The sequence below is a fragment of the Gymnoscopelus microlampas genome (assembly GCF_963454915.1).
Source record: "Gymnoscopelus microlampas genome assembly, chromosome: 9".
In the NCBI taxonomy this organism is placed as follows: Eukaryota; Metazoa; Chordata; class Actinopteri; order Myctophiformes; family Myctophidae; genus Gymnoscopelus; species Gymnoscopelus microlampas.
This window is the reverse complement of record NC_139946.1, coordinates 45,985,162-46,057,250: the sequence shown is the minus strand read 5'-3', so window position 1 is coordinate 46,057,250 and position 72,089 is coordinate 45,985,162. Positions and strand designations below refer to the sequence as shown.

Sequence of the window (72,089 nt, the reverse complement as noted above, 5' to 3'; positions counted from 1 at the left end):
ACATATTCAAAGATTAGCAAAAACTTTCAAGGTTTTTCAAATATAGCAGATCTACAAGCTCATAGCACGGCACAAAATGACGCACATGAACTTGTATATCTGCTATTTCTGAATAGCCAAAGTATACATTTTTTCCCCATAAATTAAAGCCCCTACTTGATCATACTACAGTGTCACACAAAAGCACCAAAAGTAGCAGATCTACAAGCTCGAAGCGCTTGTGGATCTGCTACTGTTGGTGCTTTAGTACGACGCTGTGGTATGATCAAGAAAGGACATTCATTTACGAAAAAAACACACAAAGTAAAAAAATATGGAGATATAAGAGGTTTCCGTCCAACCCGCCCTGTGTCTGCTTCGTCCTCTGCCTTTGTCCTGAGCTTGGGTACAAGCAACAGTCTTGTTTTTGATTGATTCATTGAATACTTTATTTAGACGTTTGCAGAGAAAAAGCACATGGAAGTACAGTTCACAATACAAGGTCAACTAAATAGGATTGAAAAACCCCCAGAAAAGCCACAATGTCTTGTTTCAAATGGGGTCCTCACGTACTCAATTCATGGAGACATTAAACGACAGACAGAAAACACGAGTACGTAAAACTGGTATCAAACGGCAGTTATTTCTTATCAGTTCAGTCAAACGTGGACAGTGTGTGACAGAGAGTGACAGCTGGCCATCATTTACATGTCAAATGAAGTCCATTGTGTCACACTGAAGCTACAGATCATTACAGCTCTTCTATCTATGGTAGATGTCATATTATATGACCAGTCCAGCAGCACACTGTTGGATGAGACATCACACACAGCCTCTGTATTCTACACACACCCAGCATGATCTAGTATGAGAGTGACTACACATAGCATAGTCCTTTTTTAAAGTGACAAAGATCCATTGACACAACTCAACTGTGTTGATTTCGTCGACTAAAACTATGACGAAAAATGTTCGTCGACTACCTTTTTTCACTGAAGAAAATCAAATGAAAACTAAGCTATGGTGACTAAAACTAAGACTAAATATATTGACAATTTTGTAAAAAAAAAAAACTAGACTAACATGTTAGGGAGGGACGAGTGGAGAAGAGATCCAGTAGAACTAAAAGACAAGGCATGTTATGTTTGGTTGCGCTTGGGTGTTGCGCTATGAAAATAGCCGATCTACAAGCTCACAACGCGTGGCACTGCGAAGCGTTGTGAGCTTGTAGATCTGCTATTTTCAGCATGCAACCAAGTGTAAAATCAGCCATTACGACGCCATCAAGGCACCACCAAAATACATTTTAGTCGACTAAATCAACTGTAGATTTAGTCGACTGAAATATCCCAAAACATTTATGCTACATTGTTGCAAGAAGTGTTGGAAAAGAAAGGCAGATTTGTCACAGAAAGATGCACATGAATACTGGTTTTCAATGCGTTTACGTGTGTGTGTGTGTGTGTGTGTGTGTGTGTGTGTGTGTGTGTGTGTGTGTGTGTGTGTGTGTGTGTGTGTGTGTGTGTGTGTTGGGTTGGGTTGGGATCTGTAGGGGTGATGCAACTTTGATGATGGAGAGGAGGGCAACTATATTTCCACACTCACTCCAGAGGGACACATTGCATATTGTTGCTGTCGGGAGTCTTAACTCCATATTTCAACTTTTTCCGTAAATTCATGCCGTACTTCGTCATTCTATGTCACACAAAAGTAGCAAAAACAGCTGATCTACAAGCTCAAAACACGTCCCATCGCAACGCGTTTTGAGCTTGCAGATCTGCTATTTTTGCAACTTTTGAATTGGAAACCTGAAAAGTAACATTTTTATTTAATTTCAAATGCATTTAGTTAAACTTAAGTACAGTATTTGAGTAAATGTACTTTACACCACTGCCCGTAGGTCTATAGTGGTTTTGACTACAGTAATGCTGTAAAAATAACAACACATCACAGTGGCACATTTGTATTAATAATACTCATTATGAGTCATGAGTTCAAACTCAAACACCTGGTTTTGTGCATACAAGTGTGCATACAACTATGACCCGATATTAAAAACCTAGAGTTCAGTTGAACAGAACAATGTGCAGTTCTTCATGCGAGGTGAAAGAAACTAAAATCAAAGAGGAAACATAGCTCTTTAGTTTTAATCAATGTAATACTTTTGGACTTCTCTTTTATACAATAGGTGACTATTAACACTGATTTCTGGCCATTCTGGCAATACTTTTGGTCAGACGCCACACTCTAAACCCAGGACTATAGTTCAAACCAAGGTTATTATATTTTTGCATTTTTATTATTAGTTTTTGCTATTTTTCTATTAGCAGGTTTGATAGTTTAGTCGAATTCTAATTTTGTGAACAGGCGTAGTTTAGTTTAATGTGTTGTAATATGGGGTATTTATCAAAACAGGTCAGACAAAGTATTGTGGAATAAAAACACGACATTAAAATTATTATATAAATACTCACAGTTAAAACTGGCACAGTTTAGATAGATTCCATATTCACCTTAAATGCTGTACTAGGATAGCCTGGTAAACCCTCCCTCCGGAAATCTCATTTCCATGGAAATGAGATTTCCGGAGGGAGGGTTTACCAGGCTAGTACTAGGATCATGCATGAAATAAATTGACAAAGATGAAAACACATTTTCTTTATGATTTTTGTTTGTTTTTATTTTTTATTTCAGTTAACCGTAGCACCCCTTATTCTGGGGATAACATTTTGCGTAAATAGCTGAACTACAAGCTCATAACATTCCGCAACATAAAGCATTGTGGTGACTGGTGAGTGAGCTTGTAGATCGGCAAACCTAGTAGGGGAACCGGTCTGGGGATAAGATCCCCAGAAAACAAAGTTTAAGTGGTTAAAATTAGTTTTCACATCTTGTTTTTGTTATCTCCTTAGTTTTAGTTTATAACTATAACCTTGGTTCAAACTAAAAACATAAATCCAGTTCAGAATGGAGTGGTATTGTGGTCAGTTCCAATTACGAAGCATGCAGTTCAGTGAATACAATGAACTACTGGTGTGTATTGGAATATAGAAGACTTAAATTGACCTCTGGTGCATTTTGATCCTTAATATGATGTCATATTGAGGTTGATGTGGTGGTTAAAGGGGGTCTAATTGATATGTTTTTTAAAGCTCTGACTATATTTGAATAGAATTGCTATAGAATGTTTGTTCACTTACAGGGGTGTCTCCCTGTCTCTCCAGCTCTTTAGTAAACATTAAATATATTATTTTCAGGTTTACCCCGGGTTCAAATCCGGGGTAGAAGAGGAAAGTTACAACTCTCAACTCCTTAAAGTGACAAGGATCCATTGACACAACTCAACTGCAGACAAAATAGAAAATCACTATGAAATATCTCAAAACAAACAATGCTACATCGCTGCAAGAACCGTTGGAAAAGAAAGGCAGATTTGTTACAGAAATATGCGCATGAATACTAGTGGTATCTGCTATTTTCACTAGTTTGGGTCACAGGCAGACATCTGATTTCTCTTGTGGGTCTTGAGCTAAAAAGTTTGGGAACCACTCAGGGACGTGCACAGATAGACTCTAAGTGGTGCTAGAGCACCTGCCCTTTACCCTCTTGACCAGAAGTGCCCTTTTGAAAAAAGGGCATAGCAGGGGTCTTCAACAAGGGGTCCGGGACTCCTAGGGGGTCCTCAGAGTTACTTCAGGGGGTCCGCCAAATCTTTATGTGATATGATGTTTCTTTTTACCATAACCACTCGAAACCTAGCATCCCTTTTCTGAGGGGGCGTTGTGGGCTGCGAGGCGTTGTGGGCTTGTAGATAGGCTATTTTTGGCAAAGAGGTAGGTGTAGAGGGAAAAAAAGAGCAGACCAAGTAAACAAAAAAAAGTATAATTTACTTGAGCACCTGCCCCTCAAAATGTCTGTGCACGCCACTGGAACCACTGGTGTGTAGACTACATCCCGGAACAGGAAGGTATCTGGTGGAAGGGGAGTGATGATGATGATGATGATGATGAGCGTCTGATCTGTTCTTTATGTCAGTCCAATCTCCTCCAGCACACTGCGGGGGGTCTCCGCGTCCTGCAGGGGGGGGGGGGGGGGTAGAGAGCAACCAATCTCCAGTGAGGGAAAAGCAGCCACCAGTCAATCATCACAGGACATGTTATTTATTGCTTCATAACACCCCCTCCTTTTTTTTGGTCAAAAGTGACAATACAGTGTCTCAGAATCCCTATTTGGGTCGTATGCCTCCTCCTGCAATCAGTTTTCATGGGATGTTTACATCCTATAGAATGTAAAATACAGACGTGTTATGTAGTAAATTCATGTTTTGTGACTTCACGCAGTGACCCTGACCATTGACCTTTGACCTCCTACTTCTAATCAGTGCATCCTTGAGTCCTTTCCCTCACAAAAAACCAAGGGGCAAGTCTTAGATATTTACGATGAGGCCGACAAAATGGCCAGAGTGGCGCTGTTTTACCCTGCGCCGACCTGCGGTGTCAGAAAGAATTTATTTTAACGCAAGTGAATGGTTTTTTTGACAAACTTTAGACTAGATTTTCTTACTGTAATAAAAATTGTCATAAATTCTATATGCTTCCAGTCGCTAGTTTAAAGTCTCCTTTCAATCATCAGGATATGCGTTTTGCTAAATTATGGTCCTATTTATTATAAAATTGACGATAAAGTAGGCTATTCTCTAGGAGGGGCGGGATGATTTGATTGACAAGCTACACAACCAATAGCATTCATTCCCCGCCCCCCGCTCTTGATTGACAAGCTACCCAACCAATAATGGTCTGGACTCATTCTGACGCGTATTGAAAGATGGCGGACCTACAGTCTTGCAACAATCGGCTTCATTTTCGGTCTGTAGAAAGCAGCGGAGGGGGTTTGTCCATCTCATTTATACAGTCTATGCAAAAAACATGCAGTAATCCTGGTCACTATACTGCCTCCCCCTGGCCAGCCGGGGCGCCTGATGGAGGGGAAAGGAACTGGTTGGAATAACGTGTTCCTTCCACACGCTTACGTCCAACCAGGGAAACTCTCCCCTGTCAGGTGACAAGAAGGTCAGTTGGCTCTCATGCATTGAAGGAGGCATGAGCTCGGCCCTGGACTCCCTAGGTTGGCAGAGGGAAGGTACTGCCCAGGATTACACGCTTAGGCATTGGCACCAGGGTGAAAAATAGGGGTTACAAAATCGTGGGATAAAAATTTAGAGAAAAAAAATAAAAAAATCCTTTTTACATTAGTGCCAAATATCATGTATTAGTGGGATTGTGACGGAGAATATTAGACTGGATCTAATAACGTCGTGGCTTCTCTGATGTCATGTGGGCCAATCTATGACGTCAATCGCCTATGACATCATTCATCTCCATATTTGGACAACGTTTCAGCCCAGTCTTTGACGTCCAATATAAAATGTAAGTTCTGAGAAGTAAACAAGACAGGATTTAATAACTGCATGTCTTCCATGTGATGATCTGGGACGTCTTGTGGCCATATGGTGTCATGTGTCATAGATCAATGGTTCTCAAAGTGGGGTCTGGGGACCCCCAGGGGTCCTTGAGGGAGTTCCGGGAGCTATTATAGTTTGAAACCAAATGGACCCTTATGGGTCTGTAACTCAGAGGGTGTACAAATGGAACCAAATGGACCCGTTGTGGTTCCATTTGAACACTCTCAGAGTTAAATCAACATTAATTATATAATAATATATAATATAAATCGGGGTCCCAGAGATAGAAATGCCATTAAATGGGGGTCCGTAGCCTAATGCATGTCAAACTGGGGGTCATTGAAATTAAAATGGTTGAGAATCACTGCTTGATCTGTAAAAATCTTCAATACTTCAATGCAAGGACACTGGCAAAGTGTTGTTAGCCACTATAACATAAGTTCACAACACAACACATTCAGGTTAAAATGACTTTTTTTTCCTATTGATTATTAGTCACCCCATGGAAACGCATTCCTAAGCCAATAATTTGATGACCGGCAGCGGTTCCAGTAGGACACACAAAGAGTCTCCTTTGTGACCGGTCCGCTGGTCATCAAAGTCAAATTATTGGCTTAGGAATACGACAAAAACAAAAAAAATATCCATGAATTCAAGTCTCCATGGGGTGACTAATCGATAGAAAAAAAATGTTGTTTGGGTGAACTATCCCTTTAAGTGTTGTTAGTGCATCTACATAAGTGGTTCTAGAACGTTTTCATGTCAAAGACCTCCATAACCTTTTCTTTTTTTTATCATGATTGGCTATTCATTCATAACTCTGAGAGCGTACAAATGGAACCAAACTGCCCCGTATAAGTTACAGATCTGTAAGGGTCCTTGGACCTCACCTTGACGGTCCCTGGACCTCACTTTGAGGACGACTGATCAACATTGCAATTCAAATCCTGATTATTTCACTTCAACCACATGAACCCATATAGCATCCCTATTCTGGGACGAAGATTTGGTGAAAATAGCCGATCTACAAGCTCACAAGTGAGCTTATACAGTAGACTGGCTAATTTCCCTTTTTAGTGTTGAGCGCCAACAGGAGCGGATCTAGTATAGAGCCCTGGGGGACAACCACATGAACCCTAGCGTTCCTATTCTGGGCATGTCATATCAAGTGAACCTTCGGTGTACATAGCAGATTTACAAGCTCACAAGGGAAATTTGACGTCTCTCCGGGACCCAAACAAGTGAAAATAGCAGATATACAAGCTCAAGCTTGTAGATCTGCTATTTTCACAGTTTCTTGAAAGTTATTTTTCCTAATTTATGGAATTTCTCTCTTTTCCTAAAAAAAAAAAAAAGAAGAAAAGAAATAATTTTGAAAAATGTTTGAATTTATTTTGAATGTATGAAAAATTTAGATTGTTTTGGGGGACATTAAAAAACATATTTTAACTGTCTGGGAACCACTGGTTCTGGTATAGTTGTATTGACATGGATGGTAATAAAACTATAAAATAGTTGCACTGTACTGCACTGTACTGCAAAGCCTCATATAGTTTGCTTGGTTTACAGTATGTCTATTTTCTGTCATGAAAAAATCATGAAAAGTAGCACTATACTTACTTTGGCATCCTAAGAGAGGGTTCAGCACAAAGTAAAGAAAGGAGCTGTTATCAGGACAAAAATGACCACTCATTTCCTCTACCTCCGTCATTAGAGCTTTCATTTCATTTCATTGTCAATAAAATAAATAAATACATTTTAAAAATATATATTTACAGCATATATAAGCATTTCCCCCATTCTCAAGCCAGATGTTAATCTCGGGCTACAGTATGCATGATTTATTGATTCACCATTGTCACGGATGCAACGCATTGTGAGCTTGTAGATCGGCTATTTTTCAGCACACAATAACTCTGGCAATCATATAGCAAGTGTTATTGAACCACACAGGTGATAGAACACAGTTCGGCTATTATCATCACTGAACTTCATTTTAAACATTTTGTTTGGCTCTTTAAAGAAGAGCCAAACAAATACCGATCCATTCAGATGAATTAATTTTGTCCGGACAGTAAAATCCAACCTTCATTTCAAAGGGAGCAAAGTGGGGGTTATTATAGTAAACACATATATTATCTACATTACATTGAGAGAGACTGTTTGTAGTCAACTGTTGAATAATTTTAAACAATTTATTATCATCTGTGTCTGTATATTAAGACAGAGGTCCATATATATCTTCAAATCTACCATAAAGAAACAACTTAATAATGCAATAACTGTATTAGTCTAACATAGATTTGAACAATCACACACTATATAGAAAAAAACATAGTAAGTGCTCCAATGTTAATAATTTATTTTACTTAAATTTCCAAGACCTACTTCTTTCAACTTCATTGTCATACACAAAGCTGTGAGAGTCATAACCCTTGGTTAATCAGTGCAAATATACTGTACTTCAGTTACTACGACATTAAACGCCACTTACACCTTCAAAGTGGACCTTTCTCTAAATAGGAGATCATATCTGTGTCTATAAATTATCTAAAACGTTTAAATAAAACCAGCTCAACGTTTTACTGCAAATAATATGATCAAAATAATGATTGGCCAATGTTTGTTATCGGCTTTCCTGTAAATAACAGGATTCATTCCTCGATATTGATAACAAGGATTGATTACAAATCGACATAATATGATCTGGAGTTGAGAGTATATAAACAAAATCCATATATAAAAACCATATGGCATAAAAGTAACAGGAGTATTCACTCAAAATTGCATTACATTTATGACCTTCGTATGGCCTGTAACAAATCCAGTAAAGACAAATCCAACACAAGAAAACTACCAAATATAAATCTCTAGGGAATGAATACTTCATGGCCATGAAGAAATTGCTAATACAAAAATGAAGACTATACATTTGGATCCAAATACTTTGTTTAAGCCACATGCAAGCCACATCACAAGGTGACAGACAGGGGGCAGACTTTCCCTATAGATCGTGAGTGGCTGTATCCCAGATGAACTGCGTTGACTGTTAATTACCTTCTGAAACACAATTTTTCTTCTATATCAGTGGTTCTCAAAAACATTTTGATTACAAAGACTCACAGCTCTGAGAGTTTACAAATGTGTGTACACTCTCACAGTTAGAGAGCTGTAAGGTTCCATTTGGAACCCCTCCTCGAGGAACCCTGAGGGTCCCTGACTGGACACCACTTTGAGAAACCACTGCTCTATGTACAGTATTGTTGTAGTTCTAGCCAGTGGTGGAAAGTAACTAAGTACATTTACTTACAGTAAGTACTGTACTTAAGTAACATTTTGAGGTATTTGTACTTTACTTGAGTATTTCCAATTTCCAATACTTTTACTTCTACTCCACTACATCTCAGAGGCAAACATTGTACTTTTACTCCACTACAATTATTTGAAAACTTTAGTTACTGGTTACTTTTTAGATATAAATTATTATATTATAAAACATACATTAACCACTTTAGCCATATTTTATACCTAGGCTATTTGAAAATAGCAGATCTACAAGCTCACAACGTGTCGCGATGCGACGCGTTGTGAGCTTGTAGATCTGCCAATTTCAAATATTTTTGTACTTTTGATACTTTAAGTACATTTTGATGCCAATACTTTTGTACTTTTACTCAAGTACATTTTTAATTCTGGATTTTCACTTGTAACAGAGTATTTTTATATTGCAGTATTGGTACTTTTACTTAAATAAAGAATTTTAGTACTTTTTCCACCACTGGTTCTAGCACAGCTTTGAGGGATATAGGAATTGTATAAAACCCTGTATTATATATGAACTCCAATGGAGGGCCTACACTTACTGCCTTGGAGTCTTCACAGAGATACATTGACACAGGTGTGATGATGGCTGTGTAACAATACGATCGCCACATCAAATATCGCAACACAACAAACTGTGTCTCTTGGCACTGCCAGTTGGTTGCCACAATATGACTCACTTCAATATAAATTAAGAAACAAAAACTACCAAAGTGTCATCATCGAGGCTTTCACAAATAAGCTACAGTTTGATGTAGTAAGTAACACTACTAACACTGGTGGTTAAAGAAGAAACAAACGGACCTGTCTAAACTTTCAAACCTCATTTCTAACACCGTAACGAACAACGCTGCATCGTGAGCTCAGGACATTGGAACCATATTGTTACACTCAACCCCCCCGAGCGATGGTTGTTGGCGTGATGCGGGGGCGTTTTAGAAGGGTAGAATGAAAGGCAGGGACGTCACGGGCTCTCAGAAGGTGGGGGGGTGGACTTTCGGTGGACTATACCCCTTATTTCACACTTCGGCTATTCAAAAATAGCAGATCTACAAGCTCATAGCGCGGCACCGAGTGCCGCGCTATGAGCTTGTAGATCTGCTATTTTTGAAAAATCGTGAAAAACATTTGTAACTGTCAAATGTAAACAAATTTTGTATTGTGTTTTTTGGGCAGATTGTTCGTTTTTTTCGTGTTAGGTTACTTTATTTCGGTTTTAGGGTTACGGTTAGGTTATGTAATTCTTATTTTTGCCTGATTTTACCGATTTATTATCAAAAAAAATATATATATTTTTTTTATTTTTTCAAAAAAGTGGGGGGTATGAAATCACGGATCTGTGAGAGTGTCGCGTCGTACGCACAGTGAATGGCCGTGACGCCCCTGGGTAGAATGAAAGGTGTGTGTGTGTGTGTGTGTGTGTGTGTGTGTGTGTGTGTGTGTGTGTGTGTGTGTGTGTGTGTGTGTGTGTGTGTGTGTGTGTGTGTGTGTGTGTGTGTGTGTGTGCCAGGCACTGAGGACGATGGACCAGCATGCAGGGTGTGGCAGCAGCAGCAGCAGCAGCAAACAGCAGCGCTGGGCGGACAGGCAGCGACACAGCGGCGATGGCAGCCAAACCCATCAGTACATCAGTACACAGGCACATTAAAATACTCGTGGCGGGGCTGGAGGAGGAGGAGGAGGAGGAGGAGAGAAAAAGCTTTTTTTAAGAGGACAACGACACGGAAATCACATCAAGACTTAAGGTTGTTACACACCGGGGCGATTTTTTCGTGCGAATAATGCGTTTTTTTTAAAAAACCTTATAAAGTCAATGGCTCCGTACATGGAGCGAAAAAGCGTCTTTTAATTATTCGGAACGAGTCCGAATTTTGCGTATATTCGCTATTTTCGCCGGTGTGTAAGGACCTTTATGATGTACATACATCACACGGGACATGCATGAGAAACACATGTAGAGCGAGCGGGGGGGGGGGGGGGGGGAGTGTCATCGGACCGGTAGGACACTATCGCCGAGATGCACAGCAAAAAAAAAAACACACTTTCAACCTGGCCGTCCTTGTTTGGGAATTGTCACTATAGGTGACAATTCTCAAAATGTTTGGAATGTTTTCAAAAAAGAAACAGCAAAAATAGCACATCTACAATTTGTAGATCTATTTTCGCTATTCATCGAACGACAAATGATATAGGGCTTAAAGGAGTAGTTCACCCAAAAAATGACTAATTTTCGATCAATTACACACGCCATGAAGCATTGAATTCGTGCATATGTTTTAGTTTTTCTCACATTCCTGAGACAATCATTTTATGACCGGCGGAGTCAAAGAGTCTCCATTGAGTCTCCTATTAAACGATGACCCATCATTAAATTATTGGCTTAGGAATGCGACAAAAACAAAACAAATCTCCATGAATTAAAGGCTTCATGGGGGTGTGTAATTGATAGAAAATAAGTCGTTTTTTTGGGTGAACTATTCCTTTAAGTGGTTATGGCGTTGCTCCAGGGCCAGGCTGAGAGAGACTGATCACCATGGAGACAGTGTGACGGCCTCAGTGTTGCCTGGTCTATATCACAACAGGTTAGACTACAGTGATCCATGCAGTGATACCAGACGTTATTCCTGAGCGGTATTCCTAATCGAAGGCTCATGGCTTTAACCTGGATTGAGGATTACACCTACGCTATTACAGTGTGGTAAATGTAAACAACATTTGACATGTAACAGGGATGACAGACAGACAGACAGACAGACAGACAGACAGACAGACAGACAGACAGACAGACAGACAGACAGACAGACAGACGTTTGCAGTGCATACATACATGGATTACCACCTGGCTTAGAAACACGTAAAAACCAATAGTAAAAAGACCAGGAACGAATGGCACACTATTTACACAATATCGTGATAATAAGTAGGGTTCTCGAGAGACACTAACAGAGTCAACACATTCTCACGGCCGTTGCATCAAACAGGGGTTTTTTTTGGGGCCCAAATCTGGACCACCACGTTTGATACGCTGGGACTCTGATGTTGACGTAACCCTCTGTCCTGTCGCGTCGCATGTTGACGAGGATGGATGGATGATTTGTGATTCCAAGCCTATCCTTCTGTATGCAACTGCAACAGGCAACTACAACTAGGCATGTAATGATGATTCACTCAACTTACAATACCATTCCACAAAATTGGAAAACAATTTTATGTTTAAAAAGACTGCGTCGTGAACCCGCAATCTTTTTAAACATAAAATTGTTTTCCAGACAAACTCTTACACAAATTCAGGACTTTTTTTTCCTTTTTTTTTTTTACAATACTGTGTTTTCTCGTATCCTCTTTTCAATACAGTAGCAATTTAGCAAATAACTGAAAACTATTTTTTTTTAATCAATTCTCTATTTTTTCTTCTCTCTTTTTTATGCGCCCTCTGCTGTTTGCATTGTGATCATTTACTTATCAAATCGATTGAAGTTGTCACCAGTTTGAATCGATTTTGAATCGATTCACGATAAATCGTCACATGCCTACATAGCACCACTCGGCACAGCCGCTTGCTTGACTAGTACCTCCCTCGGCCGATGCCTCACGGGGATTACGTCAACTCAACTTCTGATGGTGCACCTGCCTTATTTTACATGTGTTTTAGCAGAGGTGGCAACCTATCACTAGCTGGGAGTGGGACTGAGAACGGCACTTCAGCATTCCAGTGGGCAGAACTACATCGGGGGAACGCTGAAAAAGCGGCGTGACAGACGGGGGGAGTGCCGCAGCATCAAACATGTGACGCAAAGGGTGACTTTTTGCCCCCCGACACATCACTGTAGTACAACCTGATAGTGAGAATGTGTTGACAGAGTAGACACATAGGCACATTAAAGGAAACAAGACTTCAGACTAAAATCTGTCTAGAGGGGGCGCTATCAGTGGGCCTGAACCCAGACTATATAGAGACATATTCAGTATTCACCTCAAGAAGGGCTAATTCTGGAAAAGACCAGAGGATTCGGAGCCTGAGGCCATATTTGGGACCAGCACACCTGTGAGGCAAATGTCATTTTTTTTTAATGAGGACAGAAATGCGCTGTGCAATGCTCTTACCGGTCAACTCAAGAACTGTTAACCCTTTAAAGGCCGGGAAGGAAACGCATGTGTGTCATTTTAAGATTCCTTTGGCTATTCAAAAATAGCAGATCTACAAGCTCATAGATCTATGAGCTTGTAGATCTGCTATTTTTTTTAGAAAAATCGTGTCCCTGGAACAAAATATTTTTAGATGGGAGGGGGTCCGCGGACAAATACATATTATTTTGAGGGTCCTTGACATGAAAAAAAGTTTGAAAACCATTGATAATAATAATGAGCAACATAAGTAAAAAAAAATATTAAAAAAAACTTTAAGAAAAAGAAATGTTAGGATTTACAAGACATTTGTAAAATCCCCAGAAGCAAAGATTTCGCTTTAAAAAAGTATATATATATATATATATATATATTCAAGATTTGCACACATTTTCACGATAATAAAAATAAATAAATAGCAGATCTACAAGCTCGTAGCGCGGCACTCGGTGCCGCGCTATGAGCTTGTATATCTGCTATTTTTGAATAGCCCAAAAAAATCTTAAAATGACACAGATGCGTTCCCGGTCTTAAAGGGTTAATGAACCTATACAGCTCCTACACATTTTTACATTAAGGATCTAGAGATGAACTAAAGAGACCTTGAGTTAATATATAGGACACCACCACAATTTAAAAGTCCTCCATACCCCCCATCAGTCACCCAAACTACTGCACATACGGCAGAGGCAGCGAGGAGAATCTGCTGATTGTGCCGTTGTTCAAACAGGAGACGTGTTTGCTTTTGCTTATCCCATTAACAACGGGAAAGCGTCTGCCACTTTCAATTTGAACCATTATCTTATACTTTGGCTATTAAAAAATAGCAGATATACGAGCTCATAGCGCAGCACCGAGTGCCGTGCTATGAGCTTGTAGATCTGCTGTTTTTGAAAAATCATGAAAATGTGTGAAAATCTTTGAATATATGTATATATTTATACATTTTAAAGCGAACATTTGTAACTCAAATCTTTGAAAAAAAAACAATGTTGCTATAATCAGTGATTCTAAAACTGTTTCATGTCAAGGACCTCCCAAAATTATATGTATTTGGCCGTGGACCCCCATTTCAAAATATGTTGTTCCAGGGACCCGCCAGAAGCAAAGATTTGAGTAAAAAAAACTGCTTTAAAAATATATATACATTCAAAGATTTGCACACATTTTCACGATTTTTCAAAAAATAGCAGATCTACAAGCTGGTAGCGTGGCACTCGGTGCCGCGCTATGAGCTTGTAGATCTGCTTTTTGAATAGCTAAAGTATAAAATAATGGTTAAAGTGGTTACACAGATGCGTTCCTGGTCTCAATGGGTTACGCTAAAATAACACGCCAGCTCCTGAGAAATGTTTCATTAAAGGCTTATTAAAATAGTTCCATCCAAATCCCCCGTGGCATGTCTTCCTCCCATGTAATTATTGCTCCGTGCACTATTAATGCCTTAAAGCCCCCCGAGCTCTAAATCGGGAGGCACCCCCTGGTTCCAACCATGGATTTATGCTTTGCGATAACATTCCTTTGTGTCCACCAGTGGGGGAAAAAGTACTCAAATGTTTTTACTTAAGGAAAAGTATCAATACGGCAATGTAGAAAGAAAAAGTCCGGAATACTAAATTTACTTGAGTATAAGTACACAATGAATTGGTATCAAAATGTACTTAAAGTACCAAAAGTAGAAAGTACTCATTATGCAGAATGTGCCATTTCACAAGTTGTCAAATGCAAAAAAATAATATAAAAATATTTTGAAAATAGCAGATCTGCAAGATCGGCTTGTAGATCTGCTATTTTCAAATGGCCGAAATGTGTATAGAGCTGAAGTGGGTAATGTTTTGTAATATTATTCCAAATGTACAGTAACTAGTATTGTAGTGGAGTAAAAAGTACAATATTTGCCTCTGAAATGTAGTGGAGTAGAAGTAAAAGTATTGAAAATTGGAAATACTCAAGTAAAGTAAAAAAAATACCTAAAAATGTTACTAAAGTACAGTACTTGAGTACATGTACTTAATTCGTTTCCACCACTGGTGTCCGCTGACTACATACAGTTATCATGCTCTGTTAGCGTTTTATATACATGTCCCCATTATTCACAGTTAAGTGGTTAATGAATCAATTTAAACACTATAATTTTAGTAATAAATCATTGAGGGATTAGTGGTGTGGAGGCGTGGGGTTGTGGTACCACTGTGATGACCAGAAAAGTGCTCAGCTTGATTTATACTTAAGTTGTGCAAGGGGTGTTGAGCACCTAGGGGTGTCGAGCACCTAAAATAGCCGATCTCCAAGCTCACAGCGTGTCGTGCAAGCGAAGCGTCGTGAGCTTATAGATCGTCTATTTCCGGTGTGTGACACCCTCGTGCAACTACAGGTCTAAACCAGGCTTTGAGCTAATCTCTGCTACATGGGACACTGAATACCACTGTAGAAATGACACACTGAGTGCAACAAAAACATTTGGGTTCATTTGAAAGAATAATTAACTCTAAAAACATGTCATACCAAAAAGATGGAAAGCAATCAGCTCCAATCAAAAACAGTTAAAAGGAAAATCTTGTTGGTTAGAGAGACTTGTTAAGTGGTGTTAAAACTAGCGGTTTGCATACAGTAAGTGTGCTATACAGTGTTAATAATGTTGATGGAACGGACATTAGCCACATTGCTGTTCAGTACACATGCTAAATCAGTACAGTACTCGTACATTGGACAAATTGACGCAAGTCCTTTCTTAGTTTAAAAATAACACTGAGGATTTTGCTGAGCAGTTTTTTGTGTTTTTGCTCCCGTACCGCGCTACAAAAGTCATCAATGTAACCATTTCATTCAATGTAGTTGGTGAAACAATGACACATTTCAAAAGGCACAGAGCAGTGCTCACTTAGGCAGCATAAAACAGCAAACGTATATTTTTACATGTAACAAATCATGACACCAGTTTGTGTCAGTTGAGATATTATATTCACAACGTTCTAAACTCTCCGAACAGGACTTCCACCAAATTGTCAACTAAGCGTGTGATTATGCTACGAGTGTGTGTGTGTGCGCGCGCGTGCGTGCGTGCGTGTGTGTGTGTGTGCGTGCGTGTGTAATATAACCCAAAATAGGGTCCAATGGCGACTCCGATTTTGGTGAGTCCTAACCAACTGATTACAGATATTTTGATATGTTGTTGTATTAACCACCTAGGCCAGTCCTATAAGCTGACAACACATTGCATTGTGTGCCTATAATGACATGGTGCCCAAAACAGGGACGCCAGGTTGAAAGTGGGTAAGAATGGGGACACATTAGCTGCATAATTGACTGATCAAATAATGGCGGATACATCGTTGGGGCTCTGGTGCATTGGTTCTCAAAGTGGGGTCCTTGGGAGGGTTCCAGGGGGTCCCCAACAAAAGCAGTCAACACAGCATCACACTGTATCAATGTATATGTTGGCTATTCAAAAATAGCATATCTACAAGCTTGTATGTATGGTATTTTTTTGAAAATGTTTGAAAAATATCGAAAACATTTTTAAATAATTTTGAAATTGTTTTACAATTTGTCCCAGGCACAAAACATTTTCAGATGGGGGTCCGTGGCCAAATACATACGAATGCACCGAGTGCCGCGCTATGAGCTTGTATATCTGCTATTTTTGAAAAATCGTGAAAATGTGTGCAAATCTTTGAATATATATATAATCTTTTAAAGCAAACATTTTGACCTCAAATCCTTGCTTCTGGGGGGTCCCTGGAACAACATATTGAGATTGGGGTCGGCGGCCAAATACATATAATTTTGGGGGTCCTTGATATGAAAAAAGATTGAGAACCTTCAACCACTGATATTGAAACATATTTTTTTCAGAATACTGCTGGGATTTAGAAGACATAAAGCCTGAAGCCGATTCTACAAATTTGTAGAATCGGCTTCAGGTCTTTATGGGCTAATGGAGTGTTTGTTCAGACATGCGGGGATGACGTGTGTTTATGATGTGTGTTTATGATGTGTGTTTATGATGTGTGTTTATGGCGCGGCGTCAGAAGGAGACGGACAACCACCTGCATGCAGGTTAAAAGCACACGGACACGGCACTCAGTGAAGAAACCCATGCTGTCTGACTGCGTTAGTCTAGTATTTACCTAAGTTGCCTGGCAGGGGGGTCATGATGGACTCTATATACCGGCCCTCTACAAGAGCTTCTCATTGGGCAAACCTCCCCAGTCTTCACTCTGGCTCTACAAATAACACAATGGAGCCAGACAGTCAGACAGACAGACAACTCCATTTATACTTCGTCACGCGATGGCGTCGTTGCGCGTCGAAAATCACTCGATCTACACACAGAAAAATAATGGTTCTTAAATGGTTCTTTAAAAAAGTCTATAATGGTTCCACAAAGAACCATCAACTACTAAAGGACCATTTGATCTAGTGAATGGTTCTTCATGTTCCTCATCGAGTTCTAGAGAACCTTTTTTTGGTCAAAGTTCTTTGAGGAAACTTTGAACTCTTAAACCATGTCTCAATAGGCAGACATTCATCAAAAATAGCATCTACAAGCTCACAATGCGTCGCAGCGCGTTGTGAGCTTGTAGATCTGCTATTTTCAACAAACACATTTCAGCCGGTTGATGAAGTTTATACACTTTAAGGGGTTTGGGTTCTTTATAGAACTATTCGAATAAATCACCTTTATTTTTCTGTGTGCACAAAGCTGTGAACCTATGATTTTCAATGCAAGGGTGGTGCGACGTTGTATAAATCATTGCATTGTTGCCATCGAGCGTCACCATTGCGCAATGGCGTGGAAGACAAGGATAAAGAAGGATAAGGACTTCTTCTCTTCAGGGGTCGTGTGGCCTTAAAGTTAACATGATCAGACCAAACTAAGAATAAAAAGAACAACGGCACAAAAGAAAACTAATCACAAAAGATCGTATTTGAAGGCTACTGTAAATTTAGGCAAAAGAGTTTCAAGTTACACAGTTGTAGGTAAATAAATGTATTTTAATGCCTCAGTGAGACTAGCTAATGGACTCCTCTTAGTGTGAATGGATGCTGGATCAATAGGCTGTTTCACACACAATATCCTCCAGCACTGTGAACCTGACTGGACTGCAAACACTGCAGTGCTACAGCATTTTCTGCTTTGATCATTCCCAGAACCTTTATATATACAGATTTTGACATAGTTTGGGTTACTGTGTCCTACCGTTGGGACGTGAGGGCTTCAAAATTGGCTATTTTTGGTGGAGAGGGGGAAAAAGTAGGGGACCGTGGCATGACTTAACCATAAAATCAAATAAGGATCCACATATAAAATTGTGCATGTATATAGCTTAATGCAAAGCGCTTTACAGTGTGCATTAAATTAACCCATTCACACACCGATGGCAGAGGAAACTATGCAAGGCACCAACCTGCCCATCAGGAGCAGTTAGGGGATCAGCTCAAGAACGCTTTTACAGTAACACAGGGGGAGCCTGGGATCGAACTGGGAACCTTCCAATTCTCAAAGCGGCCGCTCTACCTCCTGAGCCACTGGCGCCCCATATGGATAATTACGTGATTTTTAGCAGGGATTTATTTTTGCAAGCATTATGTTGATCATTGTTCAGTTTACTGTCAAAATATCTGTCAGTTACTGACTTGATTAACCCTTTAAGACCTGAGGCGACCCTTTTTTTCTAAATCCTAACATTTTTTGGGAAAAAAAAATTAAAAAAGTTTTCAAGATAAAAAAAAAATAGCAGATCTACAAGCTCGTAGCGCGGCACTCGGTGCCGCGCTATGAGCTTGTATATCTGCTATTTCTCAATAGCCAAAGAAATCTAAATCCAGGTCATAATGGGTTAAAACCCACTGCATATTGTAGTGGACCACATTAATTTCTCGTTGAATCTAATGGTAAGTTTAGTTTATAAAGAGCCCCCTCCATTAAAAGTAACTATCTCTATTTAAATGACCTCTGTCAAGCTGGTCTTTTTAAGTTACGTTTTCTGCCTGAGTGGTGAAATTAAAAACGTTTGAGAACCACTGTTTACTGTGACGGTACAGTACCTCTATTTGTGAGGCACCGTGTTGACGTGTTCTAAAGCAAAACAGCTTCAGCACTGAAAGCTAATTAGTTTGAACAGAAAGAGGTTTTTGTCAGGATGATAATTAGACTGAACACGGTGGATGCTGCATGTTAAGCGGAGCAGCACTCATCCAGGCCAGAAAGACAACAATGACTCATTGTTGTGTGTGTGTGTGGAGCGTAAGCACCGCCGGTCTCCCCTTACATGAACCATCTCCCCCAAATAATCCCCACAAGATTTCAAGGAATGTACAAAACACCAGCGTTCCAATGTGTCTGATGCAAGCCCTTCACCAAACATTGTAGATTTTACACAGGTCGCAATACATATCCGTTTTTTCAAAGACACGTTGAAACAGATTTTTTTGTTTCTATGTTTCAAAAAGTTTGAAAAGTTTGAAAACATCCGATCTACAAGATTGTAAATTGTCTATTTTCACTATTCTTTTTTTCTAAATAGGGCATAAGAGATTAATTCATAATGTTTTTTTTTTTAAATGTAGGTCCCGGGGGGACACCAGATTTCTCTTTTAGGTCTTGAGCTGACTGTATAGCACAAATTCAATCGTTATTTGTGAAAGTAATGTGTGACTTCCTGACAGCCTTGAAACTTTCAGTGACAATGACAGAGACACTGGCCCTCATTTATCAACGGAGCGTATAAACCGGCGTATATTTTTCCATATATTCGGCCGTACGCCAACGTCGAAGTCACATTTATCAACGAATCCTACACAGCCGATCCTAGCGTACATTTGGTCGCAGCCTTGATAAATGTCACGGCTGAAACCGAGCGTCATTTAAATAACACGCCCTTAAATATTCTGGAAACACCCCGATTTTACGACATGAAGAACCAAAAAAAGAAAGAGTTTCGCCGGCTTGCCTCGCCTCGCTGCCTGTCAAGTCACGCACACGCCCCTCTCTCTACCAATCACATCGCCATGAATGGAATACGTTTGTATATTTATTTACCCCATACCGAGCAGTGCACGTTCGAGTTACACTAAAGCAGTCATGTAGGCTATATTCCCCATGAGACTCGGGCGGTCTGCAGACTGCAGTGATCCCGTGCTGCCACCCACGTTATAAGAGATTGGAGCGTCAGGTTTATATCCTTAACCCAGCCAGGTTGTAGCCTATATCTCTCTATGACATAACTCCATACCATAGGACAAGCTACTGTAAGTTTGTAGACCTCACTGTCCATGAAAAGATGGTCGGGAGTCCTGACCGCGGGACTCCCGACGCAAAAGCGCTGTATATTTTGAAAATAGCAGATCTACAAGCTCACAACGCCTCGCGATGCGACCCGTTGTGAGCTTGCAGATCTGCTATTTTAAAATAGCCAATGCAGCCAGATCTACAAGCTTAACCGAATGACTGTTAAAGCAGTTTGTTTAAATTACTTTATAAAATGTTATATTTTCACAGAGATTATTTATTAGTGTAGATATACATTTAGGAGTGGATTATGTGTCCAGATGCCTGTCAGACAGTCAAACAATGTTGCTCCGCAGGTCTAGGATGGAATAAACGGGCGCAGCCAAAGTCAACAACTGCTCTCTACCAGACGTGAGATTTCAGCCTACGGTAGGATGAAGCCAACATCAGGATATATTGATAAATGCCGAAAGGTGCGGTGATCTCGCCGTACGCCCATTATTTGGGCTGCACCGCGTTGATAAATGAGGGCCACTGTTTGTGGTTTTATTATGTTCTCAATGAGATAGTGAAATAAATAAATGTCACTTATTTATGGATGTATATACCACTGAACTGGCATAGGGCATTGTAATGTCACACTCCAATTGATGTGCTTACTCTCCTTCAAGCTTTTCAGGAAGCTTGACATTTAAGCCTCAGCTGTTACCTGCTGTGTCCACAGATGCTAAGTATGTTATTATGCTAAGTTTGATATTTAACAGTAAAATGTTTTCTCTGCACTCCTCTTATGTGACCATTTACCCTGTTGCTTGTTAACAAGGGTTCATGACATCTAGTCTGATCGTGCACTTTTAAGTCACTCCGGATAAGAGTTGTAAATTGGAGCTTTTCATTGCTTACTAATAACTCTTTAAACTCTGTGAATTATCATTACAATGCATTCAATAATAATAAGTGTCATCAATGTATCCATGGATTCTGATGATAATCTGTCCATAAATACGGTACATGAAAAGACCATAAAATAAATAATAGAAATAAAAAAGACAGTACAGTACATATGGCTGAGAACAGGTGGGGCGGCGAGATTTCTAATATTTATCGTGATACGGAGGTGTGGCTTCTCCGATTGTTAGCATTCATTTTCATTTGACCATCTAGACAGCGGGGGTGTTCATTATAGGCAGTTGACTAATGTTTACCAACGGCCCAATGGATACGGGATATTGAAGATAACGAGTGGATAATAATAATGCTCTGTAGTTACTAGTTGCACACCGCTAAACATCATTTCTGCTTGTGGCATAAAATATTCATATTAAGAAATGCTGATTGCTGAAGTTATTGGTTAGTGTTAGAGATTACATCTATATTATGATTTATGACATTACTACTAGTAGAGACACAGATTAAGGGCTGAGGTTATCATTAGCAGGGGAGGGGGGGGGGGGGGGGTGGCAACACAACAGTAATACGGCAGTGGTTCTCAAAGTGACCCTCAGGGTTTCTTGAGGTGGGTTCCAAATGGACCCTTACAGGTCTGTAACTCTGAGAGTTACAATATTGTTGTTGCTGTTGAGTTGCCCCCCCCCACACCCACCCAGAGTTGTAGTGGTGAGTCTAGTTCTAAAGGCTATTTCATATACTTCCATCCACACTTTGTCCGTACACTGCAACATCCTGTGTGTTTACTTAACTCTGAGGAGCGTGCACATGGAACCAAAGGGACCCTTATGGGTGTATTTGGCTTAGGGGCTGCAAGTATCGATTACCTTAGTGATTATTCTATTGATTACTTGATCGAAAAGCATTATTTTATTATATATATATATATATATCGACTAATCAACGTGAAAAGATCGAATAACTTTGTTGTCCAACAGTGTAGCGCAAAACAAAACAACTGAATGAAAATGAAAATAACTGATCAAGCTCACAACTTAAAACAACTTATTTTCAATTTTTTAAAATAATTGTATTCAAATAGTTTTTTTTCCTCCCCTTCGATTAAATCAATCAGTTTTATTATCTGGTGCACCCTTAATTTTAGTTCCATGTATGGACTCTCTGAGAGTTAACACTGAGGACTTTGCTAGCGTACGAGGCAGTCGTTGGACGAGGTATATGAACATTATAGCCTCCAGACTACGCTATAAGCTAGCACTATACGGTACCTGGGAACAGTCGCATCTGAAAGTCTATATTCTGTAAAATCACAAGAGAAATGTGAAGGTGAAGCACAGAGGAACATGTCAGCTGCAAATCAACACAAAGATCAGGTCAAGCTAAACGGACAAGGGGGGGGACCAGTGGCGGAAAGTAACTAAGTACATGTACTGTACTTTTGAGGTATTTGTACTTTACTTGAGTATCTCCAATTTTCAATACTTTTACTTCTACACCACTACATCTCAGAGGCAAATGTTATACTTTTACTCCACTACGTTACTAGTTAGTTTGTAGATTTAGATTATTATCACAAAACATACATTAACCACTTCAGCCCAAATATACATTTCAGCCATTTGAAAATAGCCGATCTACAGTACAAGCTCGCAATGCGACCCATTGTGAGCTTGTAGATCTGCAAGTAAAGAATGTGAGTACTTTTTCCACCACTGGGGGGGGGGACAAGAAGGGAGGGGGAGTGGGAGGGGCTGTCTATGTCACCAACAACAACAACAACAACAAAAAAACAGGAAGTGGCATTTGATGACATTTGAAAATGCAGCAGCGGAGCGCACAACAGAAAGACTGGCCGCGTGTGAAAGCCGCTGCAATGCAATCAAAAAGCTGCTACTGTAACTGTACATCCATGCATGTCACACAGAGAACATACTGAATATATATACATGTGTGATTGATGTGGTGAGAAAGGATGAGTCAAGGGATGTGTCTACATTATTCTACTATAGCCAGGATCTTTCTGGATTCATACATTGGACACTATATGCATGTCCTTGTTCAGACTGTTTTTTAGATTTTTTGCAAAGATTTTTTTTTGCTTTAAAACTATTTTACCAGCTTGATTAAGTCTGTAAGTGGGCTTCATAAGTATTGGACCAATGAAAAGTATTAATATACAAGAGCTACCAATGATACTAATGAAGGCTCTGTTCCATTTTGGTCAAACAGAGTCAGGGTGCTGATGTTGTGCATGTTGGCTCACTGGAAACACTCTCAGGGTTCCTTGAGGGGGTTCCAAATGGGCCCTTATGTAACTCTGAGAGTGTACAAATGGAACCAAATGGGCCCTTATGGGTGTGTAACTCTGAGAGTGTACAAATGGAACCAAATGGACCCGTAAGGGTCCATTTGGTTCCATTTGTACACTCTCAGAGTTATGGAGGTCCTTGGAATTAAGTTTTGAGAACCACTTGCTACACTAAATGCAACAGAGCCTTCATTAGTACCATTGATAAGACCTGTGAAGGAAGTAAGAAACGGGCCCAATTTCTATCCAATATGGCTGCTGTGCATAGAGCCTATTGATTAAAAAAAGAGTTTTCTGTCATTTGCTACTGTACTGTAAAGAGGATAAGAGAAAACATGGTCGTTTGTCTGGAAAATAACTTTGTGTTTAAAAAATCACACCCTGTGTGAAGGTAGCGGCGCCTTTGATACATTTTGATATGTGTTTATAATGTGTTAACACGTGTTTATAGCCACGTGTCATGTGAAGCTTGACCAATCACTTTGTTGACGCACCTGACCAATCAGAACGTTGACGTACGCTCACGGACAAAGTCAGGTATAGAGCAGGATCCGCTCTATACCGCCGCTAAAAATCGTAAAAAATCGTACCGTGAACCTAGTATCGTGATTCAAATCGTATCGTGAGTCGAGTGAATCGTTGCACGCCTAGCAGAATGCCCAGCCCTACCTTTTTGATGAAGTCAAATTTGACGTTCATCTCTGCGTCAGAACCATCTACAGTCTACACACAATAACGTCAGCTAATGAATGTCGTTTGTTAATGAGGTGGGGAGGGGGGGGGGGGTAAAGAACAAGACAGCATACAGATGTATAGAAATGTATAAAATGACATCTGGCGTTAACCACCGCCGACTACTAAACGGCACTGTTTGATATTCATAACACTGTTTGGGGGGAAACAGCTTTCCACGTCTCTTAATCCATTAAGAACGGGAACGCATCGGAGTCATTTTTAGATTTCTTTGGCTATTCAAAAATAGTAGATATATAGCGCGACACTCGGTGCCACACTATGAGCTTGTATATCTGCTATTTCTTTTTTAAATCGTGGAAAATGTGTGCAAATCTTTGAATATATATGCAATTTAAAGCTAAACATTTTTACTCCGATCTGTGCCTCTGGGGGGTCCCTGGAACAACATATTTTGAGATGGATGTCCACGGCCAAAAATATATCATTTTGGGGGTCCTTGATATGAAAAGGTTTGAGAACCACTGATATTAGAGCAACATAAGTTTTTTCAAATTTAGAAGACATTTAGAAGAAAATGTTTGCTTTAGAAATATAAATATATATAAAAACTTGCGATTTCTCCCAAAAAAATGCAGATTTGCTCTTTCTCTAACCACTTTCTGCTATTTTTGAATAGCCAAAGAAATCTAAAAATGACACAGATGTGTTCCCGGTTTAAATAGGTTAAGCCCAATTTAAACTTTTGTTGCACACCGGGAAATAGCCGATCTACAAGTGAGCTTGTAAATCTGCTATTTGGGTTAGTGGAGAGGCTTACCTCCTGCAGCAGGTCGGCCTGCTCTATGGCCTTCAGGACGTTCTTCTTGGACGTCTCCTGGGCCTCGCCGCCCAGCAGGAACTCATCCAGGATGAAGTAAGCTTTCTCAAAGTTGAATATAATGTCCAGCTCACACACCTGTTTAAACAAGAGAACCAACGGTGCCTTTTAACGAAGGAGCACGGCCTTATACGTGTACTTTTGTTGTATATTTATACTGTATGATGAGCAGCACGTTTTGTTGAACTTTGGCAGTGGTGTAAAAAGTACTAACATTTTGTACTTAACCCTTTAAGACCTGAGGCGATTCTTAAAAATGTTTTCTAAATCCTAAAAAACCCTTTTTTTTCTCCAAGATTTTTCAAAAATAGCAGATCTACAAGCTCATAGAGCGGCACTCGGTGCCGCGCTATGAGCTTGTATATCTGCTATTTTTGAAAAGCCAAAGACATCTAAAGTGACACAAAAGCGTTCCAGGTATCAATGGGTTAAGTAAAAGTATCAATACTGCAATGTAGAAATACTCTGTTACAAGAAAAAGTCTGTAATTAAAAAATTTACTTGAGTAAAAGTACAAAAGTAAAGGCATGTCCCATTTCAAGTTTTCAAATGTATAAAAAAAATCTTTTGAAAATAGCAGATCTACAAGCTCACAACGAGCTTGTAAAGATTGACTTACTTGAGTAAAGATCTACTTGAGTAAATGTACTTAGTTACTTTACACCACTGAAGTGCGAGTAACTGGAATGAACTACTTTCGGTTCCTCAATCACAGAGCACGGAAGCAACAGATAAAGATGATGCTCCATATCTGGACAGGTAGCTATATACGATCCAAGGTTCTGCCAATGTTCAACATGGCTTGAATGAAAGCGTAAACCAAGTGGAGTGTGTGGAGGATGTGAAACGCACGCTGCCAAAGTATTTATCTAGCAGCTCCACGTATCTGTGGATAATCTCCAAGGTAATGAGCTCATTGTCCTGGTCTTCAATGGCACAGCAGAAATACAGGCTGGCATATCTGAGGGAAAAAAACAACAACAACATCCACAATCAGAATCAACTTTGTTGTTACATCACATGATCACAGGTGTAAAACAGTGGGTGAAATTAGTTTTTTGTGCAAGCAACATTGCAGTTACAGGAAGAGTTAGAATAGGGAAGAGAAAATAGAGAACACAGACACAGACACAGCAAATTACTAACATGAAAGTAGCAATGGATAGATGACACTATGGAAGGTAGAAATGCTTCTTGTGCATGGTGGAAAATATACAAGTATCTTGCATATAAAAAAGGCTGCAAGTATATAAAAACGGAGTAGTATCATGCATGCTTATGGTTAAAGTGATTAGCGGTTAAATAAATTAAAAACAGAGCATCAAGCATTGATTTCCTCGACTAAACCTATGACAAAAAATGTTGGTCAACTACCTTTTTTCACTGACAAAAACTAAATAGGAACTACGCTATGATGACTAAAGCTAAGACTAAATATATTGACAATTCTGTAAAAGAATAGACTAAAATGTTAGTGAGGGACAAGTGGAGAAGACATCCAGTAGAACTAAAAGACGAGTCATTTTATGTTTGGTTGCGCTCGGGTGTCGCGCTGTGAAAATAGCAGATCTACAAGCTCACAACGAGCTTGTAGATCGGCTATTTTCAGCGTGCAACCAATTACGATGCCATCAAGGGACCGCCAAAATAGTCGACTAAATAAACTGTTGATTTAGTCGACTATAATCTTATGATATTTAGTCGACTAAAACTAGACAAAAACTAAAACATTTCAGATGACTAAAATATGACTAAAACTAAAGGAATTTTATTCAAAAGACTATGACTAAAATTAAATAAAAATTTGCTATCAAAATCAACATTGCAGAGCATTATCAGGCATAAAAGCAACTCAAGTAGCAGCAGGAATAAGATCATGGTTTCATGTGTGACATCATGGTTATAAACAAAAGTTGTAATATAGCACTGCGTATTGAGTCACCATCTCCTGTACATGATACCAACTACTGCGTTCAATGAATTGATATAGTACAGTGTATGTACAGTGTACTGTACATAACAAGCCACACAAATTAGGCTGGAGGGGTGTGGAATCAAAATCTACTCCAACTGTACCATCAATGCAACAAAGAGGATGGAGATAGATACAGAGCTGAGTCTATGCCGTTTTACGACCTGAGGACGATTCTACAAATGTCTTCTAAATCCCAACAGTATTCAGAAAAACGTATGTTTCTATATCAGTGGTGCTCAAACTCTTTCATGTCAAGGACCCCCAAAATTATATTTATTTGGCCGCCGACCCCCCATCTCAAAATATTTTGTTCCAGGGACCCCCAGAAGCAAAGATTTTAGTTTAAAATGTTCGCTTTAAAACAATATATATTAAAAGATTTGCACACATTTTCTTATTTTTTCAAAAATAGCAGATCTACAAGCTTGTAGATCTGCTATTTTTGAACAGCCAAAGTGTAAAATAATGCTTTTTAGCTCAAATCAAAAAGTGACACAGATGCGTTCCAGGTCTTAATGGGTTAAGAGTACTGGAGAGCCTCGAGCGATAAAATAGGCTTGCATCTTAACTCAGTTCAAAAAGTGCTGAGAAAAAGGGGATTTCTGGTCAAATTGAGAGAGTTAACTGTTCACCCAGCGTTACAATGTATTGTTTTAGTGGGGCTGAAACAGGATGCAGACGGTAGGCCGGTCTCCATGGGTCCAGCCTCACTCTGCCCCCTGATCCTTTATCCATTGTAATCCCTCAGGCTTTGGTTCAGCAGCATGTGACGATTGGCTAATCATGGGAGTGGAGTCGGTCGACTCTTCAGAACGCACCAAGCAGCGTGTTGAGGGCAGGCTTTGGTGTGGACGACACATTCAACGAGGTCAAGACTTAAAAAGCTCTGTCTATTGTACCCTTAAAGGTATAGTTCCCCCCCAAAATTAGAATATTTTTTAGTTTTTGTCGCATTCCTAAGACAATAATTTGATGACCGGTAGGCAGCGGTTCCGGTAGGAGACACAAAGAGTCTCCTTTGTGTCTCGTACCGGAACCGCTGCCTACCGGTCCGCTGGTCATCAAATGATTGGCTTAGGAATGCGACAAAAACAAAATAATATCCATGAATTCAAGTCCCCATTTGGGTGAACTATCCTTTTAACTAATGCAGTGGAGAATGTCATATTTTACTTAGTGTATTTCTGTCACAGGGAAGGATAGATTGTCAAAAGGGCAGAGATATGGCCCTAAAGACTTCAACAAACTAACTTGTTTCATAAGATTATGGTGAAATTAAAGGGTTATATTATATCTAGAGTTTACACGAGATGTGCATGTAAAAGAAAGCATACCTTATGTCACAGGTACTGTGTCCAGCAAGTAATGTTGGCTCTGTCAGCTGTGTCACTTTTTCATTTGAGCTAAAAAGCATTATTTTACACTTTGGCTATTCAAAAATAGCAGATATACAAGCTCATAGCACGGCACAGAGTGCCGCGCTATGAGCTTGTAGATCTGCTATTTTTGAAAAAATGTGAAAATGTGTGCAAATCTTTGAATATATATTGTTTAAAGCAAACATTTGAAACTCTATTCTTTGCTTCTGGGGGTCCCTGGAACAACACATTTTGAGATGTGGGTTGGCGGCCAAATAAATGTAATTTTGGGGGTCCTTGACATGAAAAGGTTTGAGAACCACTGATATAGAAACATAGTTTTTTTTTCAGAAAACTGTTGAGATTTAGAACACAATTGTAGAATCGGCTTCAGGTCTTAATGGTGAGCTGTGGCCAAATGCCTGCATGTATGAAACAATAGGGAGTCAGCAGTTCTTATAAAAATGACCATGGGGACAAACTACCAGGGTCTGTAATATAGGGTTAGGGTTAGGGTTAGCCAGCAGGTTAGGAGTGCTGATATAAATAATGTGAAATAAGGGCACAAAGGAATGAGGCCATTTGAGTTCATGTTCACTTTGAGCAACAGGTCAATCTTCATACTAAATAGCTAACAGATGGACTAGCCACAAGTTACAATACAACTATCCCAGTTTCGAAGCCAGAAAGCCACCTGTAATGTAAGCAAAGCTGGTGATTTGGGTCCAGAACATGGATTTCACAGTTTCCCTCAGAAATATGAATATCAAGGAGGTTTAGATGGACTGAACAGGAACATTTAGAAGGATTTAGTCCAACAACCAGTGTCAGGCCATCTGCTTCTTCACCCATTAAAGACGGGGAAAGCATCTGTCATTTTAGATTTTAACCACTTATTATATTATACCATTATCTTATACTTTGGCTATTCCAAAATAGTAGATATACAAGCTCATAGCGCGGCACCGAGTGCAGCGCTATGAGCTTGTAGATCTGCTATTTTTGAAAAATCATGAACATTTGAATATATATATATATTTTTAAAGCTACATTTGTAACTCAAATCCTTGCTTCTGGGGATTCTACAAATATCTTCTATGGTAAATCCCTTTTTTTTGTTGAAAAAACGTTTGTTGCTATAATCAGTGGTTCTCAAACTTTTTTCATGTCAAGGACCCCCAAAATGATATGTATTTGGCCGCGGACCCCCATCTCAAAATATGTTGTTCCAGGGACCCCCCAGAAGCAAGGATTCGAGTTAAAAATGTTCGCTTTAAAAAGTATAAGATTTGCACAAATTTTCACGATGCTTTAAAAATAGCAGATCTCCAAGCTCATAGCTCGGCACTCGTCTCGGTGCCGCGCTATGAGCTTGTATATCTGCTATTTTTGAATAGTATAACATAATGGTTAAAGTGGTTACACAGACGCGTTCCCGGTTTTAATGGGTTGAGTAGAAAGTTCAATCAGTGAACCGTCTCTGAATGCTAATCACACAAACAAAGCTTTGCTCACATGCTTCAGTAGATTAGGCCTGGTTCCTGTTTGAAACAAAAGCAGGCAAAAAGCACTGGCCTGGGTTTGATCCTAGGCCAGGTTAGAGCCAGGTTACGGCCGGCCCGGCCGCCCGGGTAACATGTGGTGGAAGATTAACCTCAATCACACAGGAATTATTGGAACTTAAAACTTCAATCATGGAAGAACACATGAGACCACCAAGTAAGAAACCCCCGAAAATATCAGAATATTGAACTGTAATATTGAAATGTAAGTTGTGTTTACACATTTGCACCCAATAGGACCACAATGGAGATAAGCTACGTCTACGTCCTCCCGGTTGGGGCTCCTCACTGGCAGCTGAGCCAGTCTGTGCCGGCTTAGTCTCGCGTGGCCAGACTGTTGCCTCCCACAATTTTCAAATGTTTCCGGTCATACAGTCTGGGACTCGGAAGCTCTGATCATGATTAGAATATAAACCCGATGTGAAGCTTCCTCCCCACTTCCGTTTCGTCTTTACAGTCGCGCAACTTTATCCGACTATAAATCAAAATCATTTAAGTATATTTAGCTTGCTGCTTAGCAGAGATGGAAATTAAAAAAATGTAAAGATATTTTAAAATATATTTTCGTGAACGGAAGTGCCAGTTTCCTCAATCGGATTTTGGGAGTTGTAGTTCCAGACTCTATATAGCATTCGGAGACTGTAATAGTTGTCTGCCTACGCGAGACTGGTGCTTAATGGAAGGGCTTTAGGTGCTGCAGCACAGGGCACCAACCTTGGGGGGCACCAACCTTGGGGGGGCAGCAAACGGTGGAGCAAAAGTGAAAGAAGACTCAACCATCACCGCAAGAGCACCGAAATGTAGAAGCAATGGCTGCTGTAGGAGCGCTAAGCGACAATTTTCCGCGCCACAACCCCCCCACCCACTGATGGGAGGCATCAGTTGGCATGACAACTAAATTGAGGAGAAAAAGGGGGGGGAAAACGCAAAACAACAACAACAAAAGCAAATAGAAACGTCCATTTGGTTCATTTCCCTGGGGACCAGCTGGAACCCCTTTGAGAGAGAACCAGTGCTGTTCAGTGTATATATACTAGAGCAGGGGTCTTCAACAGGGGGTCCGGGACCCCTAGGGGGTCCTCAGAGTTATTACAGGGGGTCCGCCAAATCTTTGTGTGATATATAATTATAATAATTATAATATAGATTTTTTTTACCATAACCACTTGAACCCTAGCATCTCTTTTCTGAACATAACTTTAGCCAAAAATAGCAGATCTACAAGCTCACAACGCCTCGCGCTGCGAGGCGTTGTGAGCTTGTAGATCGTCTATTTTTGAAAAAGAGTTATAGGTGTAGAGGGGTAAAAAAGAGCAGACCAAGTAAACAAAAAAAGTTTAATCTGAAACACAATTTTACACAATATAGAGGGGGGGGTCCCTGCTTCATCCCTCTCTCAACTAGGGGGTCCTTGGGCTGAAAACGTTGAAGACCCCCTGTGCTAGAGTGAGGAGGACTGAGGAGGGCAGAGTCTGGCAGGCATGCCAACGTGTTGCTGTGTGTCTGCCATGTGTCTGGGTCACTCTGTTGTACCCATGTGTTGTTGGGTCACTCTGTTGTACCCATGTGTCTGGGTCACTCTGTTGTACCCATGTGTTGTTGGCACAGCAACACAGTGGCTAACGAGGCAACATGAATGGCTGCCTCTCTCTCTCTCTCTCTCTCTCTCTCTCTTGTGGACGTGTGAGTAACATTTTGCTGATGATGCTCGCATCGCTGGCCTGACCCCATAACTTCACTGTAGTGGTGGAAAGTAACTAAGTACATTTACTTAAGTACTGTACTTAAGCACAATGTTGAGGTATTTGTACTTTACTTGAGTATTTTCCAATATCCAATACTTTTACTTCTACTCCACTACATCTCGGATCCAAATATTGTACTTTTACTCCACTACATTTATTTGAAAACTTTAGTTACGAGTTACTTTGCAGATTTAGATTTAGATTTATTATTACAAAACATACATTAACCACTTCAGCCCTATATACATTTCGGCCATTTGAAAATAGCAGATCTACAAGCTCACAATGCGTCGCGATGCGACGCATTGTGAGCTTGTAGATCTGCTATTTTCAAACGATTTGTACACATCTGAAAACTTTAAAATGGGACATTCTGCATAATGAGTACTTTTACTTTTGGTCCTTTGAAGTACATTTTGATGCCAATACTTTTGTACTTTTACTGAGGTACACTTTTTATTCCGGACTTTTACTTGTAACAGAGTATTTCTATATTGCAGTATTGATACTTTTACTTAAGTAAAAAAAATGTAGTACTTTTTCCACCACTGCGTAGGCCATACCAGCGAAAGACGGATTCATTCATTCAGTCATTCCCCTGACCTCTTGTAAACGATCTTGACGTCCCTCCACTCCAAGAAGCTGCACATCTTGGGCTTTCGGGCCAGGATGGTCTGCACCAGCTCTCTGGTGATCTTCTTCTTCTCCTTATCGCACAGCGGCACGTACCACTTCTGAAGCCTCAGCTTGCCCTGTCGACTGAACAGCAGCATGAACTGCATCTACACACAGCAACACACACACACACACACACACACACACACACACACACACACACACACACACACACACGGGAACAATGTATCCATTTGTAACTCAGAGAGATGTACACATAATAGGGTTAAATTGACGCAGGGGGAATCAAACCTTTCTCAGGGCGGACACTAGTCTAACCAAAAGGCCACTGAGCAGTTTATGAATTATGACTGATAGATATTATAGCAGCCTATAGTTAGTAACATCAGGTCCTCCTTAACATTAAAATGTTTGAGAACCACTTATCTATGTAAGCAAATAGATGCCATCATTCAAATGAAATGGCAAATTCAATTGAAATAAGAGAAATGCTCTTTTAATCTTCAGGATGTCAAGAGATTTATCTAGCCAGAGAGAGAGAGAGAGAGAGAGAGAGAGAGAGAGAGAGACACACACACACACACACACACACACACACACACACACACACACACACACACACACACACACACACACACACACACACACACACACACACACACACAACTAAGATAGATACATTACAGACAGACAAACATGCAGAATGAAACCATTCACGTTAACACATCAATGCACGTTTCCACTCAATGACACAACGACAGTAACACTTCTATTAGACCTAACTACTAACTAGTAGTCTATTATAATGTAGACTACATATTAGACCCATAGCCTTAGATTAAGACTCTCGTAGATCTACGGCAGTATTAGCTGCCACCCCCCAGATTAACCTGGAATGTCAGCTCCAAAGCCCCTATTTCTCCAAACATGTACATATGCAAAATATAAGGTGCTTGTTGTCAACTAAGTTAATGTTACTAGGTGTCCGGAGTATTTGTGTAATGTATTAGTCCATATTTTTTAATAAAAGAAGTGTTTTAATCCCGTCTGTGGCCGAACGCCATTCCCCCCCCCCCCCCCTGGTTTACTTCCTGTTTACATCAAGTGTAATTCCGGGTTTGACCGCATGCGCCCCGTCACTACCATAGACACTACCACCCATTAGGGACTTCCGACAGAATCGGCCACAGACGGGATTAAAACACTTCTTTATTGAAAAATATGGACTAAATAATACATTTCACAAATACTCCGGACACCTAGTTAACATTTGGGGCAAGGGGGTAAGCACCTTATATTTTGCATTTGTACATGTTTTGAGAAATACGGGCTTTACTGGTGACATTCCAGGGCAATCTGGGGGGGGGTGGTCACTGAGACTCTCGTAGATACGAAAGTAAAAGTCAGACTCGATAAAATCTACGATAGTCTTGATCAAAGCCTATAATTAGACCTAATTACTAACTAGTCTATTATTAACGACAATAATACTTATATTAGACCTAACTAACTACTAATATACATATAGACTATGACCTAACTATCTACTATAAACGCACAGCAAGACAGTATGTATGTATTAGACTCCAACAGTTTTAAAGGGAAGTAAGTAACAGACCGTTATATTCAGCGTTTCAACTGCTCTAGCTCTGTCATAAAGATAACAAACACCCAACAGCAGCTACACACTAACAGTAACACACGCACAGCTACACAACATGATGTTATGTTAAAACAACTTACCGTGAAGAGTTACAATCACACAGTCTGACTCTACTGGTTGTTCTGACACACATTCACTCACACATACACACGCACACACGCACACGCACGCACGCACAGACAGCTCATTGGTCACTGGAGCAGCCGTACGACAGTGTTCATTGGCTGCTATGTCCCGTTGGCCCCGCCTTACCGGTATGCTTTGCGTCGATTGCCCAATTGTGATTGGCTGATTTGCACGTCAATCACAACGGCTACTTTTGAGGATCGAACCAACCAAATCAAATGTAATATAATATTGTATATAATAAAGTAACCGTATGTCTGTCCGTATCAATATAATATAATATTGTTTGAAACAAACTAAATAATAAATATCATTTAATTGTGACGTATTTGGAACAAAGTTCCTTGACACAACTAATACACATGCCCAAACATTGATATTCAGTGGTGTAAAGTAACTAAATAATTAAATAGATTTACTCAAGCACTGTACTTGAGTACAATTTTGAGGCATTTTTACTTTACTGGAGTATTTCCAATTGTCTATACTTTTACTTCTACTCCACTACATTTCAGAGGCAAATATTGTAGCCTACTTTTACTCCACTACAATTATTTGAAAAAAATAGTTTAGTTACTTTGTAGATTTTGATTATTACAAAACACAGCATGCATTACCCACTTCAGCCCTATTTAAACTTTGGCTAATTTCAAAAGATTTTAATACATTTTACATAATGATACCTTGTGAAACATGACATTCTGCATAATGATAACTTTTACTTTCGGTACTTATATATTTATATATTTATTATATAATTACATTTTGATTACCAGACTTTTACTTGTAACAGAGAGTGTGTCTGCATTGCAGTATTGATACATTTACTTGAGTAAAAAAAAAAAAGAGTACTTTTTGCACCACTGTTGATATTGAAGATCTGCTATTTTTGGCAAGGGACAACGTCTCTCACTCGCACGCACACACACACACACACACACACACACACACACACACACACACACACACACACACACACACACACACACACACACACACACACACACACACACACACACACACACACACACACACACACACATGCACACACACACACACACACACACATGCCCATTTCAACAAAACGCAAGGCGAGGGGGCGTGTCTAGACTGACTGGCCTCTTGGGATTGGTTGCTCTGGGTTCTAAATCTTGCTATAAAAGCTGAGCACCAACCAGGGCTGTATTAGCCATTGGGCCTCCGGGGCCGTGGCCCCAGGGCCCTGGGCTCTTAGGGGCCCTTCGATGGAACTGGACCGCGCTGCCATCGACAATTTACTCAAATTAAATGTATAGGTTGATAAAACATCAAATGTGTGGGCCCCTCCTCTGTATTTACAGCAGTGATTCTCGCTGGGTTTGAGGCCCTGACAAGGGCTCCTGGGGCCTTTCCATATATGATGGAATATGATTAAGGATGTCATATCATACACACCATACCTGTAATTTTCACTAGCCCCCCCAAAACATTTTTTGCAAAAAAACATTTTTTCCCCCACCTTTTTTAGGGGGCGCCCTAAAAAATTGGCGGCCCCAGGGCCCTTGCTGGGGTTAATCCGTCCCTGGCACCAACAGGTGTCAGTCAGTGTGTTACTTCTCTCTCTATATCTGTTATCTCTCTTTATTACACGGCTTGGTTGAATGCTCGATTCTGATTGGTCAGTCATCGGTCATTATTTCTGGATAATGACCGATGAGCTCTATAACGGACCGCTGTGTAATCAGAGACTCAGAACACCTGCTCATGTCAACCTGTGCTGCTTGGTTATATGCTTTATCCAACATGACAGCCATGTAAACAAACAAACAATGTCATTTACACCTAAACGTTGCTCTCAAGAATGTTTTTGAAAACATTTGAAGTGAGAAATAGACGATGCAATAACCGAGAAGTCATTCTATTTGATCCACTGCGCTTCCTTGTTTATCGTGGCACAACAACGGGGGAATACCAAAACGCTCGCCCCAAAACACAGTCGCCCCGGGGCAAATCCGGCGGTATTACAGGCAAATCGGCAGTAAATAGAATGGGGGGCGAGTGTGTTTTGGGGCGAGTTTTTTTCCATTTCGTCATTTGTTTTTGCGAGGCGAACTTGTCCGCCCAGCCCAATACTTATGGAATACTTTCATTGCCGTAAGCAAGGAAATACTTCGTTTTGTTGTTACTTTTGGGTAAATGTATTTATGTATTTATTAAGTAGCCGTGTAATAAGCGGGATAATGCATGGGGAGGTAGTCATTATTGAAATTTAAAGCCCTTCAGGGCGATTAACCACCTCGGCTGCGCCTCGGTGGTTAATCGCCCTGTCGGGCTTTAAATTTCAATAATGACTACCTCCCCATGCATTATCCCTTGCCTATGATCTCTCTATTATCTCCCAAAGAAGACTTTTTAACACCATATAAACTAGTCTTTCCTGCACACTCACCTGAGAACATGGCAAGTGCAACAATGTTGTCTCCATTTGATGACAGTTTGACCAGCCTTCACTGGCTGCACAGCATGTCTGTGCTGCCTACTGCAGACCCTCCACAGAGATGGACCAGGGTTCCCACTGCTGTAGACCCTCCAGAGAGATGGACCAGGGTTCCTACTGCAGACCCTCCAGAGTGGAGAGTCTTTGCAGGACAGTGGAGCGTCCTTGCAGGACAGTGTTGTCTCAAAGGATGGAAGAGGAGAGATGAAACAAGAACAGAGCTAAACAGAGGAACATGATGGAGAAAGAGGAGAAAAATAGTCAGGAGATGAAGAAAGGGGACAATTAAAGGTAGGGTAAGTGATTTTCTTCGGTTAAAATAAGTCTTACATAGCTCTATATTCTGATAGTAGCCTACTCTTATAGAGTGTTTGTTCAGTAACAGGAGTCTCCATGTCTCTCTAGCTCTTTATTAAAGGTAGGGTAAGTGATATTTTTTGGTTAAAACAAAAAGTATTTTGTTAAAAGGTTAAAACACTATATTCTGATAGTAATCATTGCTATAGAGTGTTTTTTCAGTAACAGATGTCTCCCTGTCTCTCCAGCTCTTTAATAAACAGAAAATACATTTTCCGGTAGGTGTCAAAATCTCAGCCAATCAGGAGAAAGTACCCATTTTAAGCTTAATTTGTATAGTGTTCCAGTTCCAATTTTGTCTGCTCATTTCTTAGTGTCATCACTTCCAATTTCACTTGTTTAATCTGTATCCTGATTGAGTTCTCTGCCCTGGTTGGATAAAATTGGAAATGGAACTGAAACTGAAACGAAAATGCATTTTCTGTTTAATAAAGAGGTGGAGAGACAAGGAGACTCCCGTTACTGAACAAACACTCTATAGCAATGAGTACTATCAGAATATAGAGCTATTTAACACTTATTTTAACCAATGCAAATCACTTACCCTACCTTTAAAGAGAAAATGCAAGTGAAAACATTTTGTCACCTACCTGAAAATATTTTCTGCTTATTAAAGAGCTGGAGAGACAGAGAGACTGCTGTTACTGAACAAACACTCTATAGCGAGGATTACAGAATACAGTGGTTTAACCTTTTAATACAAAACCTTTCTGTTTTAACCAAAATATATCACTTAGGCCTACTTACCTCTGTTAAATAACAGAGATGAAAGGAGAGGAGAGAAAAGGGGAGAAAAGAGGAAGGATAGAGGAGAGCAAAGCGGAAAAACAGAGACGAGAAGAAAAAAGATTGGAAAGGCGAAGCGAGAGAGCAAGCGCGTGTGTGTGTGTGCGTGCGGTCGCGTGCGTGTGTGTTGCCTCCATCTATGAGGAGAAATAAGGCAAGCATTGACATCAATTTGCCAGTAAATTTACACAACGGAAATATAATTCCGGTACCCATATCAGCCTCAGAAGATGCTTGGGGTAGCTATAAAAACCTGTGACACTGATGCTTGTTCTGAGTGTTGCTCTTCTAAGGCATACCACCATGCGCCACAGAAAGCATTCAGCAATATGCCTTGCAGTTTGCTTGATTTGAATTCCGACTGAAATGAACCAAGGGTTAGATACTTCCCACTCATGAGTTTTCTCTTCAGTTGTGGACATGTGGTGCCTGGAGTTAGACGCTAGACATTTGAAATGCCAGTTTGTGCGTGCGTGTGTGCGTGCGTGTGCACACAGGCACAGCCAAGTTTGAGCTGCTAGCCAAGCAATTGTTGAATATTGCAGGACAATGGCTGTGGCACTAAAGTAAATATAGGCGTGAATGTAGAATAATCCATTATTATGATGTAACTGTGGTGTTTGTATTGGCATGTTACCTGCACATGTGGCCTTCTAGCACCTTCCTGTATATTATTTTCAGAATGTTTCAGGATATTCAGCCATAATAAGTACTGTACAAATATATGCAATTCACAGCTACAGCTGTGACTACACTATTGAAACTAGGGGACTTTGTACATGTCACATGAGAGTGTTGAGAGAGTTGATTGATTAGATCGACAGTAGGGGACAGTAGCCACTGTTAAATAACAGTGCTGGAGCCTGAGTTGCGTCATCTAAGACAGTACCAAGTCAACAGATTCTGCTGATTAACAAGATTAATCAACAGAATGTTACACCCGCATGGGTAGACCAAACCCATAATAAATAGGGTGGATGCTCACTGATCAGTACGAAGTGTCCTGCAGGCATCAGTGTTTTGATATTTTCCATTGCGAGCTCTGAGCGACTGACGGTTTATAACCTATTGGCCTACATGTAGAAGTGTTAGAGTATGTTTGTATTGTATTAGTGGCCTTATATTCGTTTTAATAGACCTTGTTTCAATATGGATTTGAGGGGCTGCTGGCAATCTGGACTCAAGAAGACCCGCTCAGGACCTGCACCATGGTGGACTGGACCCGGGTTTGTTCTTCAACTGTGGATCTGTTTTGGCTGCAGCACAGGGGCAGTAGACAAGCCGATTGTGATCAGAGGAGTCTTTAACTCCACTGATCAAAATGACATCTTCACTTTCGAACACACTAACTCGGTTACAAGTACCAACCAAACCATCTTCACTTTCAAACACACTGTCCTCAAAGATGTGTCAGAGGTGCTGCGTGTGTCCGTGGAGGTGCTGCCACAGGGGAACAACAGATTTCCTCTTCTTGTTGATGTGCGGCAGAAGCAGGCTGTTATTTCCTTCCAGGTGCCTCTCAAACTCAGAGGCTCCAAACAGACACATTCATATGCCCGCGTGGCTCGGACTTTGTGCCTGGCTCCGGTCGAGGAAATGGAGCACCGTACATTCTTTGTGGACGTGTCCACCCTATCCAGTCAAGCCATTCGCTACCAGCTCAATGTCAGCCGCATTGTCAGCTTCACTCTGCAGACAAACAAGAAATTCAACTTCACTGCTTCACCCTCCGAGCCACAGTACTTCAAGTACGTGTTTCCTGAGAATGTGAGCACTGTGATCGTGAATGTCAATTCGACGAACAAGATTTGCGCTGTCCTGTCCATCCAGGATATTCAGTGCCCTGTGTATGATCTTTACACCAATGTGAACTTCATGGGAAGGTACCAGACCATCACCAAAAGAGGTGTCATGATTGTGCGGAAGGACGACTTTACCAACTCGAGCTTCTACGTGGTGGTGTTGGTGAAGCCAGAGGACAAGGACTGCGGGGACAATAGTCAGATCAATGCCGGGGAACGCACCAAGGAGGTGCAGGTGGTGGTGTCCAAAACCATCAAGTCGGGGGACTATACGAATGGCATATTGTTCTGTGTTGGAATCTTCCTCTCCTTCTACCTGCTCACCATCCTGGTGGGCTATCTGGAGACCCTAATAGACCAGGAAGAAGAGACAGACAGTGGAGCCGAGTCTCCAGTGGTCTCCAGTGGAGTGTCTCCAGTGGAGTCTCCAGGTGAAAAGGAGTTCTTGCTTGTATCTGACCTGAGCCAGGAACGTAAGAAGACTGTCAGCAAGAACCATGTATATGTTTGGAACATTATCACCATCGCTGTGTTCTACGGCCTGCCTGTCGTCCAGCTGTTCGTTGGCTATCAGAAGGTTGTTAATCTCACAGGACGGCATGACATTTGTTATTACAACTCCCTTTGTGCTCACCCTCTCTCTGGGACACCATGGGAACAGCTCTCATGATGGAAGGCGTGCTCAGTGGCTGCTACCACGTCTGTCCCAAAGACACCAACTTCCAGTTCGACACCTCCTTCATGTACATGATAGCAGTGCTGAGTATGCTGCAACTCTATCAGAAGAGACACCCCGACATCACCGCCAGCGCCCACTTTTCCTACGCCTTCCTGGCTGCTGTTGTCCTCAGCTCTGTGCTGGGAGAGTTTTCTGACAAAGGCGGTCCAGTTGGAGAGTGGGTGTTTTGGAGTATTTTCTCATCAATCCATATCCTGGCCATGCTCTACCTCACCATACAGCTGTACTACACGAGCCGAGAATGGAAGCAGGGTGCGTGTGCGTGCGCAGGTGCATGTACATGTGCACCAGATTCTGGAATCCTTTGCAGGGTTAAACGTTGCATTGGAGAAGAACACCCGTTAATTGATTGCATGGTTCTGCTGCTGATAGGGAACATAGTGAACTGGTGTCTTGTTGTCCTTGGTTTAGTAAAGAGACCTAAAGAGTTTGCCTCCCACCTGTTGATCATCGCCATCTGTAACATGCTGCTCTACTTCATCTACTACATCATCATGAAGCTGCGGAGTAAAGAGTTGCAGTGTGTGTGCAAGGACTGTTACAAGTGGTTGAAGTTGGCCATTATCAGTATCTTCACCGCAGTGGCGTGGGTATTCGCTCTCATCTTCTTCGTCTCCCACGTAAGCAGCTGGGAGAAAACCCCGGCAGAGTCTCGTGAACTCAACAAGGACTGTTTCCTTCTGTCCTTCTATGACCACCATGACGTCTGGCACTTCCTGTCCGCCATCGCCCTGTTCGGGACCTTCATGATCCTCTTGATCATAGACGATGACCAGGAAACCACCCAGCAAGACAAGCTCCATGTGTTTTAGAGACCTGATCCGCTACAAAGAGCACACCTCCTCTTATTCTCTCTCTCTCTCTCTCTCTCTCTCTCTCTCTCTCTCTCTCTCTCTCTCTCTCTCTCTCTCTCTCTCTCTCTCTCTCTCTCTCTCTCTCTCTCTCTCTCTCTCTCTCTCTCTCTCTCTCTCTCTCTCTCTCTCTCTCTCTCTCTCTCTCTCTCTCTCTCTCTCTCTCTCTCTCTCTCTCTCTCTCTCTCTCTCTCTCTCTCCCTCCCTCCATCTTCTACTGCATTCTCACACTCTTGCCATCAAACAGGCAACGGCTGGGGACAGATTTGACCATACGGCACTATTTGACATTTCTGGGGACATGAGGATTTACGATTGTGTCCCCATCGGTACGCAACTCAAACGGTGCTGAGTCGGCTGAAGGGACTTCGCAACGGCGCGCCGTCCAAAGTTTTTAGAGTCGTCACCCTCTGTACGTCTTGGGTTTGAGAACGGCAGTTCCTCATTTCCAGTGTGGGCACGATTATTGGGATGTTGTTAAACAAGTGTAAAATGTCACCTCAAATGTAGCCGCTTGGAAGCATCAACTGACAGTGAAAAAGTACAAATGTATCGAAAGAGTAAGAAATGAATACCTTTTCTCCAAACACAGACATTATCAAATGTAACTCAGAGTCAGATACCTGACAGAATCACCAGGCTGTTATTTTTGGAGCACAGTTCTTAAATGATGCGATTTTAAGATGAGTCTGTGGTATTTTCAAGAGAAAAAATACTTCCGTGACCCTGGGGATAACGGAGTAACGTCAGGACTTTGATACTCTATAGTACGGCTTGAGAGTGAGAACATGCTGCTTTATCAGCTAGTGATGATGAGTGAGGGAAACACACTGGTTTTCTTCCCATACTGTTCTAGTTTTAGATATTTCTTTATTTTGTTAATGAGGGGCCGGGCCACTTTGGTAGAGGTTTGGGTTGTGTAGTTGCCTTGCCATGGTCTGGCTCCGGGGGTGGACGGGGGATCAGGGGTGGTTGCTCCATTGATTGGAGATTGATGGTTCGGGGTGTGCTCCTCGTTGGCTTGCGTTGTGCGGTGGGGCGGCTCTCCGGGTGGCTCTTTTGGCACGTGGGCGGGCGCAGGCGGGGCTGATTCAGACAGTGTGGAATCAACAAACCCAGTGCTGTGTTTTTTTAATGGGGATGTTGACTTCCTGCTGATTTTACTATTTGATATATTGTATTTGATCCGGATCCGGATCCACGGATCCAGTCCGGGTTATATTTTTAATGAAGATAGCAGGGTCTACAGGAGGTTAACATTTTTATTAAGAAAACAAACAGTGCTGGGTTTGGTGATGTTCTGTGTTGTCTGGGTCGGCTTTGTTTGTGTTCGCTTGCGTGCTGGGGGAGTGGCTTTGGGAGTTGTTTCGCCGTGCTGTGTGGGTCGATGGGGAGCATGTTTTGAATTGTCGGTTTCTGGTCAGTGGAGCAAATATTTTTGATTTCTTGTCCACCTTTGGAGTTGCTATTTACCCCCCCCCCCCCCCTCCCCTCCTCCTAAAACTGTCTATTGTACATATTTATTGTTTGTATACCAGTAACCTGTAAGCTGATTGTATGACGTTCTGCATAGTAGTGTATATTTATGTCTTCTTAAATGTCATCATGATTTGAGTGCACAGGGATCTCATTTTAAATAAGCCATTGTGCTTTTATGAGCGATCCAGTTTAGAGGACCTTGTATTGTGAATTGTGCTTCCATGTGCTGTTTTCCATGTCTTTCTAAATAAAGTATTCAATCAATCAATCAATCAATCAAAGCATCGTGGCGGGATGGGTATACAGCGTGGGCCTCTACCAAAATGGTCTTGCCCTTTAACTATAATAACCTTTAAAGGTAGGGCAAGTGATTTCCGTTGGTTAAAATAAGTGTTAAATAGCTCTATATTCTGATAGTACTCATTGCTATAGAGTGTTTGTTCAGTAAAAGGAGTCTCCTTGTCTCTCCAGCTCTTTATAAAACAGAAAATGCATTTTCGTTTCAGTTTCAGTTTCATTTCCAATTTTATCCAATCAGGATAGAGAACTCAATCAGGATATAGATTAATAATTGAAATTGGAAGTGATGACACTAAGAAATGAGCAGGCAAAATTGGAACTGGAACACTATAAAAATGAAGCTTAAAAATGGGCACTTTCTCCTGATTGGCTGAGATTTTGACACCTACCGAAAATGTATTTTCTGTTTATTAAAGAGCTAGAGAGACGGGCTCCTGTTACTGAACAAACACTCTATAGAAATGATTACTATCAGAATAGTGCTTTAACCTTTTAACAAAATACTTTTTGTTTTAACCAAAAAATATCACTTACCCTACCTTTAATTAATGTTTATGTATTAATGAGCACAAAGATACACAAATATTAAGTACATTGTTGCTTAAAACAAAAAGAACGTTGTTCAAATTATGCCAGACTTCAAAGTATTCCTGTTTTGGTGCCTTGATTTCTCCCGGTGCACACTCTTCTGAGATTTGGTGCCCACTCGGTTTTGGAGCCCACATTTCCCTAGTGCCACTCTTCTGAGGCCTTGTGCCCACTCTGTTTTGGTGCCCACATTTCCCTATAGTGTCACTCTTCTGAGGCCTGGTGCCCACATTTCCCTATTTTTAACTCAAATATTTGCTTCTGGGGATTCTACAAATGTCTTCTAAATCCTAACAGTTTTTTGAAAAACCACATGCTCTAGTAGGGCTGGGTGGTAGGTACAGTGGTGTAAAGTAACTAAGTACATGTACTCAAGTACTGTACTTACACATTTGAGGAATCTTTACTTTACTGGAGTATTTTCAGTTTTCAGTATTTTCACTTCTACTCCACTACATCTCAGAGACAAATATTGTACTTTTACTCGACTACAATCATTTGAAAACTTTAGTTACTAGTTGCTTTACAGATATAAATTATTATATTATAAAACATACATTAACCACTTAAACTCTATTTTATACATCAACAACGAGCACTCTTGCAAGCTTTGGAAGCCATTCTTAGCCAATCAGGATGAAATCTGAAAAATCTGAAACACCTGTTTGGTTTAATGACTATAAAGATGCTGTACCGATTTGCATGATGTTTGGACAACATTTGTAGGAGTAGTCAAAAAATGTGTTTTGCAAAAAACAGCCTCCTGGTGGCTCTATAACATGCCCAGATGGATTGGGGAGAACGGCTAGCTCAGTCTTCTCTTAAAGGTTATAACATCTGGCACGGTGATTGGTTTTATCATTGTACCGGCCAAACCACACCTGTGCATAATGTAACGGGTAGTGGAGGTGTTTTGCGGGTAAGGCAGGTGTCCCAAAATAACAACGCCCCGTCCCCAGTCCTAAATTAGTGGGTTTAGCCAGTTCGGCCCAAAATAAAGCTCAGTGTCTACTAACCAAATTAACCTTATAGTTCATAGAACTCATATATAACCAAATTAACCTTATAGTACTTACTTACTTAATCCTCTTCTTCCCGGATGGGAAATAAGGCTTCGACGACTCGACGCCATTCATCTCGCTGTTGTGCTACTTTCTGTGCCTCGCCCCATGTAAGCTTCATCTCTTTCAGCTCCCCTTCAACTGTTCTCCGCCAGGTGTTCTTTGGCCGCCCAGGCTTACGTTTTCCAGGTGGTGTCCATCTTAACGCTGCCTTTGGTATCCTGTCATTGTCCATTCTTAGAACGTGGCCTAGCCATCTGAGTCGCCGGTGTTTTATTTCAAGGACCACATCTCTACATCCTGTTTTGGTATGCAGCTCCTTGTTTGTTATTTTGTTTGGCCAGAAGATTCGGCAGATCTTTCTAAGGCATCCATTATGGAAGGCACTGACTTTATTCATGTCTCCTTTAACCACTCGCCAGCATTCTGAGCCGTACATGAGGACAGATTTCACGCAGCTGTTGTAGAGCTGAATCTTGGTCCTAAGATGGTACTGTTGAACCTTATAGTACATATAACTTATATATAGCCAAACAGAAATCCAACATTCTCCTCAGGACAAAACAACAGTTATAAAAACACTCATGCTTATGGTTTTTATTAAAGTAATCAATTGAATACAATAATATAGATAATCAAACACAATGATGACATGATTGTGAGGAGAAGGCAGATTACATACCATAGACACAAATGGTTTATATTAAGCAGTGGTGGAAAAAGTACTCAGATATATTTTACTTAAGTAAAAGTAGAAATACCACAATACAAAAATACTCTGTTACAAGTAAAAGGCCTGTGTTCAAAATGTTACTTGAGTACAAGTACAAAAGTATTGGCATCAAGATATAATTCAAGTACAAAAAGTAAAAGTACTAAAATGTTTGAAAATAGCAGATCTACAAGCTCACAATGTGTCGCATTGGAAATTGGAAATACTCAAGTAAAGTACAAATACCTCAAAATTGTACTTAAGTACAGTACTTAAGTAAATGTACTTAGTTACATTCCACCACTGATGATTACATGATTGTGAGGAGAAGGCTGATTATATACTGTAGCCTGTAGGCACAAATGGTTTATATAGGGCAGGGGTTTCTTTTCAGGGACCACTAGATCGCTACGTTTTTGGCCGCAGAGTCGCGGACCCCCATCTGAAGATATTTCGTGGCAGGGACCCCCATCTGAAGATATTTCGTGGCAGGGACCCCGATAATATTTGCTTCATTAAAATCTTCAAAAACAATTCCAGATCTTTCAAACAAAACATGAAAATAGCCGATCTACAAGCTAAAGGTAAGTTACAACTTAAAGTGGATTTTGATGCAATATTAACACATTTTGCTGGGGACCCCCTGTAACCACCTCAAGGACACCTGGGGGTCCCCGAACCCAACCTTGAGAACCACGTCTGCTACAAGGAGCACATGAGGTCACTTTGCTCACCTTATTGTGCTAAAAGGAGCACTTCACTCATTTGGTTGATATTTATCAAAAGCCCCTGACAGCTTTAATAAACACATAGTTTTTCAAAGTAAAAGCTCCAGATATTGTTTTTCTAAATGAAAGCTCCAGACATCATGTTTCACAATAAAAGCTATAGTTTTTCCAAAATAAAATTCCCAAAACCAGTTAAAAAAAAAGAAAAAGAAAAGTTCCATACATTTTATTAAACAATCCCCAAATCGTTTTTCAAAATAAAAGCCTATTTTTTTCAAAATAAACCCCCCTCACATTGTTTTCCTTTCAAAATTAAATCCCCAAAACCAGTTAAAAAATAAAAGTCCCATACATCAATAACAGCAATCCCCAAACATTGTTTTTCAAAAAGCATCTACATAGTTTCCCCCAGATCTAGTATTTGTTTAGTTTTTTTCAAAATATAAGCCACAAGAGGCCCGTGCGCCCTACGGGCGCCCTGCCCCCTAGTAGCCTGGCCACGAATTGTGTGTGTGCATTGCTTGTTAGTCGCGCAATACCTGGAAACCTGGCAACCCTGTGGCTGCGTGGCTGCTCCGTTGCAGACAGGCAGAGGCACAGGCACGCTAGCCACGCACGCGAAACATCGCAGACCCCTTGGGGGTCCATGGTGACCTAGTGTGGTCTAGCTCTGAGATTAATGGAGTACACGGACATTATCGCGGCTGACTATGTGCAAGAGAGAAAAAACTAAAGCGAAAACAAAGCTAAAGGGCTACAGTGGAGACAGACCATAGAGACCGACATATTTCAATGGCCGCCGCTTCGTTTTTCGCTCGGCTCTGGTCGGCTGCACTCGGCTCGGTAAGACCCGTATGAACGACAGAGACACACGGCAAACAGGCAAAACAAACAGCCGCGCATGCGTACAACTCCCAATTGTAATATAGAGATAGATATATATTTTAAAAAGTAAAAGTTACAAATCCAGTTTTTCTAAATATAAGCTCCACACAGGTTTTTTGTTTTGTTTTAAAGGAAAAAGATACCATGACATTTTGTTTAACATATTAACGTTATATTCCCATTAAAGTCTTGGCAAATATTTGGGCCCACCTGCAATATCCCGGCCCACCAGGGGGCGCCGGCCCACAGGTTGAGAACCGGTGCTATAGAAAAGCAGGCCGGTCTGTATGTCATATTCTTTTTTTTCTCCTTTTTTCTTTTTACCCCTTTTCTCCCCAATTTACTGTGTGTTGTCACTGCTGTTGTATCCTACTGACTCACCTACCAGTGAGGAGCCCCCACCGGGAGGACGTAGAGCCTTCGTCCTACTCCTCCCACCCAACACTCCCTACAGACAGCCCCCCCCACCCCGTAGGAGTACATAAATTGACAAATACCTCCCCCCCCCCCTTCCTCCGGCTTCCCCCCCCAGAACACGGGTCAGTCGTGTTGGCGTAGAGACGCTCAACAAAGCCGGATGCACCGCGCTGGATTCAAACCCACAACCTCCAGGATGTTTAGGTTGACCGGGGTTTGGTCAAAGCGTCCAAGATCTGACTGAGAGCGTTCTCCACCTAGTGGACACAAACAGTAAGAACAGCATATATAGGCATGAATGTCAACATTTAGATGATAAAACTCTGTGACAGAACGGTGGACAACATGTGTAGTAAACTGTTCTATGAGGATTCATTACAGATCAAACAGAACAATGGTTATCCGTAGGAACAGACACTGAGGAGAGAAGAGGTTTGGTTTGAATAAACATCTGGACGTTACCTTGGTCTCCAAAGCTCTCTGTCTCTGCTCCATGTTGACTGTGGTTTCAGTCAGTTGTTCTGACAGTTGTTTCAGCGCATTGTCCACTTTGTCCACTCTGCCAGAACACACACAGATTGATTGATTGATTGATGGATTGATGGATGGATGGGTGGATTGATTGATTGATTGATTGATTGATTGATTGATGGATGTTGAAGTAACACACATTGTGGGAAGCTGCTGCATCTCATTAGATGATGATTACAATGAGGTTGAGTTGCTACTGTTCAGTACAATGTTACTGAACTGTTACACTGATGTACCAACACACAGTACACACAGTATACATACACTGGCCCTCATTTATCAATGGAGTGTAAAAAAACAGGGTATTCTTTGCCTTATATTTGTGTGTCAATGTCTGTGCTGTCAGTCACTTGTTTCAGCACAGTGTCCACTCTGTGAAAATACACAGGTGGTTCTTACTGATAGCTGGACTACACCTGCACAAAAACTCAAGTAAATGTACTTTGTTAGTGTCCACCGCTGGTCATTATCATCTTACTTGTCAGAAATCTGCTTGATCTGCCTCTCAGAGTCACCCTCTGTCTCACTCTGGGCTTTAAGGAACTCCTTCTTCTGATCGGTCTCCCAGTCCTTAAAGGTAACCCCCTTCACCTCCACTACAACGCATGTGGTTGTTACTCCACCTTGTGGAAAATGTTTAAATTATTATCATGAACCATCAACATAATTTATACAGTATCTCAGCAGCTGTGAGCTGAGGTTGGGCCTATAGACAATGTCAACAATTCAAACAATCATTTGATTAATCAATTGATTAATAATCAATGTAATATTTGGTAGATGCTGTACTAAAAGCACAGTTACACAGACTATTTTGTACAAATGACCAGTTTTCACAAAGAATCCTCGGGAACGACTCATGATTTAGCCTATGCATCATTGTAACCTGTGCATTCATTCATTTATTCATTCATTCATTCATTCATTCAGGCGCTCACAATAAAATAGACAGTTGTCAATTATTCTCTTTTGTTCAAGACTTCACCCAGTGGTCAAATCACACTATAACCTTTTACTAAAGATAAAATATGTTTTATTTTGTTCTATTTGATCTAAATGAAATACTGACCATGATCCATGTAGGGTCTGCTGGAAGACTCCCTGTGGATTTTCTTCTTTAAAAAAGAGAAGAAGAGATGAAGGTGGGAGAGGAAGATGAACGGAGGAGCCAAAACAGGACGGGACTGGTACTCCACGATGAGGTTGTAATGCTGGAACTTCCAGTAGAGGTCGCTCTTATCCTGCACCGTGTCAAAGGTCTTGCTGCATGGTGGGTTGAAGGGACAAAACAACAAACTATTAAATCATATTTGGGGTTGATTGGATCTTGCGTTCATCATATAGGGTGTTTTGTCTTTAAGAGCACTACACCACAGGTTTCCATCGCGGACTGGTGCTGGGCGGTGTGCGTGCGTGCGTGCGTGGTCTTGGTTTATGTTTCCTCATACATGCCTACAAGGTTACTGTGGACCACACTAATGAGATGATGAGAGGAGATAACAGCTGAGTCCAGTAAAGAGAGACAGAGTGACATTAATGGAGTCACAGTCACAGACAGACAGAAGGAAGGTGGCTAACAGGTACAGGGTACCTACGTGAGTATGGCGATGAGCAGGTTCATGAGCAGTATACAGGTGACCAGCAGGAAAACCACCAGCAGAAGGATCACCAGCCAGTTGTTGTACGTGTTCCTGCATGGCTCAGCACCGTGCTCTATCTGTGTGTCGTTGTGAGTGCAGTTGTAGTCCACGTCCCAATGTAATCCCGCTTTAATAGAAATAACAATATTAATAATAATAAATGTAATAATAATAATAATAATAATAATAATACATGTAATGGTTGAATATTTTAACAGTCAGCATATAAGTCTCAAACCGAAATTGAAACGTACACATAAGATAAGTTAATGGTCCATGGCATTTTAAAGGTATTCTAAGTGATTTATACAGTATATAGTTAAAACAAAATGTTTTTAGTTAAAAAGTGAAAAGTCTATATTGTGACAGTAATCATTGCTATAGAGCTGTGGTAACCAACCACATTTTGTGCACACACACACACACACACACACACACACACACACACACACACACACACACACACACACACACACGCACACACCATCTACTTCCTCAATAGGAAAATGGCCAAAGATGTGCAGGTAAGGTCTGTAGAACACTCGACGGAAGATACGTTCTGGGTTGGGGTCGTAGGAATAGAGCAGCGCCTGATTGGCTACTCCATATGCCACTATCCACACCCCCAGGAAGAAGAGGAATGAGAAGACATCTTTCATCTGAACAGAAACAAGACATTTAGTGTTTATTTATCCTGTTTGTGACCTTCCCTCCACTATAGCTCCAGGATGAGGTCCCACTGTGTCCAGCTCTGGCTGAGGACCGACCGGTGGAAATGTCCAATTCTTAAACAAATATTGATGGGTTGAAACAAACTTTTAATATCGTAAATATAGTTTATATTTTTAATATAAACTTTATAAAAGTTTATATCTAAACTTTTTATGTTTTTTTCATAAATGAAAAATGCTATTTTCGCTAGTTTACATTATTTTTGAAGAGTAATAAAAGAGTGCAGTTCAGCTGTCACAAAGCACACCTCCTCTACACATTAAAGGCTTAGTAGTTAATGTTTTAAATCCTATCTAAGAACTGTCGACATCACATTAAAAAACTAAATGAGAACTGTGGATGTCACATTGAAAAACTAAATGAGCGTAACACTGCTAGTTGGGAGAAGGAAGAATCACTCCTGTCTTTGATGAATAACCAATACTACTTACAGTTTGCATACTGTACACAAACACGCAGACAAGGATAATGACTTGTGCTAATGACTTTGACTCGTCAACTTTTTGTTAATGTCCAAGGATGTGAAGAGAGAGGTTAATTAGGAGGAAAAAAAGATGTTCAACAAATGACCTGGGGTGAGAGTACTGCTGCCGTACTGCTGGGCAGCAACTTCCTTTAGGTCTTAAAATCAATGTGACTAAATGACTAAATGAGCCATTTGAAAGTTTGTTATAACTGATCAATAACCTTTTCCTTTTCAGAAAAACAACTAAACAGACATCTGTAGAATTGCTGGACTACATTTACATTTTGGAATCGATGTTCAGAAAAAGGTAAGAATTGGACATTGTCTTCCCTCCACCAGAGCTTGACACATCAGGACCTCATCCCGGAGCTCGAGCAGAGGGAGACATCACAAACAGGGCTATTGTTCATTATGATAACAGTGACCAATGCTACCCTCACAGCGTGACAAAAGAACATTAACATATGTCTTATATCTTACCATCTTGCCAACAATGACGATTTTTGGTCCCATCTGTTTGTGAACAGCGAAGATGTGAATGAGACGGAGTGTGAAGACCATGTAGTCGATACACAGGACACATCGTCCAACGTCATAGGACCGCTTAAACATCCTGAAGCACACGAGCAGAATAAATACATTTTAACTCATTTTAACCAAACTCCTATTTTTAGGATTTCAAGCTTATCATGACTGTTCCGGCATTTCTCTTAGTTCTCTATTTACTTCAATCATGGTGTTAATGGACAGGCATTATAGGCATGTGTCTACCTATGTGATCGAGCAGATGGCAGTGTCGCTTCTGTGGTCCATGCATGCAGACTATATTTAACACTGAAATATCAACATGAATTTTCCCACAGGAATCAATAAAGGTCTGCCTATATGGATAGATATCCATCTACCCAGACAGACAGACAGACAGACAGACAGACAGACAGACAGACAGACAGACAGACAGACAGACAGACAGTGTGTCTGTAATAAAGGTTATAATAACTTGTTTACACAATCAAACTGGCTGTAGCATGTCTCTGCTCTCGGTTACAAACCAGTTCATTCTGCATGATTTCCAGTCAGCGACAGCTTCAGATATCAAACCTGCCAGACGCCAGATAACGTAGCCTACGTTACCCAATGTGGCAGTTCACCCTGCCACTGACACTTCATAACCACATCAACACTACACAATACACCATATACACAATAGCCAGGTAGCATACAGGATAGTTTGGTGGGTGCACACACTAAACTCCATTTAACAGCTTTTAGTATGTTTCCTGTATTGTATTGTTTTCACTTATGATCTAAATGATTTCACACAACACAGGGTTAAAGGGTAAAATTGTTCTTTATTTTTAAGTTGCATGTGGTATTCTAATTGTTTTATGGATTATTAGTACTGTGGGAAAGGTGCTAATGTGAGGACACTTTAAACGTGTTAAATTGTGAAGTATAATGTCTTTAGACATGGAGAAAATAACTGGTTGTGTAAATTGTTTGAATCAATTTAGGATTGGTATGGTCCAGTGGGAGGGGCTTAGCCTTTAAAGAAGGGTGCCTACCACTGCCCAGGCAGTCAGTGAAGGGCTGCAGTAGGGAGCAGACCTATAGCCAATCTGGCCAGTATTGTGTTTCTGTTTGTTTGTTTGTATTCCCTGGGACTTCTTTTTCTAAAAAAAGGTGAATAAAAAACCACTTGTTGCATCTAAGGACTGCGTTGCTTCCAGTGTTTCCGCCATATTCTACCCACACTGGGACAAAGTGTGACACCCAGAGACTCTGGGTAACGTAGGCTGCGTGACTAGAACGTTAATAATAAGAAAACAAGTCTTTTCATTGCTAGCTAATTGAGGAACTGGAAAAGGCCAGGTTGCCATAAACAACAAACTTTGGAAGACAGTTAAAGACAACTGGAATGGTATATGAGAAACGCGACTGATACATCTTGATCACATGACTTCAGATATAAATATAGGTTTGTGTGAGTTTTGGACAAAAGGTGTGGAAGTTGAAAAAAAAAGTCTGTTTAGAAGAAAACACAAAATAGTGGACAATCTAGTCTGGCACAAAGGACCAATGGGTCCTTTTTTATTGTGCAACCTACGGTTCAAGAGTTATAGGTAGCGCCAACATGAGGCCAATTTGAGAAATGTGTGGGGTTTCTTCCTTGGCCTACTGGGTGTTTCACAGTAATTGAATGCTGTGTTCAAGATTTGTGGCATTTTATGCAAAACAGGCCCCTCCTGCTAACTTTGAAAGCCAATCATAGCCAATCGAAATGATATCTGAAACATCTGACAGATAAGTCGTGATCAAGTGATCGTGAGATCATGTGTACGATGTGTGTGAGTGTTGGACAAAATCTTGTAGGAAAAAGTTGTAGGAAAAAGTGTGAAAACAGCGGAAAATTGTGCCAGGCAGAAATGGACATGGTCTATATGGGGAGCTACGCTGGCCGGACGGCCGGACAGACGGACAGTTAGCAAAAAAGGAGGCCAGAAGGCACTATGTGGAGTGGCTGAATAACCTAAATAAATAAATCACAAATATAAACTAGTCAATAATCACTACTATATAACTTGCAGAGAACAAACATGCATGTGTATCTGCACAGGCAGATGTTTAGTAGCTTTACCTCGTATTTCATTGTGTTGTAACGTTACACCGTTGGTTCTCAAAGTGGGGTCCGGGGACCCCCAGGGGTACTTGAGGGGGTTCCAGGGGGTACCCAGCTAAATGATGGACAGGAACCAAATGGACCCTTATGGGTCTGAAACTCTGAGAGTGTACAAATGGAACCAAATGGACCCTAACGGGTCCATTTGGTTCCAGTTGTACCCTCTCAGAGTTAGATTAACATTGATTTTACAATATTAATTGGGGTCCCAGAGATAGAAAAATGCCATTAAATGGGGGTCCGTAGCCTAATGCATGTCAAACTGGGGGTCCTTAAAATTAAAATGGTTGAGAATCACTGCTATAGAACTGTATAAATCTTCTCTTATGGGGGTCCCTGGCATATCTTTTCAAATGGGGGTCCACGGGCTAATAAGTGTCAATTTGGGGGTCCTTGACATGAAAAAGTTTGAGAACCACTGCGTTACACGCACCAATATGATTACATGGTGCTGGAGTCTAATGAACACTTGAGCTCAATTAATGACAATTATGGGTCCTGATGCCAAAGTCATTACCCACACAATATTTATTGCGTTTTGTTGTTTTCTGTCCTTGCTCATGTCACAATCTGGAGTACTATAGTACCTAATAATGAATAATGTGTACCAACCTGCAGATGAGACCAATAAGGAATAGAAGGATGGCAGTGAGGTCATACATGTTCCAGACATCCTGCATGTAGAGCTTCATCCCCTGGTGTGAAGTCATGTCACGCATGACGAATGCCTGAAAGTTCATAAACACATCAATCAAACTGAATCAAGACAATCAGCTGAATGTGTCACATGCACAGGCAGCCTATACTTTATGTTTCACCCCTCAGGGGTCCCCCAACTGACCATCAGTCCCTGACTCGCAGAACCCCCCAGATGTTCGTATACACACCTGCATTATTGTGTGCAGAACTGTTCCCACCAGCAGCTTTCAGAGCACATTCATAAGAACTAGATTTTCAGTCAGCTACGCGGACGGTCACTGAGTTATTGACATTTGAAGTGTTAAACACTGCTGTAGTGCCCAATTTAGTTTTTTTTTTGTGGCAGACCCCTGAACTGGCAGACCCCTGAACAGTGTTTGTGCCCAGTTTGGATGTGGCAGGTCCGAAAGTTACAGCTTACATCCTCATAAACAGTGTGGACAAAAATGAAAGATTCAAAATACTCATGTAAAGCTGATTAGCTAAAAAGCTGTTTTTTAAATATCAGTTGGAACTTAGAAGCTCTCAAAAGGTAACGCCCAAATGAGTCCTGCCGACCAAAATAAAAATGAAAGCACCAAAGTACAGCAATTAGATACAAAAACAAAATGTATATATATATATATATATATATATATATATATATATATATATCGATCAGTGCGCAGTGCTAAGGTCCACTGTTGTACTTTATTTAAGTATTTATTGGAAGAGTGGGAGTGTCTGTTAACACAGGATATGCTCACCTCATAGATCTCCTCACAGAAGAAGGTGAACACCCAGAAGTACAGCACGTATTCACTGATGGACGGCCCACTAGGGGGCGCTGGCTTAAAGTCCACCAGCAGCACGTAGGCAAACAGAAAGAGGAAGGGGAAGTACATCACTGTGTTGCCCAAAAAGGAAGTGACGGGAGCACTCCAGAACTGACGGGCCCTTGATACGACAAAGGGAGGCTTGGGCTCCTTGCTACGCCTATTAACCATTTGTTGTATTTCATCTGGTTCCCTGCAAGGTGGAGCATCATCATAAACCCACTCAACTTAGTCTTAAACAAAGTGAATTAATGTATAGTTTTAGTAACAAGTATAGTATGCGTATGGGACAACACGTGTGTTATTGTGTTAAACACGTAGGGCTGGGTGCTAACCTGTAGGAGATGAGGTTGGTGTAGCAGAGTGGAGGGCAGAAAAGGGTGAGAAGCACTTTCCACATTGTTGTGTCCTTCTCCATGTTCCCCCACCAAGCCTTAGACAGCAGAGACTGAGAAGCAGAACGGTCTGTTTTAGCTGTTTCTGTAGGGTCATGAGTTCATGGTCCACACACACACACACACACACACACACCGTTTCTGTGTGTGTGTGTGTGTGTGTGTGTGTGTGTGTGTGTGTGTGTGTGTGTGTGTGTGTGTGTGTGTGTGTGTGTGTGTGTGTGTGTGTGTGTGTGTGTGTGTGTGTGTGTGTGTGTGTGTGTGTGTGGTTCTAATCAGTGCCACTATGCACGCTGCCAGGAGGCCACAGAAATATAACCTGGAATCCAGACTGATTCACTACGTTCAGCATTTCGTTTTTTCACTTCACTTCTCAGTGACGTGTCAGTCTTCCTTTCAGAACGTCACCCGTTATGTAGGAACGTCATTGCTGATTGGATAGTGCTCAACGAATCACAGTAGGAAGTGAAATGACTTGAATTTTACATTGGAAGGCTCTGGTCCCGCCCCCCCACAGACCAATCAGAACCTTTCACATAGGAAGAGCCGCAGACTGAGAAGTGAAGTGAAAAAACGAATTAACGCTGAACGTAGCGATTCAGTCTGGATTCCAGGTTGACAGAAATATGTGCCTCCACTATTTTCCCTTTTCATTTTAATTTTAATATTATAATTAAAGTTAAAGTGGCTGAAACTTTGACCAAGATTGTTGAGGATACAAGCTGAACCAGCCAGACAGAGATGGACCAACCTCTAATCCATCATGGTCAAAGAAGAGGTGTGATTCAACAGCTATGCCCATCTTGAAGCAGTTTGTGTTCCATACTTTAGACTCTTTGTTGAGCAGCTCAAAGGAGTGACTCTCATTGCTCTGGTAACACGAGCTCAACATACCTGAGGTTAGGAAGACAGCACACAGGAAAATCATAAGAAAGACATACGATTTATGTATTGGAAATAATTAGAATGACAATACATTAATATTTATATATGAAACATATATTTCCATTCCATGTTCCAATGTTTCCAAAGTTGACATAGTCTCTATAGGATCCAAAACCTAAAAAACTTCAGTTCGATGATATATTCAAGGTCTCACCATGTGCCAGGTTCTCAAACTTCTGTGCCGACTCTTTCATGGAAAGTTTGGTGTCCATCTTACTTTCCAACGTTGACATTTCTCTAAGCATCTTACAGGCACTCAGAGCATTCAGCACTGAGTCCTCTGCCTGGGAGACGGACAGAGAGAAAGAGGGACAGAGTGACAAAGAGACAGAGAGACAGAGGGACAGGGGGAAAAAGAGACAGAGGGACAGGGGGAAAAAGAGACAGAGAGACAGAGAGACAGAGTGACAGAGAGACAGAGTGACAGAGAGACAGAGTGACAGAGTGACAGAGTGACAGAGGGACAAAGAGACAGAGAGACAGAGGGACAGGGGGAAAAAGAGACAGAGAGACAGAGGGACAAAGAGACAAAGAGACAGAGAGACAGAGAGACAGAGAGACAGAGGGACAAAGAGACAGAGAGACAGAGAGACAGAGAGACAGAGGGACAAAGAGACAGAGAGACAGAGAGACAGAGAGACAGAGGGACAAAGAGACAGAGAGACAGAGAGACAGAGAGACAGAGAGACAGAGAGACAGAGGGACAAAGAGACAGAGAGACAGAGAGACAGAGAGACAGAGGGACAAAGAGACAGAGAGACAGAGAGACAGAGAGACAGAGAGACAGAGGGACAAAGAGACAGAGAGACAGAGAGACAGAGAGACAGAGGGACAAAGAGACAGAGAGACAGAGAGACAGAGAGACAGAGAGACAGAGAGACAGAGAGACAGAGGGACAGCGTGACAAAGTGACAAAGAGACAGACAGACAGACAGACAGACAGACAGACAGACAGACAGACAGACAGAGGGCTCATTACAGACTCCCTACTCTACAATAATAATTTTAAATAAATCCTTCTCTGAGCATCAGGTGTTTTACCTTCTCCCAGAAGAAGACAGCGCTGTCACTGTAGTTCTGTAGGACAGCCCAGATAAAGAGATGAGTCCAGGGGGATTTACAGCGCTGGTTCCTGTATGAACATTCTCCTTTCAGCAGCTTTCTGACAGACTGAGGATAGAAGAACAGAACTATGAAGAGGAAATGGGAGATGAGCATTAAAGGCCCAATCTGGGATTGTTTTGAACAGATATATTTGGCTTATATTTGTAAAGAGTTTGATTTGTAATTGGATATATCTAACCCTATCATAAATCAAAATATATGTATGTTTTACTTTACTCCAATGTCTACACACATTACCAACATTAACAGAATACAGAAAACACAGCTTACAAATCATTTATAATTTTGTCTATAGTGTTAGTAATTGTATCAAGACCTGAGTCAATAAAGAAAAATCTCCAGGTCTATTTGTTTACATTTATATTACTGATCAGGCCTTCATTGACTTAAACTGAAGAAAGCAGTTATTTATTTTGATAAAACAAACTGTAACAGATTATTATAACAGCATAGTAGAGGCTGGCTACTAACTATTAAACTGCTATTAACCCCGGCTTAAACCCTATTACCGGAGTCCCCAGGGGTCATTACTAGAACCCCCTAATTATTTCCCTCTACACTACATATCTTCACCAAAAATAGCCGTCACAACACTGCACGTTGAGAGCTTGTAGATCTGCTGCTGAGGGTTCAAACCCAGAACAGGGACACTAGTGTAGTGTTCATGTTTAAAGAGAAGATGAAAGAACATAACAGTATCATATGTTCAGAAGAATACCTCCAGAGCCTCCTTGTCAGAGGTGAAGTCTTCTAGACCCAGATCAGTGAAGTAGAAAGGCTTCACATCAACCATGAACTCCTTCAAGACACCTGACACCTGGAGACAGAAAAGAGGCAAAGAAGAGGAAATAAGACAATCCTGTCACAAAGGACACATTTCCTCTCAAATCAAGTGGCTTTGTACTATTGCTTTCTTTCTTTTTTCTTCAGAAAATAATATTCATACAGTATATTATATGTTCAACAGAATTATCAAGATTATATTATTCACCAATAAATTACAAATTTGCTTTATATTCAAAGTAGATTGTTGTTGATAGTTTAATTCCCTCCACCAAACTTACAACATTAAGTAGTGAGTGAAGGTCATCTCCTCAGAACCACTGATCAAGGATTCTAATATAGATTTGTCTAAACCTAAACCCACCTCAAACAGGCTGATCTCTTCCAGAGAGTTAAGGTCTGAGGTTCCCAGTCGCTCCTTCAGGCGTTTCAGTAGCAGCTTGTAGACCAGTGTGTCTTTATCCACTCTGCTGTAGAGTTTCTCCAGGAGGCCATAAGTCAGGTCGATCCAGGACCTCTTCTTATTGAACAGACGTACAAACTGTGTCTTGTGAGTGGCCAGTGCGAACGTCCAGCAGTCCTTCAGAGCTTCATCCTGTTGGACACAGTGGAGGTAAAACAGGGACAGGTTATCTAACTGTTTTTAAGCTGCAGACCAGAAAACAAAAAAGGGAAAATAATATGTAGACAATAATGAGATTTCTGTGTAATTCCTTTTTTTTTTTTACAAACTTTAGACTAGATTTTCTTACTGTAATAAAAATTGTCATAAATTCTATATGCTTCCAGTCGCTAGTTTAAAGTCTCCTTTCAATCATCAGGATATGCGTTTTGCTAAATTATGATCCTATTTATTATAAAATTGACGATAAAGTAGGCTATTCTCTAGGAGGGGCGGGATGATTTGATTGACAAGCAACACAACCAATAGCATTCATTCCCCGCCCCCCCGCTCTTGATTGACAAGCTACCCAACCAATAATGGTCTGGTCTCATTCTGACGCGTATTGAAAGATGGCGGACCTACAGTCTTGCAACAATCGGCTTCATTTTCGGTCTATAGAAAGCAGCGGAGGGGGTTTGTCCATCTCATTTATACAGTCTATGGTGAGTGCCTGCGTGACTATTAGTAGGTAATTTCAAGAGTAATATGTCTGTACCACTAGGTGGCAGTATTCACATAAAGTGAATATACCTGTATATGTGTGACTTCAACATTCAGGTATGCAGCGGCGGAAAAAGTACTCAATTTGTTTTACTTAAGTAAAAGTATCAATACTGCAATGTAAAAATACTCTGTTACAAGTAAAAGTCCAGAATTCAAAATTTACTTGAGCAAAAGTACAAAAGTATTGGTATCAAAATGTACTTAAAGTACCAAAAGTAGAAAGTACTAATTATGCAGAATGTCCCATTTCAAAAGTTTTTAAATGTATAAAAATCTTTTGAAAATAGCAGATCTACAAGCTCACAATGCATGTGTGCTTGTAGATCTGCTGTTTTCAAATGGCCAACATGTATGGAGGGCTGAAGTGGTTAATGTATGTTTTGTAATAATAATCAAAATCTACAAAGTAACTAGTGACTAAAGTTTTCAAATAATTGTAGTGGAGTAAAAGTACAATATTTGCCTCTGAGATGTAGTGGAGTAGAAGTAAAAGTACTGAAAATTGGAAATACTCCAGTAAAGTAAAAGCAGCTAAAATTGTACTTAAGTACAGTACTTGAGTAAATGTACTTAGACCATTGCAGGTATGTTGTGATGTCGTTTCTCACCGTCCTGTTGATGTCATCATTGAAGAGCTCACTACTGGCAAAGTCCACTCTGTTCCATCTCATTGCTAGCATCAGCTCCTTACCGTAAGGGAAGGTATCACCTGATGCACGATGCTTACTGGCTGAAACACACACACACACACACACACACACACACACACACACACACACACACACACACACACACACACACACACACACACACACACACACACACACACACACACACACACACACACACACACACACACACACACACACACACACACACACACACGTTAAATGAACATCATAATTAGTGGAGGAACCAAAAGCCCAAAAGTTGACTTTACCCCTCCCCGGGGTAGAACAAATGTGACATTGTTTTTTCATATCTTTAATCCATTTCAACCGGGAACGCATCTGTGTCATTTTAGATTTCTTTCGCTATTCAAAAATAGCAGATCTACAAGCTCAAAGCGCGTCACCGAGTGCCACGCTATGAGCTTGTAGATCTGCTATTTTTGAAAAAACATGAAAATGTGTGCAAATCTTTCAACATAAATATATATATTTTTCAAAGCGAACATTTGTAACTCAAATCTTTGCTTCTGGGGATTCTACAAATGTCTTCTAAATCCTTAAAAAACTTACGTTGCTATAGTGGTGCTCAAACCCCAAAATGATATGTATTTGGCCATATAAAATATATATATATATATATATATATAATATTCATAGCGTGGCACTTGGTGCCGCGCAATGAGCTTGTAGATCTGCTAATTTTCTAATGGCCAAAGAAATCTTAAGATTCCACAGATGCGTCCTAAAGGTCTTAAAGGGTTTAGAGGTCCCAAGTTTTACTTTTACTACTCTTCTATCAGGGGTAGAACTAAACGAAACATTGTTAGTTTTTTTCCTACCCTGGGGAGAGGTATCTAAAAAAAACTAAGGCCCTTTTTGAGTGTTTGTTCCTGCACTAAATGTGCTGTAACCCACAGTGTTTTCACTTCCCAGAAGTAATGACTATTAAATATAATATTAATTATTGTTCTATATTGTACCTGGCATCAGGGCTTTGATCATGACTGTATCAAAGTCTTCTGGTCTCTCCTGCTGTTCATGGTAGAATGTTATCAGCTTCCTGTTCTGGTAAATGCTCTGAACCTGAGGGTCACGGTCAAATCAAATGGGCAAATCAAAAATGTCTGCAATTACACATCAACTGTAAACAGGAACTTGTAAGACTTTGTGATATTCTGATGGGATTTAGTGTAATCATACATACATACATACACACACACACACACACACACACACACACACACACACACACACACACACACACACACACACACACACACACACACACACATACATACATCATTTATATCTGCAAAGTAACTAGTCACTAAAGCTGTCAAATAATTGTAAAGGAGTAAAAGTACAATATTTGCCTCTGAGATGTAGTGGAGTAGAAGTAAAAGTACTGAAACTGGGAAATACTCTTCACGTACTATCGTTTATTAACATTGAACAGCACTTGTGCCTTCCTTCTATTTTATTTTATTATATAAGATGATGTTTGGCAACATATGTGATGTCTATTGTTTGTCTTTTGTTTTATGTGTTTTGTTTTTGAAAAAAAAAAAAAGAAACTGGGAAATATTCCAGTAAAGTAAAAAATCCTCAAAAGTGTACTTAAGCACAGTACTTGAGTAAATGTACTTAAGTACTATGTTAAAGATCTATAAGGGTCCATTTGTTTACCAACTCTCCATTATTTAGCTGGGGACCACCTGGAACCCCCTCAAGGACCACTGGTGGTCCCCGGACCACTTGTTTAGAGGAATAGCAATGAGATGTTAAATGTATATACCCGCCTTCTATATACAGAAAGAAAAGGTATATTTTTGACATTGTTCGAATGGTGATTAATCATGATGAATTAATTCTTAAACTGTGATTAATCTGATTAAAAATGTTAATCGTTTGACACCCCAAGTACACACACACACACACACACACACACACACACACACACACACACACACACACACACACACACACACACACACACACACACATGTAATCACATTCTATAAAGACCATCCCCTTTCTACTAATTCTCACTAATTTCACTTTTCCAAGTTCTTCTTGGTCACTGCCTGCAATTATCTTACTTTGATCTTCATCCTCAATATCACTGACAACTCAATATATTCAGATTCCATTTCAAAACGCCCGCTTCACCTGACAAGCCACCAGCCTCCGCTCTCCCCAGTGGATTTCCAAATAATAATCTCCCTGTGATTGGCTATAGGTTCAGCCTCATCACTGTGAACCAATCACTGCTCTTACCTGTTCAACAAGTTGATCTGGAAGGGCTTCAGAAGGGAAGTGTTTCCTGATCAGGTCTGTCACTCTAGTGACATCAGCACCATCAGAGGCAGGTGATTGGTTCTCCAAGATCTCACTCAAGAGGTCAGCCACACCTCCTGAACCTGCCAGCACCAACCAGGGTATGGAGTTCCTCAAAGACACGGCCACCCTCTGATGAAGATATAGATATAGAGAGAGAGAGACTGTCTGGCTCTTATTTCTTTACATAGGCCTACTTCCGATGTATAAATAAATTAGATCTATTTTCCCCCGAAAAAAATCCCAGGGGGTCCGCGGACTCCCTGCGTTACATTAGTAGGATGCTGCAGTGACCTCAAAGTGTTGACAATATGAATGACAGGGCGATTTATTAGAGACATGACGGTGATTGTGCTATCCAGCTGGGCTCGGTGCGTCCGACTGTAATGGCGGCAGCGAGCTATGTGAGGCAGTACTTGATGGTGCTGTCTGGAGACTGGCCTAAGCATGACACGACCAATGAGAGTTAGCGCTTAGGTTGTTGCTAAGATACGGTGTATGGCACAAAGCGTCTCTGCCCCATAGCTTGTAGATCTCGCACACATGATTGGCGTAGCCTGCGTTGCCAGATCTGCCTTTTGTATAAGCGATTTTGGGCGTATTTGGGCGCGCTTTTGGGGCTCGTTTACATAGACCACGGCAGCGCTTGTTTCTCGCCCGTTTCACGGATGTGGCAAGGAAGGTGTTGGGTTGCGCTGCGCTGTGGGGTAGTTGGGGTTGCTCGTGGGCGCGCATCCAGGCAGGCACATGGGCAGTTCTGCCGATGCAACTTTGTCCCTGTAACCTAACTGTAACGTACCGAGGCACACCAGGTCGCGCATGCGCCTTATTCCCAATTGTATAATAAGATATAGAACAGGACACAGAAAAGCTGGAGCTGTGATATGATATTGTATGAATGAATATTGTATGAAGAAGCAGTGATTGTAGCCTACCTCCAGCATGGAAAGCTCTCCTGATATGAGCAAGTTGAGGACAGAAATGTTAATGGTTCTGCTGTCTGTAAGAAAAATATGAATTTTATTAAATCATAACTCAACTGGGAAATGATCTCCTTTCTCATTGCTCTATGTACAGTACAGTTAATTTATAGCTATAGCACACTGATGTATCATATTTCTACATATCTCATATGTGTAGTACTGGAATATTTACAGTTGGCCAACTGGATATATTTCTATACATTTCCTCAAACCTTATGTCCCCTCCCATTCCCTCAGGTCCAGTGAAGCCAACCTCCTGGAGGTCCCCAAGGCCAAGTACCGTACCGGGGGGGACGGGGCTTTCTCTGTTGCTCCCCCCCCCCCCCCTCTCTGGAATGCACTCCCCAACCACCTCAGAAATGCCCCCTCCCTCCTCTCCTCCAAAGCCTCACTCAAAACCCACCTCTTCAAGATTGCTTCTCTCAGCTGATGTCTGGTTAAGATGCCTCTCCAACCCATGCTTAACCTTTTATCTTTTTATTGTTTTTCCTCTTAATAAATGTATGTAAAGCGGCTTTGGGTACTTAGAAAAGCGCTATATAAATCTGAGCTATTATTATGATTACAATTACAATTATTTTCATTTTCATTTTCATTATATTTTGCAGGTGTATATTTGACCTCAATGGTTAATCTGGCATCAAGAGGAAGTGTACAGTGCAACCTGGTTCTTACTTGAAACATTAAATATTATCTTCACTTTGTGGAGACATTAGTTTCCACTGGAGCCTGAAGGCCTCCTGTCACTTTCGTCGATGGAATATAACTTTACCATGTTATATATGAATGAATATAACATGAATATAACATACCATGATTAATTCAATTCCAGTAACAAACAAATCCTTTACGTCCATCATCTCTTACCCCAGATGTGTTGTGTAGAGATGTGTTTCTCTAACTTGACTCTGCAGTTCTTCTCTCCTCCTCTACGATCTTCACTCCCATCATCCACCAGCAGGAAGGCCTCATGGTTCTTCTCCAGACAACCGTCACTGGTTGTGTTCTGATTTTTTTTCCTTCTTTTTTTGTTGTTGTTCTCAACAGAGTACTCAACATCTCTGTCCTGAGAAGGAAGAAAACAGGAATTACATCTCACTTTTTTGTTATCCATGTGCTTCTGGTGAGTCTAAGATGGGAGGAGGGGGGGTTAAGGCTGAATTGACTCAATATGGATCCAAGACAGGAAGTTAAGAGTATATTTAATTCATAAAGGGTCCATATTTACTAAACTAGATCCTAACTTACTTTGTCAAAAACAATGCCATCACATTATGATCTCAGTACTTATTAGTATTAAAGAGTGGCAGAAACATAATAAACAGGACATTTAATATCAGTACATACAGTACAGTTAAGAATGTGATGTAAATAAAGTGGAGTTTGCCAGAATGATACTTGTATGAAGATGATTAATAAGGTGGAGGAAAACACTATTTGTGAACAGTGTTTGTATGTTTGTATATATACCTGAGAGACCAACTGGTCTCTGTTGTGCACACATCCCCAAGGAGTGATGCCCACCCTGTTGTAGATCCACCGTGCCTCTCCAGATCCTAAACATCTCCCTACGCCTTCGTCAAAGCCTTCTGTCAGTATCCAGTTGAAGCCTCCTGGATGTGTGTGTGTGTGTGTGTGTGTGTGTGTGTGTGTGTGTGTGTGTGTGTGTGTGTGTGTGTGTGTGTGTGTGTGTGTGTGTGTGTGTGTGTGTGTGTGTGTGTGTGTGTGTGTGTGTGTGCGTGCGTGTCAAACGTGCCAACAGAAAAACAGCCCTTTAGTGACATAGTAAAAACATACCCTCCCCCTCATTATCATAACACAACAGGCGTGGGCATGAGGAGGAGGGACTAGGACAGGTGGGTGGTGCTAAGGTGGTGGAGGAGGTGCTAAGGTGAGAACCAGGTATACTTAATGAACTAGAGGCGTGTCCACATAAAAACAATTTTAACAATTTCTGTACACTTTTTTGAAAAGAATATTCCTCCTAGTATAACCATAATACCTGATGATTATGTTTTAGGGGGGGGGATCACTGAAAATCATGGCACCCCGTCTTTAACAGACGTGGAATGAGGATGAATTCTGAATCAGTCATTACATCATCAACATTCTACTGACCTCTTCAGACAATTATAACTCCATTCATCAACTGCATTATGATGTGAAATACATGATTTAATATTCACCAATTCATACCAATTGCTGTCATTAGTCATGTACTACAGTTACTACTGTCTGTCTGTCTGTCTGTCTGTCTGTCTGTCTGTCTGTCAGCATCATGCATGATGCCATCAGACCATAAAGTAGCTTCACTAGTTGTTTTCTCCACTTGTGTTATACTTATATGTTGAACTTCAGTTTTATAATGGAAGTCAATGGAGCTGTGATCAGGCTGAACCTTTGTCCATATTTGTTATATTATGTCATAAATATAAGATTCTATATGGATCCTGACATATTTAAAGGTGCGATAGCTTTATGTTGTGATTGTAATCATTGCTATAGAGTGTTTGTTCAGTAACAGGAGTCTCCATGTCTCTCTCTTTCATGAACAGGTTGGGATACTAATTTAATCCAATCAGGAGAGAATTCATACACGATAAACAAATGAAACAGGAAGTGATGACACAAAGAAGTTCAGGATAGAAAATCCAGAATCAGCTTTTTATTTACAGTATAGTGTTGTTCAAGTTCCATTTCGTCTGCTCACTTCTTTGTGTCATCACTTCATTTCACTTCTTTATCCTGTATGAGTTTGTCACACACGCGCACACACACACACACACACACACACACACACACACACACACACACACACACACGCACGCACACACACACCTTTATCCAACGCTGACCACTTGACCCGTCCCTGTCTGATGACCTTCTGAACCCAGGGTTTGACCTCTGCACTGCCTTCTCCTCCCACCACAGACACCACCATGTCGGGTGTCTTCCAACCCCACCCTCCATCTTGGTCTTTGTCTCTTGTCATCAGGTCGTAGATAAGGGAGGGTTCAGTGTCTGATGACAGACGCAGGAACTAGGTGATCAAAGAGACAAATCAGAAGATGACAGTGATGATGATCAACCTAAATACACTCTCATCTTTCATATCAAGAGGGGAGGGAGCAAAAAAGGACAGAATGTGCCAAAAAGGCACAAAAATCCAGGTCCAGGCACTCAGGTGGATTTGAAATTAAAAAGCCTTTATTGGGCAATGGGCTTACAGAACATTAAAAAACACCTAAGCGGGTACAGCTTTGAGTTTTACTTGACTTTGACATCTTTATTGATAATATAAAAAAATGTACATTTACACACATTGCTACACAATTATCAAAAAGGATAATACACAATAAAGCCAATGGCTTATTTCCATTGTGGTCGTTTAACATGTACGTTATGTAGTGGGGAGAATGTGTGTGTGTGTGTGTGTGTGTGTGTGTGTGTGTGTGTGTGTGTGTGTGTGTGTGTGTGTGTGTGTGTGTGTGTGTGTGTGTGTGTGTGTGTGTGTGTGTGTGTGTGTGTGTGTGTGTGTGTGTGTGTGTGTGTGTGCGTGCGTGCGTGCGTGCGTGCGTGCGTGTGTTAATGGTGTATTTGGAGGATCAAACTAAATATGTTTTACTCTGATGTACGGTACTACAGTATGTGGAAAACTTGAATGTTGAATCTCTTGACTGAATAATGTTAAATAGATGATGTAAGACAGAGTATCATGAACCACAGAGAACATTGATCACATTGTCAGTCAGACACTTACAGGTCTGGAGTCCCTCCTATATTTGTCTCCCTCAAACTTCAACCCTCCAAAAGCATCAGTGGGCTGTTCAGAGGAGTGCCGCTCACTGGTCCACTCAGTGTCCACAGCTGTGTTGATGTGTGTTGGATGATCTCTGGGACGTCCACACTGACACAGATGCCGTCCATCACTGATGACACAACAGGTCAATACATCAATATCTGGGGACCCCCAGGGGTCCTTGAGGGGGTTCCAGGGGGTCCCCAGCAAAAATTAGGAAGACTTTAAACTCTTAAAACCTAATTAAATGTTCAAACGATGTTCATTAAAAACAGCTGATCTACAACGCAACACTTTGTAGATCAGCTATTTCTGAATAATGTAAAATAATGACAATGGTCCTGGCACTATTTTCAGATGGGGGTCCTCAGCCTCAGCTACACATGGGGGCTGTGACATGAAAATGATTGAGTAGCACCAAACTAGACATCCTGTCATTCAATCATCACATTATCAATTCTAATCAACTCACTTTGTTTCCAATAACTTGTCTGTTCTGTTTAGTGTGTTGTAATAATGGAGGTTTGTTTACCTGGAAGAATCTTTTATGAAGGTGATGCACTCTCTTTTCTTGAAGTCTGCTGGTTTCCATCTCTGAAAACATATTAGACACAGGTTATGGGACGTTATCATATCTATAACATTTAGGATATTTGCAATGTCCAATGCATAGGCAGTGGTGGACAACGTAATCCTAAAGTACAAATTAAAAGTACATTTTCTCACTGCATTGCTGTATTATATTATTTCCACCCAAAATATAATAAATAAATAAAGACATTTTAAGACAGTGAAAATAACAGATGCACAAGCTCACAACATGTTGCGATGCGTTGTGAGCTTGTGGATCTGCTATTTTTGAACTATATTTGAAACAAGGCTTAATTGGTTAATTTTTAATATATGTGTAGAGTTAAAAGTACAATATTTATATTTAAATTTAAATGCCTCCTCATGGTGGCGCTGCCCCTCCTCTCTGGTTCCTCCTGCCTCCTCATGGTGGCTGTGCCCCTCCTCTCTGGTTCCTCCTGCCTCCTCATGGTGGCTCTGCCCCTCCACTCTGGTGCCTCCAGCCTCTTGTAGAAGTGGCTCCATGTGTACACAGACTGTACTCACCTCTTCAACAGAAAACATCATGAGCCTCGTGATGGTTTCTGTTGTGTCCTGGTGGATTCAAGGACGTTTCAAATGTCCACCAAGCCCCTCGCTCCTTCTCTCTCCCTCCTGGATTGACAGAGATGATGTTTTATTGGTTTAACATGGTCTAAACCAGTGGTTCTCAAACTTTTTCATGTCAAAGGACCCCCAAATTGACACTTATTAGCCCGCGTTTGAAACCCCCATTTGAAAAGAGGGGACCCCCATAAGAGAAGTTTTTTACGGCTCTAGCAGTGATTCTCAGCCATTTTAATTTCAAGGGCCCCCAGTTTGACATGCATTAGGCTACGGACCCCCATTTAATGGCATTTCTATCTCTGGGACCTCACCCCAATTTATATTGTAAAATCAATGTTAATTTAACTCTGAAGGTCATTACACACCGGCGATTATGCGAATATACGCAAAATTCGGACTCGGTCCGAATAAATAAAAGACGCTTTTTTTCGCTCTGCGAAACTGATGTGGAAGCTGATGACAAGAGACTTTATAAGGTTTTTACAAAAATACGTATTATTCGCATGAAAAAAATCACCCCCGGTGTGTAAGGACCTGAGAGTGTACAAAAGGAACCAAATGGACCCGTTATGGGACGTCCACACTGACCCCATTTGGTTCCAATCGTACACTCTCAGAATTACAGACCCATAAAGGTCCATTTGGTTCCATTTGCACACTCTCTGAGTTACAGACCCATAAGGGTCCATTTGGTTCCTAACCATCCATCATTTAGCTGGGGACCCCCTGGAACTCCCTCAAGGACCCCTAGGAGTCCCCGGACCCCACTTTGAAAAGCAATGGTCTACTCTAAACCATGAGGGGAACAGCAGCTCTCTTTAAAATGGACTCACTTTGATTTGGAGCATATTCTACTTTGCCCTCAAACAACCACTACTTTAGTGGTAACACACACACACACACACAAAATAGTTCAATAGCACTGATTTATTAAAAAAAAGTTAGTTTCTGTCTGACAGCAATGATATAATTAGTCTAGATGGAAAGCGGGGTCCACATGCATAGGGTGGATTTTTTTCCCGCCACCTTGTTTTTCTTTAAGGAGTAGTTCACGCAAAAACATTACTTATTTTATATCAATTACACACCCCATATGAAGCCTTACATTCATGGAGATTTTTTATTTTTTGTCGCATTCCAAAATCAATTATTTGATGACCAGCGGAAAGACGCTGATGTGTCCGGTATAGGCAGAGTCCTCCCGGGACTCCCTCTTTCTTTGGTGCTTCGACCGTTTTGGTGGTTGTACACCACGCCCACCTGGTCCAAACACCAAAGAAAGAGGGAGTCAGTCCCCAGCCTGCATGGCAGGGCACGCGAAAAACAGTGCAGAGGGGTGTGTCGTGACTCCCCAAACTTAGATTTGTCAAAACTTGCGAATTTGAGGGAGCTTTTTCAATTAATTCTATCATTATATGAATAAATGAGTAAGAAAAGAAGAAAGAAAAAAAGAACACGGAAAAAAATAAAATGCATGCTTGGTGGGCAACCCCCCTCCCCCCCCCCCAGTGGCGCCCTAGGCAACTGCCTACTCTGCCTAATGGACGGGCTCTCTGCCGGTCATCAAATTACTGGCTCAGGAATGTGACAAGAACTAAAAAGTATCCATGAATTCAATGCTTCGTGGGTTGTGTAATTGATAGAGAATAAGTAATTTTTTGGGTGAACTACTCCTTTAATCCTTCAAGTGTGTATTTTAGGATTTTGCCAAGTAACAGGTTGAAATAATATCCCATGAGGTTCATTTTTAACCCTTTATTACACATCCCAAAGCACATCCTGGACATGATAGTATGTCACAAGGACTTACTCCAATCTAAGCCTTGGAGCCAGGGAGGCTCTGGGTCCCATTATTAGAGAGAGAGAAAACAATCCATGAGACTCAGCAATACTACTGCAACGGATGATTGAAAGATCAGCTCCAAAACAAAACTCCATGAATTCAAGGCTTCATGGTTACATAGGACAGGACATGGCAGCTTTCAGCAGAAAAGAGACAGAACTCAACTCAAAGTAGATATTTATACCCAGTGTGTATGCACATGCATGCTGTTTTCTATAGGCTTGTGCACGAGGTGTATGTGTTCGGATCCAGATGCCTAAATGTGTGTGACCTGTGTGTGTGTGTGTGTGTGTGTGTGGGGGGGGGCATGTATGGATGTACTTCAGTGTGGACGTAGGTGTGTGTGTTACAAGTGCTGAGACTATGTGTGTAAATGTGTATGTGCTAAATTAAGTAGTTTGGTGTGTGTGTGTGTAAGTCCATTGTGTGAGTTGGTTAAAACAATATAGTGGTCAGCTAAGGTCAGATGTCCCCTGGATGCTGGACATCTGGACCTCCTAAGAGAATGGGCCCTTATCTCCTATGAAAGGGTTTAAGGTTTCTGTAACTAATCGGGAATGTCTTACTAGGCCAACTAGTATCAGTTTTAAGGTTGACCAGAGTAATCAATGGACTATGTTTATTAGGCCTTCATTAATAATATACATGGTTATATTGTAATGTGAATGCATCACAATATGGGTACTGGTATATTAGTGTATAATGGTATATAATATTATGTATGGATGCATGTATGTAAGTACAAAGACCATGTGCTGTTTTAGATCACTGTTAGTCATTGACCATAGGAGCATCCAGTGTGTAGCATCCTGCGGGGATGTGTGTCTCTAGATCTGTGTTTTGTGTGGTTCAAATCAGGCCATGTGAGTCCTTATGTGTGTTCATCTTAGGTATTTCTAGAACTATGCTATTTCAATATACCACAAAAACAAAGCCAATAATGTTCAGATTACATCTATATTCCTCTTTTAACTAAATATTTGTTGTTGATTGTTCTGCCTACTATTTTCTCACAATCCTTGGAGGCTGTGTGTGTGTGTGTGTGTGTGTGTGTGTGTGTGTGTGTGTGTGTGTGTGTGTGTGTGTGTGTGTGTGTGTGTGTGTGTGTGTGTGTGTGTGTGTGTGTGTGTGTGTGTGTGTGTGTGTGTGTGTGTGTGTGCGCATGGACATGCGTGCGTGCGTGAACATGCGTGCGTCCCTGCATTGCAGTAGGCTATGAAGGCTTACTTTGTGGCTCCTAAAATCTCCAAGAGAGAACTTTGAACTATCAGGCTCCTCTCCTGTGGAACCATGTTTGAGGTTTGGTCCAGGAGACAGACACCCTAAGTTTAAGAGCAGGCTTAAAACCTTCCTTCCATTTGGGGAACAACAGCACCATCATCATTCATATGTCTCTAATATCGTTAAAGTGAGTCCTGATAGTTGAAAGCCATAAAGTAAGAGCCTTCATAGGAATGCAGTGCTCTAACACCAACCCCCACCCACCCCCACACACACAGCCACACCCAACCACCCCCACACACACACACACACACGCACACACACACACACACACACACACACACACACACACACACACACACACACACACACACACACACACACACACACACACACACACCCTTAGTTCAGGCAGAATCTTTAACACACTATCAATTATTAGTAAAAAGACGAATATAGATCTATGAACAGTTTTGGCTCCGTTTTTTTTATATATTTAAATAGAGCCAAGATATGCTGTATCTTAATAATACCAATTTTACTGAAATCTGAAGACATTATTTCAGCCTGGACCCACTTTCCCTCTAGACTAAATATAAAATAATATAAATATGGTAGCTTTGAGAGAACTCACAATTTCTCCAGACGATCGTAATCACTTGTGTTCCTGTAGAGTTGTGTCCAGGGACTGTAGTCTATCCTCCCCAACCATCTGTGGCCGAGAGACTGCCAGGTCAGAGGGTAGTGACAGAGTGAGGTCATTCCATGTTGCTACATGTATGTGGAGGAACCGGTATGTCGAGGAGGAACATCTTTTTGACCTGCATGGGTCCTGTTTCACCAAACCTAGATTGGGGATTAAGCCGGGATTCATCAGCTATCCTGGATGAATTTATCCAGGATCATACAGAGATATTAACGTTT

The 72,089-nt window shown here is 41.0% G+C and overlaps 3 protein-coding genes across 5 annotated transcripts; 1 reads left to right on the top strand and 2 right to left on the bottom strand.

The window, feature by feature from the left end:
- Positions 1–3,935: 3,935 nt before the first annotated feature.
- Positions 3,936–34,004, bottom strand: LOC311052708 (AP-1 complex subunit sigma-2; the record flags this gene model as incomplete). Of its 3 annotated transcripts, none has more annotated exons than XM_084067833.1 (5): positions 33,930–34,004; positions 32,154–32,332; positions 25,763–25,871; positions 24,851–24,988; positions 3,936–4,053 (listed from the first exon to the last, which is right to left on the bottom strand). In XM_084067833.1, the coding sequence occupies exons 2-5, from the start codon at positions 32,330–32,332 to the stop codon at positions 4,006–4,008; spliced, it is 474 nt and encodes a 157-aa protein (XP_083923959.1). In that variant the 5' UTR covers positions 33,930–34,004. The 3 variants fall into 3 exon arrangements, with proteins under 3 accessions (XP_083923959.1, XP_083923961.1, XP_083923960.1); XM_084067835.1 differs by lacking the exon at positions 3,936–4,053 and adding an exon at positions 10,267–10,425; XM_084067834.1 differs by lacking the exon at positions 3,936–4,053 and adding an exon at positions 22,287–22,328.
- Positions 34,005–40,065: 6,061 nt separating this feature from the next.
- On the top strand, positions 40,066–41,002 carry LOC311051563 (SID1 transmembrane family member 2-like; the record flags this gene model as incomplete). Its single annotated transcript, XM_084066142.1, has 1 exon — positions 40,066–41,002. One exon carries the CDS (start codon positions 40,066–40,068, stop codon positions 40,945–40,947), a length of 882 nt encoding a protein of 293 aa, XP_083922268.1. The 3' UTR covers positions 40,948–41,002.
- Positions 41,003–48,001: 6,999 nt separating this feature from the next.
- On the bottom strand, positions 48,002–63,274 carry LOC311051562 (transient receptor potential cation channel subfamily M member 5-like; the record flags this gene model as incomplete). Its single annotated transcript, XM_084066141.1, has 18 exons — positions 63,079–63,274; positions 62,084–62,275; positions 60,787–60,889; positions 59,744–59,865; positions 58,332–58,562; positions 57,903–58,001; positions 57,101–57,229; positions 56,214–56,343; positions 55,866–56,008; positions 55,055–55,167; positions 54,651–54,912; positions 53,818–53,933; positions 51,006–51,138; positions 49,812–49,986; positions 49,283–49,454; positions 48,757–48,950; positions 48,166–48,310; positions 48,002–48,059 (listed from the first exon to the last, which is right to left on the bottom strand). The coding sequence occupies exons 1-18, from the start codon at positions 63,085–63,087 to the stop codon at positions 48,002–48,004; spliced, it is 2,526 nt and encodes an 841-aa protein (XP_083922267.1). The 5' UTR covers positions 63,088–63,274.
- Between the last annotated feature and the right edge of the window lie 8,815 nt (positions 63,275–72,089).